The 72089-nt window shown below is 32.0% G+C and overlaps 2 pseudogenes; both read left to right on the top strand.

The window, feature by feature from the left end:
- The first annotated feature begins 21367 nt into the window (after positions 1-21367).
- On the top strand, positions 21368-24357 carry LOC124985583 (T-complex protein 1 subunit zeta-like; annotated as a pseudogene).
- Positions 24358-29005: 4648 nt separating this feature from the next.
- LOC124985501 (TATA box-binding protein-associated factor RNA polymerase I subunit D-like) lies at positions 29006-29911 on the top strand (annotated as a pseudogene).
- Positions 29912-72089: the final 42178 nt, after the last annotated feature.

The following is a 72089-nucleotide window of genomic DNA, read 5'->3' on the forward strand; positions in this document are numbered from 1 at the left end:
AAAAATGTAAACAAAGCTTAATAACATATAGAGTAAAGAAAACAAGATGAGAAAGTAAGTTCAAAAGAATTTTATTCTAAAAACATGATGAAGTAAATAGCATATTGTTTATAGTCATAATAATGTGATGGAGAAGAAAAAAATCAAGGGATAGTCAACAAAATTATAGCAAAGGATTACTGCCAAGGAATGGAGAATATAGATGAGTTTGCTTCTCTAAAATGAGAGAATTTTTGATGGTAGAAATGTCTCTTTTTTTCCTAAATAAGTGATGTTTCTGTAAATTGAATCATTCAATTGCATAGCATATATGTTAAATCAATTTAACTAAGTCTGTAGAGGGATAGTCCTTGGAGATGCATTCACATAGAGAAGAGAATGAATAACAAAACCATTTTTTGCAAAATACTCTTTGTGAAATTAGACTCAGTAGAGAGCAGTTAATTTGCTTTCATTTAGAACGTATAGTCTATGTCCATCAGAGTTAATATTTAATTTTCCAAACTGGTATGAATCGAGATAACAAAGAAAGTGTTTCTCTTTCACTCCATTCTGAGTTTGAGGTCTATAGAACTCAGCATGGCAGAAGTATAGCTTCAAGCACATTCAAAATTCACAAATTTCTCATTGAGTTACCATCAGTAGTTCATTGATCTAAGATATAAACTATACCTTAGGAGTTTTCTCCAGGCTGAATTCCTGGACAATGTTAAAGTACTTCCTGTATATATTAGTGCTCATTCCATTAATTACTATATTAGTAAAACAATTAATTGTTTTTATTTCCTTTGAAGGTATGTTGTCTTAGTTCTTTTTTTTATTTTTTAATTTATCTTTTAATTTTTTACAAATTGCCCTTTGATTCATTGTACACAATGGGGTACATCATTTCATCTCTGTGGTTGTACATGATATAGATTCATACCATTCATGTAATCATACATGTACATAGGGTAATGATGTCTGTCTCATTCCACCATTTTTCATACCCTCTCCCTCTACATAATCTAAAGTCCCCCTATACTTTTCTCACTCCCAACCCCCCCACCCTCATTATATATCATTCTCCACTTATCAGGGAAAACATTTGGCCTTTGGTTTTTTGGTTTTGGCTTATTTCACTTAGCATGATATTCTCCAATTCCATCCATTTATTTGCAAATGCCAAAATATTATTATTCTTTATGGCTGAATAGTATTCCATTGTGTATATATACCAGAGTTTCTTTATCCATTCATCTGTTGAAGGGTATCTAGGTTGGTTCCACGATCCTGCTATTGTGAACTGAGCTGCTATAAACATTCATGTGGCTGTGTTACTGTAGTTTGCTGATTTTAGATCTTTTGGGTATAAACCAAGGAGTGGGATAACTGGGTCAAAAGGTGGGTGCATTCCAAGTTTTCTTAGGATTCTCCATACTGCTTTCCAGAGTGGCTGCACCAATTTGCAACTCCACCAGCAATGTAAAAGTGTGCCATTTTCCCCACATCCACGCCAACATCTATTATTGTTTGTGTTCTTGATAAAAGTCATTCTAATTGGAGTAAAATGAAATCTTATAGTAGTTTTAATTTGCATTTCTCTAATTACTAGAGATGTTGAACACTTTTTCATATATTTATTAATTGCCAGTATGTCTTCTTCTATAAAGTGTCTGTCCAGTTCCTTGGCCCATTTATTGATTGGGTTCTTTGTATTTTTGGTGTAAAGTTTTTGAAAGCTCTTGGAAATAAGTGCTCTATCTGAAGTATGTGTGGAAAAGATTTCTCCCACACTGTAGGTTGTCTCTTCACTTTTTTATTTTATCCTTTGCTGAGAAAAAGCCTTTTAGTTTTAGTCCATCCCATTTATTGATTCTTGCTTTGATTTCTTGTGCTGTGAGGGTCTTGTTAAGGAAGTCTCGTTCTAAGACTACATGATGATTTGGGCCTACTTTTTCTATTTGGTACAGGGTCTCTGGTTTAATTCCTAGATATTTGATCCATTTTAAGTTGAGTTTTGTGCAGGGTGAGAAATAGAGGTTTAATTTAATTTTATTGCATATGGATTTCCAGTTTTGCCAGCACCATTGTTGAACAGGGCATCTTTTCTCCATTGTATGTTTTTGTCTGCTTAGTCTAGTATGAGGTGACTGTATTTATGTGGTTTTGTCTCTGTGTCTTCTATTCTGTACCATTGGTCTGCCTGTCTATTTTGGTGCCAGTACCATGCTGTTTTTGTTACCATTGCTTTGTAGTGTAATTTAATGTCTGGTATTTTGATACCTCCTGTTACACTTTTTCTACTCCAGATTGTCTTGACTATTTGAGGTCTGTTGTTCTTCCAGATGAAGTTCATGATTGCTTTCTCTATTTCTTTGAGGAATGTCATTGGGATTTTATTCCGAATTGCATTGAATCTGTATAGCACCTATGGTACAATGGACATTTTGACAATGTTAATTCCGCCTATCCAAGAACATGGGAGATCTTTCCATCTTCGAAGGTTTTCTTCAATTTCTTTCTTTAATGTCTGTAGTTTTAATTGTAGAGGTCTTTCACCTCTTTTGTTAGATTAATTCCCAAGTATTTTTTTTTTTTTGAGGCTGCTGTGAATGGAGTGGTTTTCCTAATTTCTCTTTCAGAGAATTCATCACTTATGAATAGAAATGCATTAGATTCACACATATTGATTTTATATTCTGCCATTTTGCTGAATTCATTTATTAGATCTAGAAGTTTTCTAGTGGAGTTTTTGGATCCTCTAAATATAGGATCATGTCATCATCAAATAGTGACAACTTTAGTTCTTCTTTTCCTATTTATATCCCTTTAATTTCTTTGGTCTGTCTAATTGCTCTGGCAAGTGTTTCAAGGACGATGTTGAATAGAAGTGGTGAAAGAGGGCATCCCTGTCTTGTTCCAGTTTTTAGAGGGAATGCTTTCAGTTTTTCTCCATTAAGAATGATGTTGACTGTGGGCTTAGCATAGATAGCCTTTAAAATGTTGAGGTATGTTCCTACTATTCCTATTTTTTCTAGTGTTTTAAGCATGAAGGGGTGCTGTATTTTATCAAATGCTTTCTCAGCATCTATTGAAATAATCATGTGATTCTTAACTTTAAGTCTATTAATGTGATGAATTACATTTATTTATTTCCAGATGTTGAATCAACCTTGCATCACTGGGATAAACCCCACTTGATCATGGTGCACTATCTTTTTAATATATTTTTGTATGTGATTTGCCAGTATTTTGTTAAGGATTTTTGCATCTATGTTCATCAGGGATATTGGTCTAAAGTTTTCTTTCTTTGATGTGTCTTTGTCTGGTTTTGGTGTCAGAGTGATACTAGCCTCCTAGAATGAATTTGGAAGGGTTCCCTCCTTTTCTATTTCCTGAAATACTTTGAGGAGTATTGGTATCAGTTCTTCTTTAAAGATCTTGTAGAATTCGGCTGAGAATCCATCTGGTCCTGGGATTTTCTTGGTTGGTAAGCTTTTGATGACTTCTTCTATTTAGGACTTAAAGTTGATTTATTTAGATTGTGTACATCTTCCTGATTCAGTTTGGGGGGATGTTATGTCTCTAAAAATTTGTTGATGTCTTTGATATTTTCTATTTTGTTGGAGTATAGATTTTCAAAGTAGCTTCTAATTATGTTATGTATTCCAATGGTGTTTGTCATGATCTTTCCTTTTTCATCACAAATTCTAGTAATTTGAGTTTTCTCTCTCCTTCTCTTCATTAGTGTGGCTAGGGGTTTATCAATTTTGTTTCCTTTTTCAAAGAACCAACTTTTTTGTTTTGTCAATTTTTTGAAATTTTTCTCGTTTCAATTTCATTGATTTCAGCTCTGATTTTAATTATTTTCAGTCTTCTTCTGTTTTTGGTGTTGATCTGTTCTTCTTTTTCTAGGGTTTTGAGATGAAATGTTAGCTCATTTAATTGTTGACTTTTTATTTTTTTAATGTATGAGCTCAATACAAAGAACTTTCCTCTTAGTACTGCTTTCAGAGTGTACCAGAGATTTTGATATGTTGTGTCATTGTTCTCATTTATCTCTAAGAATTTTATTTTTATTTCTTCCTTGATGTCTTCTGTTATCATCGCATCATTCAATAGGATATTATTTAGTCTCTTGGTGTATGAGTAGTTTTTGTTTGTTATTTTATCATTCATTTCTAATTGCATTCCATTGTGGTCTGATGGGATACAGGGTAGGATCTCTATTTTCTTGTATTTACTAATGACTTCTTTGTGGCATAGCATATGGTCTATTTTGGAGAAGGATCTATGAACTGCTGAGAAGAACATATATTCGCTTGATGATGGATGAAATACTCTGTAAATATCCATTAAGTCTATATCATTGATTGTATTATTTAATTCTATAGTTTCTTTGTTCAGTTTTTATTTGGAGGATCTAGCCAGTGGTGAGAGTGGTGTTTAAAGTCCCCCACTATTAATGTGTTTTGATCTATTTGATTCTTAAAATTGAGAACGGTATGTTTGATATACATAGATGCTCCATTGTTTGGGGCATAAATATTTAAAATTGTTATATCTTGTTGTTTTATGCTTCCCTTAAGCAGTATGAAATGTCCTTCTTTATCCCTTCTGACTAACTTAGGTTTGAAGTCCACTTTATCTGATATGAGGATGGAGACCCCTGTTTTTTTACTGGATCCATGTTCATGGTATGTTTTACCTCATCCTTTCACCTTTAGTCTGTGGATATCTCTTTCTATGAGATGAGTATCTTGAAGGCAGCATATTGTTGGGTCTTTCTTTTTAACCCAATCTGCCAGTCTATGTCTTCTGTTTATAGAGTTTAGGCCATTGACATTCAGGGTTATTATTGAGATATGATTTGTATTCCTGATCATTTTGGCTTAATTTTGGTTTTTAATTTGACTTGATTTCTTCGATTGGCTTTTCCTTTAGGGTAGTTCCTTCCTATGCTGACTTGTATTGTTGCATTTTACTTTCTCCTCACGAAATATTTTGCTGAGAATGTTCTGCAGGGCAGGCTTTCTATTGGTAAATTCTTTTAACTTTTGTTTATTGTGGAAAGATTTTATTTCATTGTCAAATCTGAAGGTTAGTTTTGCTGGGTATAGGATTCTTGGTTGGCATCCGTGTTCTTTCAGAATTTGAAATATATTGTTCCAGGCTCTTCTCGCTTTTAGAGTCTGGGCTGAGAAATCTGCTGATATCCGTATTGGTTTCCCCTTATATGTAATCTGATGCTTTTCTCTCGCAGTCTTTAAAATCCTGTCTATTTTGTATGTGAGGTATTTTTATTATAATGTGTCTTGGTGTGGATCTGTTGTAATTTTGCACACCTGGTGTTCTGTAAGTCTCTTGTATTTGATTTTCCATTTCATTTTTCATGTTTAGGAAATTTTCTGATATTATTTTGTTTAACAGTTTGTTCATGCCTTTGTTTTTGTATCTCTGTACCTTCCTCAATCCCAATAATTCTTAAATTTGGTCTTTTCATGATATCCCATAATTCTTGGAGGTTCCATTCATGACTTCTTAACATCTTCTCAGTTTGTTCAACTTCATTTTTAAGATTAAATATTTTGTCTTCATTGTCTGAGATTCTGTCTTCCACAAAATCTATTCTGTTGGTTATGCTTTCTATTGAGTTTTTAATTTGGTTTATTCTTTCTTTCTTTTTTTTATTTTTAAGAATCTCTATCTCTTTATTGAAGTGTTCTTTTGCTTCCTGCATTTGCTCTTTTAACTGTTTACTGCAATGGTCATGCCTTAGCTGCATTTGCTCTCTTATTTTGTCTTTTGCTTCACAGATCATTTTAATTATGCAGATTCTAAACTCGTTTTCTGTCATTTCTACTGCCATGCTGTCATAGGATTCTATCACAATAGCATCTTGGTTTGTTAGGGACACTTCTTTCCCTGTTTTTTCATATTGTTTCTATATATTCCCCTCTAGCAGTGAAGACCAGAGATACTGAGGTTCTCCCTCGGCAGGCTTATTATGACCCTGCAGTTTTCCACTACCTCTCCTTTGAAGGGGATATCAATACCAGTAGCACCCAATACAGAGAACATGTAGCCCTGAACCAGATAACCTCTATAAAGACTTTAACATTATTAAAATAAACAGGATCAGTTCAATTACTATTTTCAGTATTTCTAGTTGTGAACAAGAGGTTGGGGAAGGGTATAGGATGTAAGTGAGTAAATAGAGGAACCTGTCAAAGGGCCTCCAGTCTCCTGTAGGTGTCTCAGGAAGGGAGCCACCCTTCCAATGATGATGGCCACAGCCTCAGGAATAATTCAAAATGCCTATATCAACCTCCAAAGATGTGGGGGAGCCCCAGCAAGGGTGCACTGAGTCAGCAAGGAGGCAGGCGCCATGTCCCTCAGCAGTAGGGGGGCAGGCAGGCAAGCTAAGCTGCCGGCCTCCATCCTCGGTGGGGGGGGGGGGGAGTGGGGCAGACTCAGTGACAGCATCCAACCTCAGATGTCTCTCTTAGTTCTTTATAAAGTATCCTATAATATTTGTAAATGTAAATTAGAAGATTCACATGTAAAATGATTTTTAAACTAACATTTAGAGAGAAATTAAGCTTCTATTTAAACATCTTAACCAAGATTTAAGATTTTCATGGAACTTGATCTTTAATCTAATATTAAATAAATTGCACTGGAAAGAATAAAATAAAATTTAAATGTTTATGTCACCTGAAGTGTTATCTTGAGCTGTCATACTACTGTGCTGATTCTGTTAATGAAATTGGAGATTAAAATCCTTTAAAATTAAGTTTTTCTTTAAAAATGTGACATTTAACTGCAACACAATATTTCACTCAAAAAATCCTAGTTTTATGAATTGTCATTTGGAAATTGATTATGCTCATAAGATGAAGTTGAGACTGAACGTATTTTACAAATAATTATTCATAAGTAATAACAATTTTTCTTGGTATAGAGAGAACAGATATGTATATTCAGTGTATGCTCAGATTTTTTAGAGATACTATAATATGGGAGAAATTATTAAAATAGCTTACAAACCGTCTAATGGACAAAGCACAGTTTTAGGAAGCACACATTTGACCACAATGTTCCAAGTTGAAAATTATTCATCTGAGAATGGAAATGAGGAGTGTTTGTATGTTGGAAATGATGGAGGAGCCAGGCACAGAGGCACATGCCTTTAATCCCAGTAGCTCAAGAGGCTGAGGCAGGAGGATCATGAGTTCAAAACTGAAAAGAATGAATGAATTAATTAATGAATAAATAATGTTTAAAAAAGAAACTACTTGAATAAATTTAAAAAAATAAAAGCCACCCTTAGCCAGTCCCTGAGCAATTTAGTGAGACCCTATCTCTAGATAAAAAAAAAAAAGAAATTAAAAATGGGGGCTAGAGGTGTGGCTCAGTGGAAAAGCACTCCTGAGTTCAATTCCCAGTACCAAAAAGTAAAAAAAAAAAAATTAAAATAATGATGGAAGAATGGGGAAATAACAGAGGAATAGTTTCTCTGTCACCACAGTTACTAATTTTTTATTAGTATTTATCTAGGAACCGTCAATTATAGAAAAACAAATTCAACCAATGTAACAGGGTATTTTAAGTATTGCATTGCCCTGTGGCTTATATTCCTTAAGTGATAAAACCTGTGGGTAATAACACTGTGTGACAGAATAAGGAACCGCAAAATTCATTCATCCCTGAAGCAAACAGAAACAATGGCAGGAATAGTAGAATCCATATTTTCAGAATTCCCAAACTAACCAGACTTCCATAATTTTGGAAGCATTATCAAGGAATTGACTCTCATTAAGAATAGCACAGTTAATGGCATTTTAACTTGTCTTATTCCCACCCCTCATCCCCAGTTAAACAGTAACTACAGAAAATGGCATGTACTCCTAGTGATATTCATTAACCTTCCAACCTCTGCTTCCAGCTTACAGGTCTTTTGAAACCTCATTTCTATAGAATTCTCATTATTTGGGTGATCTTCTGAAAGGTCTACCTCTATTCGTCTTTCATAACTGACATGGAACTTGCTCAGTTTAACAACCTTTTGCCTAGAGGCACTAATTGAAAATGATTGGAGGAAACTGATCAACATCATGGATGCATTTTAGAAACAATAATGACTTCCTGAGATGGCAGCTAACAAATAGCAAATGAATGGCATTAGTTGCAGGAAAACGAATGGAACTTGAGAACATCATGTGAAGCCAAATAGGCCAGACAAGGAAAATCAAGGGCCTTGTATGTTTTTTCTTGTATGTAGAAGGTAGAGAGGAAAATGGAAAAGAGGGAGGATGGTGGGATCTCATGAAAATGAAAGAGTCATCAGCAGAGTAGCAGAAAGGGACCAGGGGAGGAAAGAGGGGAGGGAAAGGGAAAAGACTGGGTGATGATATTGGCAAAATTAAAATGTAACATCATGCAATTGTACAAATACATAACAATGAATCCAATTATGTACAATTATAAGGTGCCAATAAAAATGGAAAGACAAAAAAATTTACAAAAATTAGGAAGTGATGTTCACAGGGAAATTTCAAAGTCTGAAATATCCTGGAAATCATTCTAGGGCTTATAACAAGACTGCACACATGCTTAGAAAACCGGAACTTCTTAAATACCCACCTCTCTCTGCGAGCCTCTGTGCTATTAGGTAGAGAATCTGGTGCACAGTTGTAAACTACGTGGCCTGGTATTAAAGGTATGTGTCTACAAACACAACGAGCATATCAGATCTGAGGAAAGGTGTCTCAATTCTGGAGAATTTTTGTTATCAGACATTTAATGAAATTCCTGTCTCATCACTTGCTAACACTAAGATAACTGGTTGGAGACTAAGTGGTCATACACAGCATAGAATATAGGCTTTGGGGAAGTTGTTCATAAAGTCACTAAGCAAACAAAACCAACAACAAAGCATAATATCAGAAAACTCTGGAAAAGGACATAATTTAATTTTTATTGTAGCTACACTATGTTATTGAAAATGCCCAGTTTCTGGAGCTATAGCTCAGTTGGTAGAGTGCTTGCCTCGCAAGCACAAGGCCCTGGATTCAATTCCTAATACCATAAAATAAAATAAAATGTCCAGTTTTCATGGGAAAATAGAAAACTATCAGGGACCATCAAGGTATGCAAAAATAGAGGACAAAATCTCTATCAATGTAAACATTCCCTGAAGCAGTCCAGGTATTGGATACAATGCGTAAACACTTTACATCACCTATTTTACATGTGATCCTACAGTAAAAGGAAAGCATATCTCAAGAATGAAAAGGAGAATGAGAATAATGTTTCACCAAATAGAAACCATCATTAAAACACAGGTATAAACAGAAACCTAACAGAACTTCTGTTACTGCAAACTACAAGGAATGCAATGAATTATTTAGAGGCTTAAAAATAAACATGAGCATGTAGAAGATAAAATAAGCACTTTGAAAGAAATAAGTCAGGTGAGATTTGCTAGTTTGAGGAGAAAAAAAAAAAAAGAAAAAAAGAGGGAAGTGTAGAAAGATCCTCAAGACATTCAGAATACTAACATTCAAACCAATCTCCACAGACAGAGTCCCAGAGGGAGGGGAAATAATGGCATAAAGAGGAAGGGAAAAAAAAATTGGTAAAATATTCCCAAATTTGAAAGTGAATATAATTTATATTTTAGCTCAATGAATTTCAAATAGAATACCCTCAAAGAAATCTGTATACAAATGCATTCTAGTAAAACTGTCCAAAACCAAGACAAAATCTGTTTTGTGGTTTTGGTGCTGGGTTTGAACCCAGGGTCTAGTATTTACTAGGCATGTGCTCTACTGCTTAGGTTTTTGCTCTGAGTCCTAAAGAGAAAATCTTGAAACAAAACAAAAACTTGCTAAATTCTATTACACAGCAAAACTATTTTTCATAAAAGAATTTTTTTTAAAAAAATTTAGTTGTAGGTGGACACAAAATCTTTATTTTTATTTGGTGGTAAGGATTGAACCCAGGGTCCCATGCATGCTAGGCAAGGGTGCTACTACTGAGCCACAGCTCCGGCCCAAGAATTTTGTTTTTTTCATATCAGTTTATTAAAAAAAAAAAAAAAATTAAAGGAAAGAACAAATTATTCTAAGCTATTTATTTTAAGAATAATAGAAAATAGTTTAAAATAAAACTGGATTTTTTATAAACAACAAAAATAAACAATAGAACAAAGAGACAGGAGGTCAACAAAATATATAGTATTTGAACAACTTTTTAAGCCAACTAAATCCAACAGGACACTGCTCCTAACAAAAAGAACATGCATTTTTATCTCAAGTCTCAAATAAAACATTCTTCAAGACAGACTATATTTTAGCCCATAAAAAGAAATTATCAAAAATAAATTATCTGACCACAATAAAATTAAATTAGAAGTGAATAACAAGATTTGTGAACTTCACAAATATACAAAAATTAAATTTACATATATGTAGAAATTAAGCAATTTCTAAATATTAAGCAATTAGTTCTAAATACCAACTAGATCAAATAATTAATAAGGTAAATCAGAAAATAGTTAGATATTAATGAAAATGAAAATGACAATCTAAAGAGAAAAAAAAAAGTCATCTAGAGAAGATTTAAAAGAATCCCTTACAAGTTCTTCCAAAAAATAGGATGGGAGGAAACCCTTGTCAAAACCAATTTCATGAGTCCATCATTACAGAGGAAGCCATCACAAGAAAGGAAACAACAAAAAAACCGAAAATCTTCAACAAAAGACTAACAGAACACAACCAGAAACATAAAAAGTTGCACATACAACATGACTAAATAAGATTTATACCAGGAAAGTAATATAGAAAACCCAATCAAAATAATATGACTAGCACTGCATAATGAGGATAATGAAAAAAAATTAATGATTTTGCCTCAACAGTTTAAATGAAAAAGAATTTGACAAAATCTTGCATTTTTTCATTACAAAAACACTTAACTAAGAATGAAAAGGAACTTCTTCAGTCTGATAAAGGGTATATGAGAATAACCATAATTAATATAAAACTGTAATTAAAGACTGAAATCCCTCATTCTGTTCAAGAACAAGATAAGAATATCTGCTTTCATTTCTTCTGTTCAACATTTTACTGGAGATTCTAGTCAGGGCAATGGGGCAAAGGGAAAAAATAGGCATAAAACTTTATTTGCAAATGTCATTATCTTGTATATAGAAAATTCAATGAAATTTCCTAAAAATAATTATTATAGCTAGTAAACAAGTTTGGCAGCATTACAGAAACATATCACACACTAGTAATGAAAATCCCAAAGTGAAACTACAATTCCTTTTATAATAGTCTCAAGAACAGTAAGATACTTAGGAATTAATTTATCAAAAATATGCTAAAAACTACAAAATCATGTTGAAAGAAATAAAAGGAAATTAGGATAAGTGCAAACTAAAATTAATGGCACACTAATGAATTGGAAACAATATTGTAATAGGGCAGTTTTCTATAATTGATCTACAAACTCAGTGTAATCACTGTCAAAATAGCAGATGAGTTATTTGCATAAATTGACAAACCAAATCAAAAAATTAAGAAACCTAGAATAAGTGCCCTATCAAAAAAAAAAAAAAACCTTTAAGAAAAAAGTAAAAATACTCCCAATTTTAACACTTCCTTCAATTATATATTAATTAAGACTGTGAATTTGAGATAAAGATACATTAAAATGACCAATAGGTACTTGGAGAGATGCTCAATAACACTGGTCATTAGGAAAATGCAAATCAATCCTATGAGATGACACTTCACACCTACCAGGATGGTTATAATACAAACAAAGAACACTAGTTATTGCTAGTATGATATAGATAACTTGGAGTCTTCATACATTGTTGATGGAAATGTACAATATAGTGGCTGCTTTGGATAACAGTTTCATAGCTCCACAAAAAGCTAAACACATTTATTTTGACTCAGAAATTCTACTCCTAGCTCTATATTCAGGACATCTGAAACCACCTCTACTCAAAAATGTGCCAAATTGCCTACAGAAATGTTATTAATAAGAAAAAAATGGAAGCAACCCATATGTCCATCATTTGATGAATAGTTAAGCACAATGTGGTATATCTGTTAAATGGACTATTATTCAGTAATGAAGAATTACTAATATATGACACAAAATAGTATGAACCTTTCAAACATTAGGTTTAGTCAAAGAAACCAGATACAAAATGGTGCATACTGCATGATTGTATTCATATTAAATATCCAGATTTAATAAATCTATACAGGCAGAAAATAGATTAGTTGTTTCTAGTGGAAGATGGAAAGGTGATAGGGATGTGATTTCCATTGGCTTGTGGTGATTAAAAAAAAAAAAATTGTGGAATTAGTGCTGATGTTCCAAAACTTAGTGAAACCCCCCTCACAAAACGAAACAAAACAACAACAACAAAAACTGTATGATTCACCTTATGGTAAATTTGATGCACCTTAGCATGTGAATTGAATTTCAATGACAATGGAGGAAAATACTTGGGACTGCTTAAAAAGGGTAGACTCTTCTAAAGTGACTTTATTTAATAAGCTATAGAAATAGATTGATGTTTACATTCTGAGACATAATGTCTCTTGCACGTAAAATAAATTAAAGGACACTTAATATCCAATGATAGTACCCGTAATTAGTCATTGCTAGTTGTCCTGTTACTTTTCTGTGAGAGAAAGAACAAGTTTAAAATTTTTCTGAAAAATTTGCAAATTAATGACCAATAAATTACTAAATTACTCACAGAATGAATAAAACTTGTCTAAACACTTAATCCTGGCATTCTATTCCAGTTTTTCTTCTGGCTTTGTTATTTTAAATCCTCTTTCTTTTCAACCTATAAAACATAAGAATGAGAACTTCCAGGGACATATAGGAAGTAATTGTATTTATGGCAATGAAATGAACTAATATTAATGTGTAAAATGTTTACTTATGCATGTGGTCAGATTCTTTCAAATAACACTGAAAAATTAGAGTATTCCAGCTCCAATATATTATGCTGTCTGTAACAGTAAGATAATTCAAAATAAAATCAATGAAGAAAATAAATGATTTGTTAGCATTTTCTTAAGGATAGTGCTTATGCCTTAATAGATGGAGGGATGGGGAAATCTTAGTCAATGGGTATCAAGTTATATTTCCATAGTCTTAAGAACTGGTTTGCTATTGCACTGCATGGTGAGGACAGCTAACAATTATGGGATGTATATATTACATATGTGTACATTATATGTATATTATATATGTTACATATATATAATTTTTAAAGGGATTTTTTAATGTGTTCGCCATAGAGACATGACAAATGCTTAAAGTAGATAGATATATTTAACCTGGTTTTAACACTGTAGAACATATTCATATATTGAGATATTATATATAAAATCCAAAACAATTTTAAGAAATGAAAAGAAACAGTCATCAGTGATTAGAATTAATTATACTACTCCTTAGATAGTAACATCAAAGCATCCACAGAAATTTATCATAAGCTAAACAATAGTTAAGAAATAGTATGTATACACCTTTCATAGTTAAAATAAGTTTCAAGAAATGCCTAATAAAAAATTCCTTTTTCATCTCACCCCAATATGTATATTATCAAGAATACAAGCAACAATAGGTGTTGGCAAGGATGTGGGGGAAAAGGTACACTCATACATGGCTAGTGGGATTGCAAATTGGTGCAGCCACTCTGGAAATCAGTATGGAGATTCCTTAGAAAGCTTGGAATGGAACTACCATTTGACCCAGCTATCCCACTCCTTGGCCTATACCCAAAGGACTTAAAATCAGCATACTACAGTGATGCAGCCACATCAATGTTCACAGCTGCTCAATTCACAATAGCTAAATTAGGGAATCAACCCAGATGTTCTTCAATAGATGAATGGATAAAGAAACTGTGGTACATACACACAATGGAATATTATTCAGCCATAAAGAAGAATAAAATTATGGCATTTGCATGTAAATTAGTGGGTTTATAAGTGAAATCATGTAAGTGAAATAAGTTAATCCCAAAAAACCAAAGACCTAATGACTTCTCTGATAAGTGGATGATGACACATAATGCAGGGGGAGGAGGTAAGGGAAGAATGGAGGAAGGATGGATTGTATAGAGGGAAATGAGGGGTGGTAAGGGGTTGGGGGGAAGGAAAGAAAATAGAATGAGAAAAATATCATTACCCTATGTACATGTATGATTACACAAATGGTATGGCCTACTTTGTGTACAACCAGAGAAACTAAAGTTGAATCCCTTTGTGTACAATGAATCAATATATGAAAAAATACTCCTAATAAAATGTGTGATTAGGAAAAATAATAGTAAATCAAGGAGGCTTTGAGAGATAACCTTTTCTCTCTCTTGGTTATAATTCTGCTTATTTTTTCAAAATCATTTCACCACATAGACTCATAATCACACACCAAAAGAACAAAGCTAAGACATATTATTCATCAGTGTTAAAGAATTTTATGCATAACTTTACATTCGCTAGATTATTATTTTTTCTTTTCTAAAGACAAGCATATCTTTCTTTTTCACTCTTGTTTATTTTTATTTATTTATTTATTTTTGCTAGTTGCATGCTTGAAAAGATAATGGTTTTATAAACCAAGTGCTAACCTCTGAACCAACTACTGACTGCAAGAAAAGACATCCTCAAAGAGCAGAATTCAATTTTTAACATTTAAACAGTGTCTTGTTTAAGGTGGAAATTCATTCCCACCTAGGAAAATGGATCCTAGAACTAGGATATTCAAGTGGGGAGGATTCTTAGAGATCATCTAATATAATTTCAAATTATTACAGATGTGAAAAAGTGGAACCTAGGGCTTGTGCCTTCTATGAGACTTTAATGACGGAGTCAAACTCAAAACCAGGTACTAGATGCCAGACCCAGAGTCTCCTCCTTGAGCATACTGCCTAGTTCCTGCAGCCTAAGCCCAGGGTATTTTTAATGTGAACACTCAGAAAGTTTCATATGATACTTTTTTGTATTTACAAAATTTAATAATGACAAAATTACTACAGGAATATTTCTGTGTCTCCTGTTTCATTTTTAAATCAGTAAATTATTCACATTTTTTATTTCCTATTAAAGGATTTAATGCTGGACATTTATACAACATGTAAATTTAACCCAAATCATTAACTTAATTCTCTTATAAATATGTCATATGCTATAAATCAGGATATAGAATATAGGGTAACAAAACAAGTCTCTTTAATTAAACCTAACAAGTTTTATTTTGTTTTTTCCTTCCTCTTCTTCCTCTTTCCACCCCTTCCTTTCTCTTTGGGGCTTCCATGCATATCCCCCATCCGCATTTTGTGTGGTGGTGAAACAAAACTCTGGAAATACACTCTTATACTTAATCAATAGGACAAATACTGACATACAAGTTTTCTGGAGGAAATAACTCTTATTATCTGATTACCTGAGTCTCTTTCATGTGACAAGAGGAGTCAGATTTAAAGAGAAGAATGTTTCTGTTTGATTCTAGATTTTATATTCTACATCTTCCCTAAAACATCTTACACTATTGCTCAGAGTTATGTCTTGAAAAACACTTGTTTCTTTTTTAATTAAAATTTTTATATTTTTAATAATAAGAGCTCTAGAATAAATGTATCTTCAGTGACAAACATTTGTAGACTGTATCCATAAGTGATTAAGATCAAATTTGCTGTATCTCCAGAGTTACTTTTCTCTGGATCATACTAACTCTGGGATAGTGTCAACATCCCCACTACTTTTCTTTAGACATGTTACAGTGAACAACAAACTTATGTTATTGAATTATATTCTGTTTGGGGGAACCAAGTTAATTTTATAATGAAAAGAAATAAAGGGCAGGTAAAATATAAAAAAGTATAAAGTTACAAGGAATCACAGCCCTGCATGCCTAGTCATACACACTTTTACATTTATACTTCTGGGTCCCAACTGTAATATAAATTCCCTGAACACTGATTAATGAACAAGTGGGTTGCTTGGGACATAAAGTAGTAACTTTAATAGGCAAACGCTGATACATTAGCATTCAGTGGTATCTTCAGAGCAGGAGAAATCTAATAAACAAAGAAGTATGCAGAAAGGAGATAAAAGAAAGGCAGCATGCACTGAAACAATGCTTTTTAAATCATTTGGAGATTTCTCTAATTCTTGCTGTCTTTAATATAGTCAAGGAACTTCCGTCACTCTGTGCAAAGTAACAAAACTTACATTGGCACTGAGTTGTTTAAAATTTCATTTGCCTACAGCAAGGTTTTGAAAACTACTAAAACTGTTTTATGGAACATAAAAAAGTAGGGTTTTTTTTGTTGTTGTTGTTGTTTCTAATAAATGGCATTCTTACAGCCTCATTAATCAAAACTCCTCTTCTCAGAAACAAACTAAAGCTTATCCTATTGAAATTTCTTCTATATTTTTCTGGTGTTATAATACACTAGCAAAATATGTTTTAAGGATAATGATTTCATCAGATCCATTTTTATTAAATTCAGACAGTTTGACATTTCAAATTTTCTCATTTTAATTATACCTCTATTTCTAAGGATCTCAGAAACTCTTTAAATCTTGTAAACCTTTTTCCTTTGATACAGGTCTAGCAATGAAAATCTTGGTACCCCTTTCTTTATCTTCTTTTCTACCGCAGTTGAGTTGTTGTTCACAGATGGCTTGTACTTTGGTGAAAGTGAGACTTTCCCTCCAGATACAGTGCTGGCGATGGAGTTCCTCTGATAATTTTATTAATTTTGTAACAGCCAGATGATAAATGTGGTGAAAACCAAAAAGGTACCTGTGTTCGTATTTGCATGATGAATGAAGAAAACCTTAGAAGATGGAAAGATCTCCCATGTTCTTGCATAGGCAGAATTAATATTGTCAAAATGGCCATACTACCAAAAGTGCTATACAGATTCAATGCAATTCCAATTAAAATCCCAAGGACATACCTTACAGAAATAAAGCAAGCAATTGTGAAATTCATCTGGAAGAATAAGAAACCCAGAATAGCTAAAGCAATCCTTAGCAGGAAGAATGAAGCAGGAGGTATTGCAATACCAGAACTTCAACTATATTACAAAGAAATAGCAACAAAAAACGGCATGGCATTGGTACCAAAATAGACAGGTAGATCAATGGTACAGAATAGAGGACATGGACACAAACCCAAATAAATGCAATTTTCTCATACTAGACAAAGGGGCCAGAAATATGCAATGGAGAAAAGATAGCCTCTTCAACAAATGGTGCTGGAAAAACTGGAAATCCATATGCAACAGAATGAAACTAAATCCCTATCTCTCATCCTGCACAAAACTCAACTCAAAATGGATCAAATACCTCAGAATCAGACCAGGGATGGCTCCTTCAGAGAAACCACAGTAGCTTCATCCTATGTTTCAAGATTTTTTTTTTTAAGTTCTTTATTCTGTGCACCCATGGGCACTTAATTCCATGCTAGTACATAAAATGAATGAAGAAAGAGGAGGTAAACAATACTAAAGGATGGAGCTTGCATCAAAAAGAATGTGTGCTTTAGCAGTAGAGGGCTCACTCCAATTGCTGTCCTATAAAGACAGTGTGGTAACAGTGTTGTCTGAGCTTGCAGGTTCTCAAGAAAATCTACAAATCCAGTTGGCTTTTGTTTCCCTAAGATTTAAATGAAACTTTTGATGTAACAAATGAATAATTATTTTAATTTTAGAAATAATGTGATGTCCAAGCCAAGCACACATAAAGGCCATATTTAACACATGGATTCTTGTTTGCTACTTCACCTCTAGAGTAACCAACTTCTATTTTATCAAATCCTGACAATCCAATATGATATTATAATTAAATTTTCCAGGAATATTCCACAAAAGGTGACAAATTCATTGTAGACAGTAACAATGTCAATGACTGAACACAGTACTAAAGGGTTAAAGTCTAATATGCTCTTTGAAAGGGTCAATATATTTGCAATTTTCTCTGTTACCCTAACAAATGCTCTTTTGGGATTCTATTGAATAGCATCTCTTTATTCTAATCCACAAATAACATTTTAAATGACGACATTCATAAAATTAACATTTCAGGAACATGAGCTACACTTACCCTTTGGCTTTATGGCCTCTGGCATGGCACCAAGAAGTTGAATATTACATAGATGCTACTTTGAAAGTGACAGATCACATTTACCATACTGTAGTTACCATTATGTATTATATGAAGAGTAAATTATGCACAATTGTATCAAAATGCAAATAGTAAAAGTTCACAATTTAGATAATAGACAAAAATATCTTGAATAACACTAGGGCACAATAATTTGCCCATTTTACATCAATATTACTTGTGGTTCAGAATATAGACCTCTGAAGAGAATCCACTGGTCAAGTATAAAACAGTGAATAAGTCTGAGCTGCAATCAGAAGACAGGAGCAAATTTTAATAATTGGCCTACTCTTTATTCATGAAATTGTTGCACTGAATATTTAGCTGCATAAAATTCATTTGTTTCCATAAAGTTCATATCTCTGCAAGCAACACAAAAGAAAAGCCTTTGGTCTAAGTTTTCCCTTGGAATTTAGCATCCAATTATTTTAAGACTCTATGAAATGATGACTGTGTGTCAAAAATTTTAATTGATTTCCTCAATGTGTCTTTAAAAAGAGTTAAAATAATGTCTCTCATTCCTAAGAATTTCATTTGAACTATTTTTGTTAATCCTTCTTGTTTAAAACTGATTATATGAAGAAAAGTAGAAGTTTGAAGATACAGGTTCATGTATGTGTTTCAGTTCATTCAATCAGAATGAATAATTTTGTTTGTGTGGTAATGACCTCTTTGCCTATTCAATAACACTTACTCATCAGAATCTCCATTCATAAGGTCATAAATTAAACTTATAAAAGAGTTTACTAAGTATAATCAATTTTCCTCCTATCAAAAATAAAATTATTGTCTGGGAACTCTCATTTTTCACATTTGTTATTACCATTTCCAAGTTTCTTTATCCCTCTTTTTGTCATATTTTTCTTTTGTTTGTATTTGAAATATGGAGCATTAACTTTCTGTAAAGTTTCTAGCATTGTGCCTTTGAAGAACGGTGAAGTGATTGGTTTACTCCAAAACAAACCAAAACTGAACAAAATAAACTCAAGAGACATATAATGCTAATGAATTTCCTAGTATCACTATTTCATCAATGAATGTGAGGACAGGAACTCATCTGGGAAGGATTTCAGGACAATCCAACAACTGAGAAGATGTCGGCTGGGAAATATACATGCTAATTTAATATATATATACTTTTATTAAATGTTAAATCAATACTTTGTAGAATGTGATTCAGACTCTGAATTTTCTAAATTTTTAAGTTCATATTCTTTCAATTTGTCTTCCTGGAATTCAGTAATAGCTGTGGAATTTCATTGCTGAGCAAACTTCTTAACAATTTTGTAACAATAGGTTTGCTACTTCTTTCTTTCAAATAGTCTCAATCCTTTATAATCTCAATTTAGCTTCTGTTTTCAAAATAATTACATGTATCAAAACTTGAATGAATATAAAATAAGATTTACTTTAGAATTGATACTTTGATAAAAAGCATATTATAGGAAAACATCAGTAGCTTTCCAGAGTAAAAGACAATAAAATAAAATAAAGTTTTCACATAATATTTAACAAATATATCTATTATCTGTGGGAACCATATCAGAATTAAAATAAAATGTATAAAAATATCAGTATAAATTAAAGTCAGACATACACCTTCTGAGTGTAGAAAAAGTATTCTGTTCTACAAAAATTTTAGCTGAGAACAAATACTGCCTACAAAGAATATAATATGAAATAAATTAAATACAATCCAGTTACACTGAATATAACTGAATGAAAAATTTAAACACATTGCAAACCCATCACTTACATGGTAGATTGTGCTTGAATTCTATTTTAAACCATGTATTATTTATCTCATTTAATATGATGAGAAACCAAGGCTTATATACATTTTGTAATTTCCCCAAGCTATATCTTTATATAGGATTAAAATCACAGCAACCCAAATACATTTATTTTGGTCCTGAACAATGTTGGTCTAATTTTTTTTCTATTAAAGAGACTATGAAATGAATGTTAGGAATATAAATTTTATCCTAAAACTAAAAACACCTTCAAGCATCTCCAATAGTGGGATTTATCAGAATGAAGTACAACGAATTATAGTAGGAACTTTAATAAAATCACTGCACATGTTCATATAAAGATTTTACCATGTTAACAACTTTAATAGGTAGTCTAACATAGGGTTATTGGCCCAAATTATTAATAATTATATAAGCATATGCATATTTCTTAATAAAGACTTAATAAAATATCCAAAACAATACCTAAGTAAAAGATTGCTTGTGCATATAAAAATATTCAGAGTGGGTAGAGGAAGGAAACTAAAGTACTACATCAAATTTCCTCTTTAAATTGGAACTATCTTGGACTATATGCATATCTGTATAGATATGTGTTAATATACATCTGTATGTATATCTATAAATATACCAAATCACTAAAATATCTTACAACTTCAAATCACAATATTTTCAGTTCTGTAGTCCTATATTATAATACACTCAGTTCACCTTTATCTACAAGTAACTCCATCTATACATTCAATTTCATTATCGATCAACAAGTAAAGATAAATCTGAGCTATTTGTTAACTAATATAGTTATACTCCAAAAAGCTAATAATTTTTCTGTATTTTCATAATAATCTGAAGGTGGTTGTTTTATATTTTGAATATAATGTAGTTTTGTGTTATTACTTTTTATTTCTCATAGTTGACTTTTTGGAGTATATCACCAACTAAATTAAAAAATGCTGTGGTCTGAATAGTTTTGTTCTCCACAAAGTCATGTCTTAAAGCACTAACCCACCACCATGACTGAATTTAGAGAAAGAGTCTTCATGGAATCAATTAAGGTAAATGAAGTCATAAGAGTGGGACTTGATCCTATAGGATTAGGTCCTTATAAAAAGAGACTCAATAACTAATTTGCTTTCTCTGAATGTCAAGGAAGAGGTCATGTCGAGTGTACACTGAGGTGGCTTCTACCTACAAACCAAGAGAAGAGGTCTCAGAGTGAAATGAATCCTGCCCGTATTTAAATTTTGAACTTTTCTGCCTCCAGAATAATTGAATTTCTGCTGTTTATGTCACACAATCTGTTGTACCTTGTTTAGCAGCCCGAGCTAATACAACATGTACCATGAGGTTAGAACACTAAGAAAACTTGAGGATCACCTGGCTGTGGATGCTTCTGCTGAATCAGCAATGGCTCCAGTGAAGACCCTGAACCCCAAGGGCCAGGTGCCCCAGGTCAGGTGGTGCAGGAGGCAACATCAGCACCACAAGAACTCTGCAAGACATGATGAGGACTAACACAGGACAAAGGGGACCATGAAGATGCTTATTTCTGGATTTAGAAACATCAAATTTACTAAGGACTGCAATATGCTGCTTTACAAAATAAAATTCAATACCTAACAACTTCTCACAGCAAAATTAGCAACAGCCTGGAATGACATAACTGGCAAGGGTACTACTTCCAATGTCCTTACCCTTGGAGAGCGGATGAAACAGGCAGATCTCCTTCTGTTGTGGTTTGGATGTAAGGTATCCACTGAAAGTTCACATGTGAAACAGTGCAGGATGATTCAGAGGAGAAATGATTGGGTCGTAAAAGTCTTAACCCAATCAGTGAATGAAGCCCTGATGGGATTAATTGAAGTGGTAGAGTGTGACTGAAGGAGGTAAGAATTGGGGTGTGGCTATGAGGTATGTATTTTGTATCTGGAGAGTGGAGTCTCTCTCTCTGTGCTTCCTGATCACCCTCATGTTGCTTCCCTCTGTCACTCTCTCCTGCCATGATGTTTAGCCTCACCTCGAACCCAGAGGAATGGAACCAACCTTCTATGGACTAAGACCTCTGGAACTGAAACCATAAGCCCTCAAATAAACCTTTTCTCTTCTACAATTGTGCTGGTCAGATCCTTTTAGTAACAGCAGTAAAAAAGCTGACTAAAACACCTCCTAAGGGTCTTCACCCAGAATAATCACTGGAAGTGTTAAATCTGAAAAGGAAAAGGGCCTTCAGTTTTTGGAACAAATCAAAGAAAACAGAGAAATGAACACTTAGAGATGTGGTCATAACATCTATATGTAGTAAAGTTCATGCTGATCTTGCTGATGTCTTTATCAGAGGATTCAGTGAACTCTGTTTTGACCATTAAGAAAATGATGAGCCTGTTGACCTGTTGAGAGCGTAGAGATGGAACATAAATCTACAACTGATGCAAGCTTAATCTGTGGGCTTATTTTGGACCACAGGACACAACATCCAGATATGAAGAGTGGAAAATAGACAATTCTCACATGCAACATTTCATTAGAATATAAAAAAAAAAATAAGTGAATTCTAACTTCTTTAAAAGAGTGTAGAAGAAAAAGAAACTAGTAAAATATGAAAGAAAATTCATTAAGATAGGGTTAAAAAGAATAGAAGTAAAGAAAATTCTGTGGTGATTCAGATAAAGGAATTGACCCCTTTTCCTTAGAAGCTCTTGCAGAAGATGACATGGTAGCTCTGTGCAGAGTTAAGAGGAAGAATATGAAGAGGCCAACTCTTGTTTGTGGTGGGCAGATCCAAATTCTTTTTTTTTTTTATTGTAAACAAATGGGATACATGTTGTTTCTCTGTTTGTACATGGAGTAAAGGCATACCATTTGTGTAATCATAAATTTACATAGGGTAATGTTGTTTGATTCATTCTGTTATTTTTTTTCCTCCCCCCCACCCCTCCCACCCCTCTTTGCCCTCTATACAGTCCTTCCTTCTCCATTCTTGCCCCACTCCCTAACCCTAACTCTAACCCTAACACTAACCCCTCCCACCCCCTATTATGTGTCATCATCTGCTTATCAGCAAGATCATTCATCCTTTGGTTTTTTGAGATTGGCTTATCTCACTTAGCATGATATTCTCCAATTTCATCCAACTGGGATAAATTCAAACTAAAAAGCTTTCTCTCAGCAAAGAAAACTATCAGCAATGCGAAGAGAGAGCCTACAGAGTGGGAGTAAATCTTTGCCACTCATACTTCAGATAGAGCACTAATTTCCAGAATACATAAAGAACTCAAAAAACTCTACACCAAGAATACAAATAATCCAATCAACAAATGGGCTAAGTAATGAACAGACACTTCACAGAAGAAGATCTACAAGGAATCAACAGATATATGAAAAAATGTTCAACATCTCTAGTAATAAAAGAAATGCAAATCAAAACTACCCTAAGATTTCATCTCACCCCAATTAGAATGACAATTATCAAGAACACAAGCAACAATAGGTGTTGGCGAGGATGTGGGGAAAAAGGTACACTCATACATCGCTGGTGGGGTTGCAAATTAGTGCAGCCACTCTGGAAAGCAGTATGGAGATTCCTCAGAAAGCTTGGAATGGAACCACCGTTTGACCCAGCTATCCCACTCCTTGACCTATACCGAAAGGGCTTAAAATCAGCATACTACAGAGATACAGCCACATCAATGTTCATAGCTGCTCAATTCACAATAGCCAGATTGTGGAACCAACCTAGATGCCCTTCAGTTGATGAATGGATAAAGAAACTGTGGTATATATATATATATATATACAATGGAATATTACTCCACCATAAAGAATGATAAAATTATGGCATTTCCAAATTCTTTTGATGACCTACATCCTAACTGTTTGGGACATGCAGAATCTGTTGTGAGTATACATTAAAAATGTAACAATTCCCATTATGTCACATTATTGGTCAAAGGCCTAAATAAGCACATGCTCACTTAAATATTCAATAAGAAATGGCTCAAAGGCTATCAAAAAATGCTATCAAAGATGGCTGTGTGATTCCAGGTGCTGGTGTGGTAGAAGTTGTAATGGCCAAAGCCCTGATTGAATTAATTTCAGTATAAAGGGCAGGACCCAACTTGGAGTTCAAGCATTCATTGTTCCAGGGCACTTGCTCAGAACTCTAGTTTTGACATACAGGAAACATTAGTTAAAATTCAAGCAGAACATTCATATTCAGGTTGACTTGTGAGTGTGGACCTGAACACAGGTGAACTGACAGAGTAGCAGCAGAAGTAGCCACATGGGATAATTACTATGTGAAGAAATGACTTTACTCCAGCGCTGTGACTGCCACCAACATTCTCCTAGTTGATGAGATCATGGGAGCTGCAATGTCCTCTCTAAAAGGTGGAATCTAAGCCTCCCTTGTGTCCTTTGAATCTTGAAGATTACAAAATAATCTTGAGGAATATAGCTGTAGAATTTTTGTTCAAGCTTCAAATGATTTTCAAAGAAATTTTCTTTTTCCATATGAAAGAGACAGAGAGAGAGAACACTTGCATCTATTCAAATTATGATGTTAAATTACAATTACAGTACTTTTTAATTGTACTGACTTCATACATATAAAGTAAACAGGATGTTTTGTTTTAGCTGCATTGACATAAAATTACTTGTTAGCTTACCATGTGTTTTTTACTCAGTAAATATTCCTTAAAAAAAAAAAAGAAAGAAAGAAAGAAAACTCTGTTCTGCATATCAAACTAGATACATAGCCAGTACATTGAGGTCTCTGATCTCAAAGAATCAGGTCCCTCTGGCCAACTGTGTACTTTGCATCCTGCATTCCTGGACCGACCAGAGGCAGCATTGACTGGAGCCATTGGCAGAGGCTTCTCTCAGGTACCTCCATCAAGATCTCTGTCAGGATGTGGAGGAGAACTTTGAAACATTTTTTTTTCCCACTCTAACTCAGAACACAGGACTTTTCTACTATTTACCTTTCTGATTTTTCTTCTCTGGACCCCACGTCCATAAAAATGGTCAGAAATTCTTGTTTGGGACATCTCCCTATCTGACCTACTGTGGTCTGTGGTGATGAAACTGACCCTCAGCCGGTGTTTCTACACTGGTGTAACTCTTGCTTATGCTATTGCAGCAAGTGATTCAAAGTTTTGCTGTTACTTTCATTTTATTTAGACAGTTGTCTAAATCAACCAGTCCAACACCTGGTAGCTCAGCTCTCTCCAACTCGATTCAATTCTCAATAATTTGTTTCTTTAATATTCCCAAATCTTAAAAATATTTTGTTAAAAATATTTAGTCAACAATTTTGTGGACTAAGCATGATGTGTATTCAACTACATGATTTTAAGAATAGAAAATTTAACTCTGGTTTATACCCAAAGGACTTAAAATTAGCATACTAGAGTAACTCAGTCACATCAATGTTTATAGTAGCTCAATTCACAATATCTAGATTATGAAACCAACCTAAATGCCCTTCAACAGATGAATGGATAAAGAAACTATGGTATATATACACAATGGAATATTATTCAGTCATAAAGAAGAATAATATTATGGCATTTGCAGAGAAATGGATGGAACTGGGGAATATCTTGCTAAGTGAAATAAGCCAATCCCCAAAAAACAAAGGCCGAATGTTTTCCCTGATAAATGGATGATGATACATAAAGTGGGTGGAGAGTGCAGGGTGAGAGGAGAATGGAGATACTTTAGATTACTTAGAGGGAAATGAGAGGGGGAAGGGGTTGGGTATGAAAGATGGTGGAATGAGACATACATACATACTCTATGTACATGTATGATTACAGGAATAGTATGAATCTACATCATTTACAACCATAGAAACGAAAAGTTGTACCCCATTTGTGTACAATGAATCAAAATGCAGTCTGTAAAAAAAAAAATAAAGTTTCTTTGAGGAAAGGATAAAATTATATACATTCAATTCTGCTTAAAATTTAGAAAACATCTATTCAATAAATAGATCAAATACAGAGATTAATGGAAGCACAAATGTCAAATATCATCAATAGTTCCCCCTTTTTCTCTCTTTTTACTAACTTCTGTCCTTAAAGCCATGCCTTTCCTTGAGTCTTCCCTCTCACTGGAAGGAATGGTAGTGTGATGGTCTATGAATGAATTCAAGTGACCATACTGGAGGATATACATTAATATGTCACGCTAGGCATAGAGGTGTTGATAGGACTCAGATTCCCCGATCATTCCTTGGAACCTCCATATTACCGTTAAACAACATACAGCCCATTTGTGAAATTTTTAAGTTATGAAATAAAGCACACTTTAAAATTATTTTTATTAATATTTTTAGTGAAAAAAATCTAATTCTCTTTCTCTCATTTCTTCTCTCTACCTGACATAAATACACACTGAAAGATACAGTAAACTTATGCATACTCCACACAAAGATACTGCATTACAATTTGCAATCTTCTCTCTTTGGTTTAAGTTATTAAGAAAGAAATTATCTAGCATTCATATCTAAAGAAGGAGGACTAGACAGTTGAGTAATGGACTCTTCAAATGCAACTTTTATATTAGTAAATGGATAGAAAAAGGAATAAAAATTGGCTGTTAATTACATTTAAAAGAAAAAAAGACCAAACTGAATAAACTGTTTAAATTTTGTGTTAATAAAATAAGAAAACTATGATAATCAAATTTATAGAATTTCTACTAAATTAAAATATATTCAAGATTATTCAATTTTTCTTAGGAAAACAACACAAATACACATAAGATTTTAAAACCCATGAGTGAAAACCTGCAGTTTTTATTTCATAAAAGAGTTCATCAATCAACTATTGTGTGGTTGTGATGCAGTCTCCATCTTTGCGTATATTAAAAATCTTGATAGTAATAATCTTGGAAGGAAGATTTAATGAAGTGTTTATGCAGATGTACAAATTCTAACAATAATAAAATTGTGATTTCAAGAAGTAGAACTATTATTTACTAAGCACTATTTTATCATAATCATATTGTTCAAGTATTTGAATTGGAAATTGTTGCTATGTCTAGACTACATCATTACAATGAGTAAAATGTAAATATATTTAATAAATAAGTTTTAAGTGAACTAGCAGTTTTGAATCTCATTGTAAAAACATTATGATCAATGATATTTTGGAATATATTAGTTTTAAATATGATTATATTAATTTGTATTTTTCATGTCAGGGCAATGCAAAATATACAATTTTAATGAATGCAGAGTATTATACTGACTTCCAGATGGTATTTCATTCTACATATTCAAAATATTATGTTGTGGCTTATTATTTGTTAGTCTTTTGAACTAAATGTTTTCTTTGATATATAAAGAATTAAAGGTATTAATTTTTACAATGTAATTATTTTATAAAGCATTGCATCAAATATCATGTTTGCTGAAGGAGTATTTTAAGATATAGGCCATCAAAGGAATATTTTTATGAATCCCAGTGTGGTGAGAAGCATAGAAGCTGGAAAGACAGAAATTAATAGTTAGAGTAGTTTACTATACAATTTGTATGAAAATAAATGCAATTCTTCTTGACTGCCCAGAGAAAAATCACAGTATGAGAAATGCATGCAGAGATTTATTTCAAAGTATGACACCATTTGATTTTTATAATTGGTTGCTTTGATTTAAACCACAGAGAGGATTTTAAGGTAGATATTTGCATAGGTAATACATAATATGACTGGTCAAAAACTCTGATAAAAATTAAACATTGATAAGCATTTTTTTTTTCCCTGTGGAAGGCAAAAGAGTTTAGGTCTAACCATATTTCACCTTTCTCTATAATCTATAAAGGCAAAATTAATCAAGTGCAGTGAGAAGTAGCAAATGCCATTCTCACCAGGTCAGGCAAACCATCAGAGATGTGAGGAGTTGGGACTAGTGAGCATGCCCTGCCTAAAACTGAAACTACTCATCCTACCAATTGCTAACTTTGAAGAATATTAAACCAGTGTTTCCAGAAAGATTGATTTTTTTAAGAGGAGATGGAAAACCAGATTTTTATGAGAAATACATGAAATTTAAGATTAGTAATTATCACTTAACCACTAAATACTATGCTTGCTAACAACCTACTAGTCATACAAATAATTACTAGGATACTCATGTGTTGGGACTAATGACACTTTAACTAACTCAGGCTGACGCCTTACTTCCTGGTGAGTGAGCAGGATCAAGGCCTCAAAGGTGGTTTTAATAGTTAATGACGATAAACTGGACCACCGTCAGGGATTGGTTAACAACAGTTCCGTGAAAGTAATCAGCTCGTGCTTGCCATATAGTCCAATGGGACGCTCGCCTGCATGAACCCACCTGCCTTGCTGACCTTTAAGCTGATTGGTTCCCACCTAGCCCCCCATCCTACATAAAAACTGTGGGATTTCCTCAATAAATGAGTTCCTGCTGTGACCGGTCGACCTGACGCGTCTGATTGTCCTCCGCCGACGCTGGTCAGGAGAAGACCCCGACACTCATGCATGATGACAAATTTAGGAGTTTTGTTTTCATGTTACATGTATGTTACCATATTTTTTTTAGAAAAAAACCTTCACTGTAAAATTTTTTGTTTGTAATTCCACATACCCCCATCATGTTTATTATCTGAAATGAAATGGAAGCTAAGAGATAGTTTGTAAGTTACCTAAGATTACAAAGTATGCAAATTAGAAAGGATTTAGTAAAGTCAATATTTCTGATTTCACAGTTTAAGTTTTTCAAGTCAGATGCTCAGTTTCAATCAAAATATCTTTGACTATGTACATATATTTATTTAAAGGAGAAGTAAAAACAGGTATGCCCCATTGTTTCTTTTCCTAATAATGTTCTCCAATAAGTGCTTCAACAAATTCATCATTATAGTTCCAAAACTATGCATGCTGTTTGAACAAAGCAAATCATAGAAATACATTTAAGGCATACTTTATTTCTACAACCACTCATAATGTTATAGATACAAAAATTGTCACAGGTTCTTTTCTTCCGTGCGGTTAGAGGAGATATCAGTTTGCTGAGGAATGTGACATCCTGTCCACTTAAACCAGGCAAGGCTGCAGAAAACAGTTTTAAAAGTCAAAACACAAGTGATGGATAAATCAGGAATGGATTCTCTGAACTATCTGGCATCTGATACAGGTGTGGAAGTTGGAAACCAAAGTGATAGCTCCTCATCTGGTAGCAGCTTATTTAAAACCCAGTGTGTTACTTCACCTAAAAGAAGGCAAAGAAACCCCATTAGAAAATTTGTTCATTCATCTGAAAGAGTTACAGATTCATCAAGTGACTCATCTATAGAACCAAAACCATTGCCTTTAAAACTTTTTTGGAAAGATTTAAGAAAAAGAAACGTAGAAAGAGGAAGTACAAGCCAAAATTAAGAGCAAAGGAAAGACCAGAAGGAAGAAGAAACACCAGAAGGTCACAAGTAGATAAAAAAACGAATTAAAAACAAAGAACCCAAGCTCCCATTTTTACAATCTGAAAATGAAAGAAAACCATTACCTTGGAGAAAAATTTTAGCCTTTGAGCAAGCTGTTGCAAGAGGATTTTTTAACTACATTGAAAAACTGAAGTATGAACACCACCTTAAGGAATCTTTGAAACAAATGAATGTTGGAGAAGATTTGGAAAAAGAAGATCTTGATAGTCATAGGTACAAATATTTGGATGATGGTGGATCAATTTCTCCTATTGAATAATCTGTAGCAGATGAGGAGACAGAACATTTTGAACATGAATGTGATATCAAGTTGGTAGAGGATAGTTTTTTCATAGTAAGTTCTGATTTCCCAAAGAAGATGAATGTATATTTGGAACAAGAGAATAATAGAGAAACTACTTTCCTAAAAAGCAAGCTTCTAAGGCCAAAAGTATTGGACAGAATACAGAATGCCCTGAAAGAGAGATGAACATGTGAAAGTCAAAGAAGGTAACTACTACACAGAAAAAGTGACTTTTCATAGGAAGAAATGACTAAAGAAGATTAATGTGCATAAATGTGGCAGACTGGTGATGAAATTCTAACCATGACCTTCCCAAAGAGAAAATACAAGCAACCTATGAAAAACTTTAAAATGAATGTAAAGAATAATATATCACACACACACAAACCACTTTAAATTGTAAAATGCTAGAGAAAGCTAATATCTCAATTCCTATATAATAAAATCCTGCTGTTGTAAAAAAAATTTATCACAACTACAAAATTAATATTACAATTAAATAAATAAGCAATTGCCAAACTCACAAATATTGAGACAGATAGATGTCATGAGAAATTAAGTTACTCATTGATATTTAGACTCTTATGTAGTAATCTCATGAACTGTCTTGAATTCCTATTTAATATTTTGGTACATCTGTAATTATACAGAATCAAAATTGTCAGAAGACAGAAGAAGAGAAGACATGAGGATTGAAGTTTTGTAATGTTTTTACAGTTGTCTCACATCTAGTAGGTAGCACTAGGATTCTTTTTGAGTCTGGAAACAAAAAAAAAAAAGTCTGCTATCCTATATTTAATCTTTTTTTACTCATTTATTTGCTATTTTGTGCCACATTTTCATTGTATTTACAAAATTACAATATGTTGCTCATTTAGAGTTTGAGTTCCTGTTTTCCCAAAGTTGCAAATTCTTCCAAAGGACTATTGAAGATGTAAAGCCACTTTTACTTTAATAAATGTCATGCATTTGTGTCTGTAATTCTCAGTCTTTTAATATTAATAAAATGTTAATGTGTAATGTAGTTTAAACATCTGTTTCCAAGGGACTTAAGAGAAAACTTTGTAAAAGGATTCCTTACTAATTATTATAGAACACAACTTACAAGCTCTTCTCTCTTATGTTGATAGTCAATTAGTCTTTGTTCCACAAATACTGCAGTAATTTTTAATCTCGCCCTAGATTTCCTATACTAATTAATTTATTGCCACTAGAGTACTCTTAGGCAAGGTTTGCTCTGGCATACATGCGAAAGGTGAGCCCTATTTATGTGTTTTGTCTGGTATCCATCTTTAATGCCTTTTGTTTTAAAAGTACTCTCATGACATGCAACCATTGGCAACCTTTCTCTTAATGGTTCCTAAATGGTAGGTATTCTTCTTGAATTCATTCATAATCTACATTCTTTCCCTTAGTATTACCAAGTACTTACAAGGTCTATAAAAATCTTTCATCTTTTAACATCCAGAACAAAAGCCAATTCCTTTAGGAAGAGTTTTATTATCTTGATAAAATAAATCACTCACTGTGTCCCAAAAGAATGTTGATTATAATTTAGCTTAATCCTTAATACAACTTTTAATAATCTTTGTTTTTACAAGTTCTTCTCCCCTTTGTATTTTAATTAACTCAGAAGAAGAAATTATTATTCCTTGGCATCACCTGAGATACACCTAACAGATTTTCTATGAACGCTTCCTTAATTTAATTTGCACTTTTCCCTTTAATGTAGTACTTTCCTTGGAAGACTCAAAAAGTTTATAATTGTTATTTTGTTATAAAAATTATATTAGTACTATTTTTTCTCTGAATTTTGATATCACCTTTTATAAAACAATGGTAAATTGTAATAATTTTTATTAGGAAATAGTTGTCATTTGATTATCATCTGATATCAAAAATCAATGATAAAATAAAATATTTGTATTTTTGTTACAAAATCATAAATTTTTATGTTCCAATGTATGTATTATTAATCAAATAATTTTCTGAAATAAAAATTCTTTTCTGGAAGAAAACATTCTTTATATATGTGTAAAACTCCTATGCTTTTTATAGTAAAGTTACATAAATCAGAAATTCTAAAGCATATGTGATATCAGGTTCACAGAAATAAGAAGCTTCATAGATTTTAAAAAAACCTTAGAATACATTAAGAAATTACAACTGTAATCTTTCATACATAATAACAAAATATTGTTTCCTCTCTAGAAGGTTAATGTTTATTATTAGTAGATGAGTTCATTTGATTTTTTTTGTACTCGTTGTATATAAAATAAAGGTATAATTTATCTGCACAAAATCTTAAAATTTAAACACATTAAATCCATCATGATTCTCATGCTGTTATCATTTTGTAAAGAGCATTAAAGGCAAAATTTGTATCATAGTTTGTATTTTTTTTGTAAAGCCTATTAATTTCAAACATTAGAAGTTGCACAGATCCAAAACTGCAATTGTTATTATGATAAATTGGACTGTAAGTAAAATATGTATTTACTATACATATCAATTTTATTATAAGAGGAATAAAGGGAGGCTGAGGAAGTGAAATTCAATATACGAGACATGAAAATAATGGAATTATTAAAACCAGAAATGAAGAAAATATGTTTTCATTTGTCAAGTAGCCAGTAATTTAATAGAGGGATTTTTTTCACATATTTAATACAGAATGGATATGATTACATTGCAATTTACATAAAATTAAATAGAAGATGCAAGAAAATACTACATTATCAACTCATCACCTCCAAATACAGGCTTGCAACCAAACTGAACTTGACAGGGTGTCCCGTTATTTAATTTGTGAAAAGAAATATGGGATGAGAACATGTAGCACATTCTGGACTCAGGCATCATCTATACTATTACACCTCTAAAGAACATGTAGTTAGCCATAACTTATTTACATAGTTACAATGGATAAACCACAGATAAGCTACAATATTAGCTCTTGAGAGGATAATGGAAAGATAGTCATTGGAAATTTTTCTTAATAGAAACTTTAAAAATACAGGACATAATATTAAGGGATGTAAAACAAGATTCAGATAATATAATATTTCTAGTTATTCATGCTTAAAGTACATGACATTTTGATGTTATGTGTTTTCATATAATCATTAACTTCCCAGAAGAAATTGTTCATGCTACAAACCAGTATTAATTATGTCATTGAACTGAGAAACTCTTTAGTTATGTTTCTAACAATGAATATTTCAAATGTTTGTAAAATCTTATTTAGGTATATTATTTATGATTTTAGACCCAAAGCTGAATATATTTCTATTGATGACATCATAATATTAATAGTTTTATTAATTAGAATTAATAAATCCTTCATACTAAGAGAGTGAAGTAAGCTCTTTTAAAATTTTAGACTGTTGCTTTTAAGCTTTAAAATTCAATTTCATTTGAAAATACTATTTTATACAAGTGCTAAGAATATACATATACATATATATGGATATGTACATGTATACACACATACATGCCACTCTTACTCTTTTTAAGTGACCATCCAGATACCCATTATTCAAATGACTGCTGACTTAAGATTCATAGTTTTACCACACAGAAAAGAAAAAAAAATCATTGTGTAAGGACTGCTAAATTGTATTTATTCTACTTTTTTAGTCTCTTTTTGAAAAAATTCATCAAGTAATCCCACCACTGACATCTATTATTGAAGCTATGTTTTAATTACATAGTATTAATACTTCTATCTAAGATAGAGCTATATTCCAGTCAAATAAAATATATTCTGGTAAATTTACTCCCACTTTATTATTCCTCTAAAATTTGATTTCTATTTTCTCAACATCATATAAAGCATAATATGGAATTTCAAAAATGCAAGTAATGATCTTGCAGAAAAATATATTGTATCTCATTGAATAAGAACGGATGTATTATTGCATGAACCATATATACATATAAAGGAAATGTTTCATAGAGGAGTAAGATTTTCCAGATAACAGAAAGTTTGTTTTCTTTAATTCATCCTGACTTTTGCCAATACTGGATTCTGCTCAGCTTTAACTTTGTCTATTGTCACAATTTGCAATATATTTTTAAATCTGTGGAATTTTTATGCATATGAATTGTTTGAAACATATGTAATAAGGAAGAAACTTGACTAAAGAAAATGAAAGGTTAATTTTTCCCATTTGAATTTAGAATAATGTTTTAAGTGCTTCCGTTCATACAGCAATAAAGAGTTGTAAAGATTAGTTCAAAAGATACAATCCCTTGCCAGAAGAGCCTAAATTCTACTATGGCCCTAAAATAAAATTGTGAGAGAAAATAATCTAAGTGGACAAAGTTTGAGTTGTGGACTTTATTTTATCGAAGTTTTATCTTTTGTTGGGAATGAGTTGGTCAAGATTTTTAGATTTTGGATTTGCTGAAGGAGAAACTCTAATGCACTTCTATTTCCTAGGCAAGCATTTATAAGAGCTTTAAATGTTAGTGAGTGAATGTATGTGTTTGTGTGTATGTGTGTGTGTGTGAGAGAGAGAGATTGTGTGCTTTAGTTTCTCATTGGCTAATAAGAATTTTGATATCAATATTATTGCAGACTAATGTTCTCTTAAGGGACCTTATTTGAAATTATATTGTTTTCTGGAATTGGTTTTCTTATCTGATTAGATTTCAAGACACTAATGACTTTGTTTCCAGTGATAAAGATAGCATATGTAGTCCACAGTGTGATTATGATAAAAAGTTGTTCAAAGTATTAACTTTGGATTTTTGTCACTGACCCCTACAGACAATGAGTCTCAGTGAAGTCTTGTTACGAGGGTCTAGAGAAAGGGGAAAACCAAAGACATCTGACGCATCAAAGAGATCCATTGAATTTAAAGGAGGAAAATACCGTACTTTGGTTAGGGGAATATAGCAGGAATTAACAGGGAACTTGTTAGATTAGAGGTCCTCAGAACCAAAAGCACAAAACTTTAGCCTCTGTCAGCAATCAAGGAGCTTTGAATACAGCTCCAATAATTAGCTGAGATTGTTTCAGGAAACTGAGGTAACCTTAAGTACCCCTGCTGAGCCCCAATTCTTGCATTCAAGTCAGAAAAATTTCAGATATGTTGCTGAGAATAATAGGCATTAGTTTATTGAAGGGATAGGATTAGAAAAAGGGGGCAAACTCAAGGGAGTCCTTTGGAGAGGAGAGGTCATGCCTCTCCTGCACACCAGTTTAATTGGGAATCTCAGAGATGTTTCCATAGAGTCCCACCCTGGTACATCTCTTGGCTTTTGACTGACAACAGGATGATATCAGATATTCAATTCCCCACTGCCATGACGACTCTAGATCACCTTGGCCCATGCTGACTGATTCTAACTATTTTTAGCCATAATTTTAGTAGGAATTATCCTTATCCTTTGAGTTTGGGGATCTGACCTCTGAAAAAGGTCACAAAACTTTCCCCCTTCAAGGTAACTTAGGTTCCTCTTATCAACAGTATTTTGGGCTTGCATTTCTCCAACAGATAAAAGATAGTTTGCTGAGGGATGTGACATATCCTGTCCACTTAGGCCAGGCAGAGTTGCAGATAAAATGCTCTTTGGAAAAGAAAGAATATGGGGGTCAGCACAGTACATTCATTTTAAAGAATTCTCTTAATCTCTTGTTCCCACCACACACATTTGTTTCTCACTTATCATTTTGACCAAAGGAATTATGAAATAATGACTTTCTATTGCTTTTTTAAAACAACCGTATTTATATTATTATGAAACAAAAGAAAATTAACAAAAGTTTAATACATAGGTTTTATATTCAGATATTATATACAGAATTATGGTGAATATATGGTACAAATCAATGTATCATTTAATATTATGCACATACTGTATTTATATTAGATGAAATGACTAAATATATACCAATAATATTTTATCCTAAACATACAAGAAACTTGCATTCTCCATACAAGAAACTTGTATTCTCCAGTCCCTTGCAGCTATCAGCTATGTCAGGATTATGTGACTGGGTTTTGTTCAATGGAATCATAGCAGAGTACATATATATGTGTGTGTATATATATATATATGTATATACATATATATATATATATATGTGCATGTGTGTATATACACATCATATGCAGTCCTGTACTTAAAGTATCATTTGATATATACCAAGTTCTCTCTTGTCTGGGAAGAATAAAAAAATGTAACACTAAATCACCACTTTTCAGAGACCTCTCTTTAGTACATTCTGAGCTACAAAGGACTGGGGTTTGGGCAAAGTAAACATTTTTAATTTAGCTGGCATATATCATATTAAATCATTAAAATTTGAAATTTCACTACAGTAATGCGTATCAATTCTCCTAGTGTTTTATAATTTGTTCCTGAAAGGCAATATATATGCTTCTTAACTTACAAGTTAGTTATGTCCTCAATACTATTGTAAGTTGAAACTATTATTAAATTCAAAATGCATTTAATATATTTAACCCAACAAACATCATAATTTAGCCTAGTCTATCATCAAAGAGCTCAGAAACTTTCATTAGCTTACAATTGGGAAAAACCATCTAATACAAAGCCTACTTTATAATAAAGTTTTGAATATCTTATGCAAGTTATTAAATACTATACTGAAAGTGAAAAAAGAATGGTTACATGGGTGTGATTTTATACCATTGTAAATCTGAAAAATATTATGTTGAACCATCATAAACCACGGCTGTTTTTTCAGGATATTGTATAAAACCTGAGTTTTAAGTTTAATAGCCTGGGCGAAATACATCTAGTCCATTTACTAGATAGTGTCTTTGAACAATGTATCATCAGTTACAAAAATGTGCATGCTACAACATTTGTTATTATCTCACACCTGTTCACTGTTTTCCCTTTCTCTTCCTCCTTCACCCATAATGAAATTGGAAAAGAGGTTTTTTTTTTGTTTGTTTTTTGGGTTTTTTTTTCCCTTTTTGGATAAGATTTCAAACTCATGGGGAGCAAAGTAAAACTAGGCCCATGGAGTTATATCAAACTAGAAAACTCCTGCACAATTAAGGAAGCAATCAGCAGAGTGAAGAGACAGCCTAGAGAATGGGAGACAGTATTTGCAAAGTTTGCATTTGACAAAGGGCTAAAATCCAGAATACATAAGGGAGTAAAAATGCCAAGAATACTCAATAATCTATTTCTAAAATATGCAAGGATCTAAATAAACATTTTTTGAAATGAACATACGCAAATGCCCAACAGGTATGTGAAAAAATTTTGACATTTCTAATCATAAGGGAAATGCAAATCAAAATCACAATGAGCTATCACCTTACCCTATTAGAATCGCTATTAGAAAAAATTAATAATAGACTAAAGCTATGGCTTGTGGCTCAGTAGAAGAACACTTACCCAGCATATGTAAGGCCCTGGATCTGATTCCTAACACTGGAAAGAAAGAAAGAGAGAGAGAGAATGGGGCGGATGAGGGAAGGACAAAGAAAATAGTGTATGCTGATAATGTGGAAATAGGGAAACTAATTTACATTTGTTAATTAGAATAGCCATTTCAGAGAAGAGTATGGAGTTTCCTCAAAAAGAGTATTACCATATAATCCCCAAAGTAATATATATATAATATATATTATATATATATATATATCCAAAGGAATGAAACCAGTAGGTCAAAGCTGTATCTCCATACCTGCTTATTTCAGAACTGTTTTCAATAGGCAAGATAAAGAATCAAACTCTGTTCATCAAAAATTAATGGATAAAGAAAATGTGGTATATATATATGTATATATATATATACCACATATACATACATGTATTCCTTTGCATATATATATATGTATTCCTTTGCATATATATATATGCAATGGAATACATTTCAGTCCAAAGAAAAAAGATAAATCCTTTTATTTTCAGCAATAGTTATAACACTGAAGAATTCTATGTTAAGTGAAATAAGTCAGATACAAAAAGATAAGTGACCTCACTTATCTGTGGAACCTAAAGAAACTGATCTCATAGAAGTAGAGAGTGATAGAGTAGTTACTAGAGGCTGGGGTGGGGATTGGCAATAGAAAGGAATAGGAACAAATTAGTCAATAGGTACATGTTACAGTGAGGAGGAATCCTTCTGGTGTTAGACCACACAGTAAGGTGACCTTGTTTAGCAATGTTATGTTGAATACTTCAAAACAGCTAGAGAAATTTAGAAACTCACTGTAAGAAATGTTGACTATATGAGATGATGGCTATGCTAAATATCATCATTTAATAATTGAACATACACATGAATGACATATACATGTATCAACACACTATATCCCCAATCTTTAGAATTATTATTTCTATTAAAAATGAGAATAAATCACATTATTTGAGAATGGAGAGAGGTTTGATTTTTCTTTTCCAATCTGAATGTCCTTTGTTGCTTTTTCTTCCCTAATTGCTGAGCTAGAACCTCCAGTATATTGCTGAAAAATTTTGCAGAAGTTGACAACTCTTTCTTCTTCCTGACACTCTTGTGTCCAAATTTCTGGTCATTCTGGAAATTTATCTTAAACCTATTTGTGGAAGATGCTATGCATACATTATCTTCTTAGGAGTCATTCTAGTATTTAAGGAAGTTAATATTAATACTATATTAGAATTATGGTTCATAGATCACTTTGACTGTATATGAGAGAATAAAATCTATGTTTTTCTGATGTTAAATATATATTTTGTTCTTCCCTATTACCTATTAAGATTTTTCTCCATCACGTAGTTTATTTATATTTCATAAATTATATGCTCCTGGGATCACAGTAAGAAACACTGAATTCCAAAAGTATTTTCAACAGCACTTTACTATTTCTCCTCACATTACAGAACATCTGCAGTTTTCCAAATGAGGCCATGAAAATAAGAAGCAATCAGTCAGACAGATGTGATTTAAAATGGCACCTTTATTATTTTTTTTTAATTTTTGCAAAAATGTTGTTCTTAAGGCTTACATTTGAAATAAGGTAAAATCTTAAGATGATCAGAGATTTAGGAGAGCTTAGCTAGAGAATACGGTTCAGAAAAATGTTGGCTCAGAAGCAATGAAACACATCTTGAGTTTTAATTTTGGATTAGGATTTAGACTTACATCAGACTGCTATTGCAAAAATCACCCACTGAGCGAATACTACTCTGTGTGCTCCACAATCACCACCATCCCACAAAGTGCGGAAGGCACTACTTTTTTTTAGATTATTGAACTTTCGTTTTTTCACACCTCCTTCACATGCAGCTGGAGTGGCTTAAAGTCTCAGTAATAGGTTTGATTCATTGCTGCTGCTCTGAAGCCTTGGTTTTCATATTTTTAGGTTTTCACTAAGAGGGACAAGACATTAAGAGCTCAAATATTTCAGAAAATAAATAAAAAATATTCTTATCTGCCTAAGCAGTAAACACATACACAAACATAACATTTTGATTAGAATCTTAATGATAACAAATTAATATTACTATTCAGAAATAATGATGCCCCATAATGAATGTACAAAACATAGTTAATATACAATAGCATAGTTAATATACAGGATTATAGTATATGTATTATTTATGTGTGCATATATATAGACACAAAGATGGGTGTTTTTCTATGTTTATATCTATAAATATAATGCATCTATATACATACATACTTATATATGTATGTCCATAACCATTTTAAATTTGGTATGTTGCATAAATAAATGTAGTAAAACTGCTATATTACATATGCAATATCACACACACATATGTACACATATGTATATACAGTAATGCATTATATATTTGTGTATATGTATGTGTGTTTTAATAATTTAGTCTCCTGTGGCATATAACCAACTTGAATTTAAACATAATAGTGATTAAATATTAATCCATTATAACAATTCCTACCCTGGTCAACTATGAGTCTAATCTACATACACAGAGAGAAACACACAATTAACTTAGTAAAAAATGAAAATAAAGTTTCTTTTTGTACCCATGGTTTATTAACACTGTGACCTATAAATATTTGTCAATGCTTAAATTGAATAGGAATTCCAAGGTACAGAAATCAGTGATCATAATTTTCAGCCTCCTTAAATGCATTTATTCTTAATAAGATTTTATGTCTTCAGGAAGCATTCATTATTTATCTCTCACAAATCATTACAACTGCAGACTTTTCCAGCTAACAATTTCTTTTAAACATTAAAATGCATTTCTATTTAATACCTTTATACAAATATTAAAAATAATTCTGTACTAGGAGTCTGATACTTTTAACTATTTCATCTAGGGAGATATTGACTTAATGCTATATTAAAACAAAACTAAAATATTTTATTAGGCTAACATTTATGATCATTACATTAGGGTGTTTTCTTCAATCTGTAACTTCTATCATATAGTGGTATGAATTATATGGTATCTATCTCTTGTACTGAGGTGTATCATAGTCACCCTTCAAAGGTGAAAAGAACCCCTGACACCCAAAATTTGGTTCTAATATCAGAACTTAAGACATCCACATACATCAAGAAATGACTAGACGGTTACTCACATAAAGACTTTCTGGGAGAGCAAAGCTACCCCTCAGGCAAGTCTGAAATGACTTGAGACAGTAGGAGGGGCACTGACTTTGCTTTCAGTTTGGTTATGGGACAGAGCTGACCTGAGGATGCCTATGTGGGTCAGGACTTAAGTGGTTTAACTTCCTGATTTAACTTCCTACTCTATCAAAGGAGTGGACACCTGGTCTCTTTTATTGACTTTGTTAAGGTATGGGACAGAGAGAAAGGCTGGATGTTAGTGTTTGCAGTCTGTCCTCAATCACACATGAAAAATTGAGTCAGACTCTATCACAATGTGATAGAAATAAACTATCTGCAAATCAAGTATTTTTTTTAAAAAAGAGAAAAATCATTCTCATGTAACTATGAAATAGTATTATTTTAAATAATTTTATTCAAAATATGCAACTATCATCTTTATAAAGAGTAATACAGCATAATTTATGGAAACTATGTATCATATTTTTAGTTGAAGAACTCTATCACTGTATGACTCTGTTTTTAACATAGACAATATGTCTGTCTTGTTTGCTGCCAGTCTGCCTGACATTTTTCAATTTTTTCAAAGCATGTCTGAGTTTTGTCTTTAGGAAATAAAATTTCATTATTCTGGTTTCTTACAGGATATCACCATCAAATGGATTTTCACTCTTATCTATTTGGTTTTCTTTCAAAGCAGATGGTAACACCATGTACATTTTTTTCCTCAACCTAAAATTATTTTTCCTGTCTTTTCATGTCTTTGATAGACCTCCTAATAGGATAAAAAATTGCTTTACCTGATGGATTTTCAGTGATGCTTCTGCTTCTTCAAGATATGCCAAACATATCTTCTGGGCACTGCAAAAATAGAAAACAAAAAACCATAAATGTTATGCTGGGAATGTGAGTTGCTTTTCTTTATGCATGACATTAATTTTCAAAATACATTAGATGCAAGGTAGCTTCATAAGAACTCTCCCCTTAATTAAGCTGTAGAAAAATAGGTCATAGAACTGGCATTGTTATCAAACTATGAAAAAATATAAAATCATTATAAACTTTATAATTCTGAACAAATATGTTATAACATTGTTAAATAACTTAAATATGACAAGACACATGATAAGGTATAATTGTGCCATACTCACATTTATTAGGTTCATATTTCTGAGATATACTTCCTCTAAAACTTATATATCGAGATAAAAAGTCAACATGATATTATCCTTTTGGATTCTGCATTAATAATAAGAATTCTAATTTTTTCAACCAACTCTTTATTGGGATTGTCTTTAATTAGCATGAGGGATATAATACCAATAATGTTTTGAAGTGGGAACAACTATGCTTGAGGGATTCCTTGTCCTTTCCTTGGGGTGAAAAATAATAGTCCAGTAATGGAAGAGATTAAAATGAGATGGTGAATGCCATATACAAAGGAGCAATGCTAGGACAATGCTATGCTTGAATGTCTGGGGAAGAATATCAGAAGAAGAGTCCTAATGTACATGTAGAGTGTACTCCCTCAGTAGGTGGCGTGCCTACTTGGCAATGCATTGAGGGAAGAATATTGGTTTAGATTTTAAACTGGCGGGCTTGAAGGGTGATTTGGCAACCAAAGTACTATGTCAGTCTACTGCAGATCCATCATCAAAACCACAGCAGGAAAATTTTCAGCATCATGTAAGAATTCCATGTTTCGCATCATTCCTCCTATTTCTATCTAATTCCCTAAAAAGGGGCTTTAACAGGTAGATTCTGCAAAATGAGTCTGAGGTTGAAACAAATCTACATATTACTCCAATTTGGTAGCTTTATTATCATGAGCGAAGGTGGTTTTAAAAGAATAATTATTTGGTGAAAGAAATAGATGCAGAATGTTTTCGTTTTACTGTTCTCCATTCATTTTATTAAAGAGAATGACACTTTTAAATAGAAATGTTTAAGGAAAATGGATTTTAGAATTAACAAGTTTTTTTAACCTGAAAACATACCGGGAGAATATTGAAGTATTCTGAAGAATTCTGATGGATTCTTAAATACTGAAGAAGATGTTCAGCATACTTTTCTACAAGAACATCCTTTTTCCTCTCTAATTTGTTTATGTTATCTATGTTATGTTATGTATTTCCTAGGGGGCTTTTGTCTAAACCTATGATATCCATCCTGTGGCTTCTTTTGATTTATCAGAAATTCATGACAGCTGGAACATTTTCTATTTTTACCATGAATTTTGGAATAAAAGCTTACAGTATCTTTTTTAGAATCTTAGGAAGGGTAACATTTTGGAGTTGTTCAAACTATTTTTCTGATATGATCTGAGGTTAGAGATAAAATGACTGTAAACAGGATGTGTTCAAAAGTATAAGAATAATATGATAATTATCAAAACAGAAATAAGTATAAAGAACAGAAGAAAATAGAAAGATACAACCTGAGTGTTCAGCAGGAAATTTGTTGAAAACACAGTATTTTAGCTGAATCTTAAAAATATGCACATGTTTTGCTGAAAGGACAAGAAAAACAGAATACAAGCCAGAGAGAAAATAATTTGCCAATGTAGGAAAGTCTGATAAAATGGCTTGTATTCACAAGTTTTTAGCATTGCTGGAGTAGAAAATATGGTCAGAGTGACAGGAATTTAAGCCAGACAAAGAAGCAGCTATATGTTCATCAACTTTTGTTTACTATAACCAATACTTGACAAATGTAACAGCTTAAGCTATTGAAATCTTGGTACATTGAGATGTGAGGCCAGGCAATTCTTTGTAGTGAAGAGAACACATATTACAGGGAGTTTGACAACTTCCAGACTTTCAGTCCACTAAATAACAGTAGCAATCCCTTTCTAGATGTGACAATCAAAAATATCAGCAGCTTGTCAAATTTGCTCTTGAGTGAGGGGAGGAGGGATAAAATCCCCCACTTTAAAAACCACTGAGCTGAGTAACAGCATAATCACTCAATGTGGGTAATTGCCATGTAGAAACTATAGCAAAAGAAGAGAATAAAGCAAAACACTCAACTCTGAAAAGCATTGTATTAAATAATGAACGCAGGTAAAAAAAAGTCTTGAAGAAAGATGACTCGAAGAAAGCAAATGGATAATATGAGAATGTTCAAGATGAAGTGATAACAAGAAGCCAAAGGCAAAGAGACTCTGACGAAGACCAAAAGAAGATTATGTGTGTTAAATTAGAGACAAGACACTTCTACGAGATCTGTCAATGCAAGGGTAATTAAAAAGAGCTGGGTTCATATCTCAGTCTCCGGACATGAAGACAAGGTTTCTATAAGAAGGCATCCAATGTTGGATGCCATGAGGAATCTTCAAGAATCCCATGATCATTTTTATACCATTAAAGTGTTTAATTTATGATGTTTTGCTCTTGGTGACATTATTAAATCCTAAAATATGACTTCCCTATAAAGAGAGTAATGCCAGTTAAGTTAATAATATACTGACAGGTAAGTGGCAGGAAATCATAAACATCTTCAATGACATTTTGCTTCTTTATAAAAATAAATGAATTTTATTTTTTTTCTAAAATTATCTTTCAAAGAATATAGAAGTAATATGATTGAATATTATAAGCAGGAAATATTTTAGATTTTAATTGTACATTAAAAAGGCATATCTTTTATACTTAATTTCATCTAGTGCAATTGATACAAGCAGCTCTCAGAAATAGTTTAGTATAACAAGCACATTAAGTGACATTTAAATATACATTTTTCTACTATACTTTATGAGAATGGATCTGATTGTTATAACAATGATAAAAAAGTTTTTACTGGGTGAATTCCTGGGAGGTGATTGTTTATACATCTTGAGCAACACTATTTTAGTGGACTGTGAAGCAATAAGAACATGAGAACTTGCCATAAAGCAATATTCTCTGATTTTTTAAAAAATAATGGTACCAATGAGGGACTAGAAATCTGTCCTTATACACCAAGCAGGGCATGAAAAATAGGTCTTTCCTCAGTACCTTTAATCTCACTCAGAGGTCTCACTGCTAGATATTGAATAATCTTTTCTGTGCAAATGGTCTGGATCTGTTCTATATATTTGGCTTGGCTCTATTGTTCATATAAGAAGTAATACTGTACAATGTGTGTAACAGTACATCTTCTGCAAATGAAATATGTGACTACACATTTCATCATTTAAATTTGTGATAAGTAATGCACCATTCTAATTATATCTAGCTTTTGAAAACACTCTACTTTATAAGTTTATTTTAGAATATTATTTAATGTTAGCTATGCTTACATTACTTAAATTTTGTGTAGAATAAGAAGCAGTGCATGTGTTACTTTCTGTACTGAAATTTTTTCATACTTTGTTGGACATTTAATGCCTTTCAAACCAAATAAGATTTTGTATTTTCTTATAATGAACTTTCCTATTCTAATATAATACAGATTACATTTTCTTAATTACTGGGAGAGTATTTAGAATTGCATTGCTGCATTATATCATATGAAGTTTAGGAAGACTGAGCATGGGGAGGCCCAAAGAAGTCATGATAAGGATGGATAAATTCAGGAAAAGAAAATATGACAGTTATGTGATTTACCAAAAAGATAAAATGGAGAAAAGAGATGCCAATGTATGAGAATGACTATTTTATTCCAATGTGAAAATGCTTAGGTATACAAATAATTAAGGAAATAGATATAATTAAAATTTTTAGTTTTATTTGTACTGTGAATTGGTTTTGCATGCTAATTAACCATTTCATGAGTTACCTGATCATATTCTTTTCCTATTATTTTTTCTGGAGATGTTATTTCCATTATTTTTTCTGAAAGTAGATAATTTAGATAGAGAAATCAGGACAAAATGTAATTTTCAAGTGAAGGTATTCAACATAAGCAAAGAAACAACATGAAAAATGCTCATTGTGCATTAATTTACAAGTGATGAAATTAGTTTCACCAGAATGGAGAATGTGCATGCATTGATAGGGAGGGGAACTGGTTGGATCAGGAGGGCAAAATCTAGAGTATTAAAAATAGATGAAATTTTCCAGATTTAGCCACTAGATATTAGAGGTATAACAAATTTTAGAAAAGCCAATTGACTTAAAGAAGGCGACCTATGGTAAATAAAATTATTTGGAAAAAGGGAAATTTTAGACACTGAATATGAAGGAACATGATTGTAACAGTTCAAGTTCAAGAAGATTAAGAGCTAGAAATATATTCTCATGTAAATCTGGAAACTGTGAATGATACTTTATATGTAAAAATTTAAAAAATAATAAAAATACAGGTGTTAAAGTTCTTGAGATAGGCAGATTATCTAGATTATTTGGGTGAGCCCCAAACAGAACTCACATATCAAAGAAGTAGACAGATTTGACATTCAAAAGAGAAGGCAATATGAGTATAGAGGCAAAGTTGAATGAGATCACAAACCAAAAAATGCTAACAGAGTAAAATCTATAAGAGGCAAGTGTGATTCCCCTCTTAGAGCCTCTGAAGAACCATGGCCCTGTTACATGTTTTGATTCAATCCCAGTGAGATTGATTTTTGTCTTTTGACATCCACAAATCTGAGAATAAATCTCTGAGATTTAAGTATGTATGTGTGTGGATATTTATTAGTCATGGTAGAAAACTAATAAAAGTAGAATGCTATTCATTTGCTTAGAAACAATATTCACAATATGTTGTGGTATTCATGGCATTAAAATAAAATGGAAACATGTAAAAGCAGGTGCTTAGACATAAAACATTATTTTAAAATCTCTACACACAACATATCATTGAAACTTGTGCAAGGGTACTAAATTTTTTGAATATTGGTTTCCTCTCCAATTAGGTAGAAATTCTGATCCTCAGCTCATATAATTATCATGAAAAAGAAGTAAGAAAGCATACATATAATAATTGGTATAGCCTAAATATGCCCCAAATTATAATATAAATATTGCATTTTTACTTATTTTCACTTCCAAACTCCTAATTTCATATAGATAAAAGTTGGCTATATTTATTTATCTCTTTATTCCCTGTGTTTACCACATAGCTTATGTTCATTAAATTTCTTTTTGAATAAGCAGATGGCTAAATGGATGGATGAATAGAAAAAATGAATAATGAGAATCATTCTTTTTCAGAATTTGGTAACTAACCAATATCAAGTGAAAGGGAAATATTTAATTTAACTTTTCCATTTGAATTTACTTCAAAATGTCATTTTCCAAAGATGATTTTTTAAAAAACTTGAAGGAACTATTCACAGAAAAATGTGAAATTGAGTTCTTGGGATTTACTTAGTTTTGTGAAGAATGAAAGGACTTCATAATACCAAAGAGAGAGTCCAATATCAGATTTACATAGAATATTGGTCATATAGGAAATGTAAAAAAGAATAGAAAACATGTAATCAAATAATACTGTCTTTACCAGCACTTCAGATAATATTTTGGTATGTTTATAATGATTTGTTTAGTTTCTGGAAAATTACCAGATGCTCATAATATTAAGGTCAGTTCAATGTTTATTCTGTGTTGAAGAGGCCATGCATCAATTCCAATTTTCTGTATTTCTTATTTAGGCTGTTACTTACACTTGATAAAATTCCATCTACTGTTATATTTCTAATTAAGAAATGTTTTGCCAACAGCACATATATTAAGTCTTCACAATAAAATTTCCTGTTGACTCTCTTAAATATATTCTCAGTACATATAGTTCAGTATGCATATTCTCTGTTACCACATACACATTATTCATGTTATTTAAATTTAGATTTTAAGATAATCTTAGAAACCCAGCAATGTCTTTTTATATTGTTCACAGTACAATACAGTAAAGGTTATTTTGTGATCTGGTAAAATGTTAAGATCCAATGCAAGTTTCAAGCTGTGTTATAAGCTACTGTCAATATCAACACCTCAAATAGGTGGAAAAGGTAACAAAGTAACAATCCTTTAAACAATTCAGTTATTTCATAACTACCTTCATCATAATTGTTTTTCTTTGTTTTATTCCAAGACCAAATTTTCACATGTGTATATATAATATGTGTCTCTGCTTTGAAGGGTCTAACATGAACATCAATAGTAATGGATATCACCAATGAATTTTTTTAAATAGTCACAATATTTTACACTAAATGACCACATAATAGAGTTATTTTTAAATTATATTTGCTTTCCTGAAAAAGGAAAATAGTACAGTCTGTAACACATGCAAATCTATACAAAAGACTGCAGTTCATATGTAAATTTAATTCTAAATTCTGAATTACATGAAATCTACAAGCAGCAGTATTTGTAATAAACAGTTACTGTAGCCTTACTAAAAGTTTTTGAATTCTCATGAAAGAAATTTCAGCCAAGCATTAATATTAGGTGATTATCAAATGAAAATATTTTAGAAACTTTATTACCAGTTACAAACTGTTTAATTCATAAAGCATGTATTGCCTTCTATTATTTAGAGTGCTTGTAATACATTTCTATTAGAAAAATTATGTACTAAACTACTCTCAGTCAGTCAAAATAGGCACTTTCATTACACCAAGGTAAATTTCTTTATGTGGTTTCAACCTCATTTTTAAATCCACTTGAGTCATTTGTTGGACCTGAAATAAAGTCATTTCAAAAGAATGTTGTCAGAAGATCAATATCTTTGAAACTATGCTTTGGCTGTGACTGAGCATTTTTGTAGAATCACAGCCCATTATTTGGTAATAGAACTCTAGATCTGCTGACATTAACTTTCAGTTTTAAGCATCTCCCTAATATTTTCTGCTGTTGTTGCTCATGAAATATTGTATTGATAGTTTGAACATGTGAAAAATTATATATTTTCATTGAGTTATTTATAGAAATTTAATCATCAATATTATTTTCCTGTAAAATTTCACGCCATTGCATACATTAATGCCTAGGAGTCACAAGAGAATGATTAATATCAAAAATATTTGCTCATTAATGGAGTTTATAATATAGATGGAGAGAGAAAAGGTGGGAAAGGTGAGTGAGTCCCTGATCTCACTGCCAGTATACCAAGGTGAGGAATCTGATGTGAGTTAACTAACAGTACTAACCTCAAAACTACTTTGTGAATTAGTTTATTTATTTATTTATTTATTTATTTATTTATTTATTTATAACTTTGAACTCCTTGAAAATGCTCACAGGAGTGCCAATTTTGTGTCTCTGGATATCTATGTCACCACACGGGCTTACAGTCCTCAACCTAAGTGCTTCCACATCAAAGTAACTTTGTTTTATGTTGGTGATATTCAGTCATTGAAGAAAATGTAGACCCCTGAGATCTCTTCTTTCTGCCCTCAGGATTTTCCTTCATCTCTTTGGTCATGTTCTTACAAATAAGTCTGTTCTCTTAATTATAACCTCTTTCTCTCTGCACCATCTGAAACTTTCATTCTGTTATAAACAAATATTTCATTCTCATCTGCTTCACAGAAGTCTCTCTTCTTCCTTATTTAAAAGCTCTTTCTTCTCAAAATTTTCCTGTAGACTAGTCCTGAGGAGCTGTGCTTTCCTGTATACTCTACTTATTAAAGAGCTCAAAGGTAGAATTAGTTTGTGATTATTTGTAGGTGACTACTTCTTGATGTATATTGGAAAAAAATTTTCATTTTTTTTGTTTTCCTTGCTATCTTTTGTGTAACAGTACCAAAACTCTGTTCACTAGCACCCTTTATCTGCAGTTGCACTTTCCAGAGTTTTGGTTATCCTCAGTAAATTCTGATCATAAATATTAAATGGAAATTCAAGAAATAAACAATTCCTAAGTTTCACATTTTATCATGATGAAATATAATGCCTTTCTACTATATCCTACCTTGGATCTGGATCACCCCTTGGTCTGACTCACCACTTTGATTACACTACCACACCCTCTAGTAACTTAGCTGCATTCCTGGTTATCAGATTGATCATAACAGTATCACAGGGCATGTGTTCAAATAACCATTATGTAACTTAATAATGACCTCAAAGTGCAAGAGTGGTTTTGCAGCAGTTTGAAGTATATTGTGTTCTATTGAAATTTAAATGTGAAAACTCTCAGTTTAATGAGAAAAACAAAATTGTACATTGAGATTGCCAAGATCTGCGGTAATTTTTTGTTATTAATCTCTTCTGTGATTAATATATAAATTAAGAATTATCAAAGGTATGTATGCAGAGAAAAGAAGCATAGTACATATAGGATTTGGTATTATATATGGTTTCAAATTTCCATTGGGGGGTCTTGGCTAAGATACCCATGGATAAGGGGGTGAGCTATATACATTGAGAAGTAGGTATAAAAAGACTACAGTTTTATTCCTTACCAATAAGCATGTGATTACCCAAGACTATTTTAAAATCCATTTGGGATATTAATTAATATATAAAGAGAGAAGTTCCTAGGCTTCATTAAATTTAGCTGCTTTTAGTTGTACTCTGTAGTAATATTACTCTATAACTTATTACCACAATCATACCACTTTGAATATTCTAAAATCTGTAAGCCAAAAGTTTAATATAATTTTTTTTATTTTCTAATAGTTTACTTTCTTCACTCCTGAAAACTACTGTTCTTTGAGTTTCTCTAGGCCTCTGTAATCTTACTGTGTTATATCAGTATTTTCTCATGCTTACATAATGTCTAAAATTATGGACTCTATATTTAAACCAAATTATTAAATTTAGTGTGGACATTTTCAGCACGATGTATTACTTACATTTTTATTTTACTAGACCAAATATATATCAACTCTTCATCTTATTCAAAATTTGACATTTTCAACATCTCTTTGAAACATTGGGTTATCAATCCCTGTTGGATAAAATATACATTAGAATTGACACCATAAAATTGGGCAAGGTGGCACACACTTAGTTGTGGTGGCATATGCCTGTAATCCCAGCATCTTGGAAGTTTGAGGCAGGAATGTGAAACGTTTGGAGTTTGCCTGGGCAATACAGTGAGATCCCAGTTCCAAAGAAACAAAAGCAAAAACATTGACACCATAACAATATAAAATCATTAATTATAGTTGCATCTTTAAAATTTCTCATGTCTTTGATATATTAATTCAGCACAGACTGGGAGGATCTCAAGTTCAAAGCCAGCCTCAGTAACTTAGTGAGACCCTAAGCAACTTAGGAAGACCCTGTCTCAAAAAAGTAAAACAAAAAAATAGGGCTGGGGACATGGCTCAGTGGTCAAAAGGTCTTGAGTTCAATCCCTGAATGAATCATTTTATTTCCAATTTGTCAAATAAAATAGTTTTTTTTTTTCAGTAAATGACTCTTCAGACCTCTAAATATGATATTTACTAATTTTCAATTTCAACTTTGTTATCTCTTAAATATTTTCTCAATCATGGGAGGAGGGCATCTCCACCACCCCACCACCATTCTAGATTATTATTTACCATAAATGCTCAGAGCTATTCAATCTGAATGATCTGCAGAGCATTCCCCATTGATTATCTTTCCTTCCTTGTGTTTCTAAGAACTTATTTATTCCTTGCTGCTGACCTCAGTTTTAAAATAGAGATTCTTCTGCCATTTTTATGGGATTAGGTCCCAATAAACCAATCTTAATTTTAAAATCTAGCAAGTTGAAAATGCATTTAATATACCTAACCTAACAGATGGTTTTGCACCACAGCATACTCTAGATTATTTTTTTTATCCTTAAGATCATGTTGCTCCTAATAATTCACTGCCACTGCCCATCATCAAGTGAGAGTATCATACTTCTTATCACTAGTCCAGGAAAAAAGTACAAACAAAGTTTGATGCATGGTTTCTACTAAATGTATATCACCTTTGTATCATCCTAATGTTGAAAAATCATATAGGAAATTGGAAACCACCTGTATGTGCAAAATATTGCTAACACAACATTTCTCAATTTGACTTCAAAGCAAAGTTAATAGTTACCACTTCTTCAATATCCATTCTCTTGTCACCTTATTGCAAATTGGTAGAGAAACACTTCAGGGAGTCAAAGTATCAAAAGTACCAAGATGTTTATGTTACACTTTACATTTCCTTAACGAGAAGAAAATTATTTTGAAATATTCTTTGTTATTTACACTATTCCTTGACTTCTCTATCACATAGATCCAACACTGAACAACTATAAAATCTTTACCTAGTGAAGAATTAGAAATCAGGGTAAGCACCATTTTCTCTATTTAGAATGAAAACAACATGGCCTAACTTCTTCAAATCTCTTACTTCCTATTTGGTAAGCATTTTTTATTCTGTATGACTTCTTGAATTTTAATGATAATGACTGAGAATCCATTGTTTTAAAATAAAAATCTGTAAGTTAAACATTATAATGCACCATATAATTGACACTTAAAGTTAGGCCAGTAGAGGGAGAAAAACAAAACAAAACAAAATACATTGATGTGGCAATGTTAAACAGAGTGAATTTTGTAGGTCAGGAAAGTAAAATAAAAACAAGGATGGTGTACATTAAAAATATATATCACGTAGAATCAAGTAGAGTGCTAAATAAAAAATCAAAGAAAAATGCAGTTCTATACCATGTTCATGGAATGATGAGAATACGTTGTAGAGAATACTTTGTAGAGAAGTAAACTGATAATGTATGTGTTTATTTGTGTTAGTTTATTAAAAGGTATAAATATTAATAATTGTTTGGAGGGTGCTGTAGGAATAGACAAAGAAGAGTATATCTGATCAGAGATTGATTATACCTCTTGACTGGCTTTCACAAGACCACAGTGACTACATTACTAAAGAAACAGATCCTTTAAAGACATTTGTTTTGTATTGGCCACTAGTTTATGGTATTTCTTTGCTTTTTACTCAGTTTCTTTTGGTATATAGTAAAAAGGAAGAAGCACTAAGATTTCTTAACATTATTTCTTTTTCACTTTTTTATATCAAAAAATGGTTAAAGAGAATCCTACAATTTTGATATTGTAAAGGGAATCTTCCTGAAAAATTTAAAATTCAGTAAAGTGACGATCACAATTATAAGATGATTTCCTCAGTTATGAAATATGGCAAAATCTCTATGTGATTATTTGGTTATTAATTAATACCTCATCAACTGAAAAACATGAACCAAATGATAATCTCATTTACTTGTTAATTATCTTACGTGACTTAGAGTGCTGAAAATAGACCTTAAAAAGTATTTTAACACCTAGACCTTTAAAAGTAATTTAATAACTCAAAACCATAATAAATCAAATTCACAACACTTAATAGCATAAATTTCACAAACATAATTTAGGGTATGCTCATAAATTAATATTAAAAAGAACATCATTACCCTATGTACATGTATGATTACCCTATCTACATCGTACACACCACAGAAATGAAAAGTGGTACCCCATTTGTGTACAGTGAATCAAAATGCAGTCTGTAAAAATTTAAAAAAATAAAAAAGAACATAAACACTTATTAAAAGTATGATGTAGTATAATATTCAATTTTTTTGAAAGATAGTGAATGATAACTTGATAATCTATAGTTACCAGTAATTTACATTCAGGAACTGGGGAACTTATAGGATATTTGCTGGTGAAAAAGAGATTGTAGGGTCATGTATACATGTATCTTGGGGAGTAGAGTTTAAAATGTTTGTAGTTTCTATTAGAGACAACAGGTTGATTATTTTCTTACTAAGATGCCCTTTGTGCATGAAGTGGAAAGAAGAGACATCTCAATACTTTCTCAATACTTTCATCTCAATACTACCTATGATGAAACATTTCTTCCTTTCTTTTGGTTTAATAAAAAGTTATGAAGAAAAGTTTACTTCATCCTTTTATGATCCCTGTCCACATCCACTGGAAGAAATCAACAGCACCACCATATATATATGTTTGTTATATATGTATATTCTAATATTGATAATAAATAAGAATGTGGTACAAATTCATTTGGAAGGCAAGAAAAACAAATATATAAAAATGAATGATTCTTCATTTTAGAGTTCCTGCTACTTTCTGGGAAGTATCAAGATTTGAAATTGGAAGACAAGATCATTAATTCCTGGATCAATGACAATAGCTACCTTAAAACAGGTTAAGGATTTCTGATATTTTTCTCATGCACTATTGCTTGATGAGACTTTCTAAAATAATGATAAGTTCTCCTCCTTGATTCTAGATCAGATTTTCTCAACACCACTCACTGAATATTGAGAAATTTCATGTCACACACACACAAAGACACACAAATGCACACACACATGCAGTGAACACTATTCAGTCATTCTATCATAAAAAAGAAGGAAATTCTTTCATTTGCAAAAGCATGATTTAAACAAAACGTGAATTCATCTACACTATTAAGCAAAATAATATTGACACAGAAAGAAAAATAATGCATGATCTTACTCATATATGGCATCTAAAGTCACTGATCACACAGAAGTAAAAGTAGAAATAGGACTGGGGTGATTAGAGGTCAGGTTAAGTGATGTTTTCCAGTGGATATAAAATTTCTGTTAAATACAGGAAAATTATTCCAAGAGAACTTTTGTACAACTTGATGACTGTAATTTATAATATATTGCATTTTCAAAAAATTCTAAAGAGTAGATAGAAACTGTTCTTGTCATAAAAATATATGTGAGGTAATGTTTTTTTAAATTGCCTATATTTAGGCAATGTGCAATGTATGCACAACTCAAAACATAAAGGTAAAAGAATGTATGTTTAGTTTTATTTATCAATTTAAATAAAAATGAATATCTGATTGTAGATATTTGACAAATTTAAATAAATCACATATTTTATTATATATTTTAAGCAGCTTCTCTGTCATAAAAAGGTTCTAGGTTCTGAGGGTCATTGCCATCAGTGAAACAGAAAAATTCCCAAACTATAAATAAGTATATTATAATGTAAACATTTTATTATTTAAAAGTATTATTTAATAATAAAATCTAAAATGAAAACAGCTGGTTTTGTGCATAGGTTAGACATTAAAAGCAAGTGATCAAGGAGATCTCTGAAAACATTATATGTGCACAAGGTTTGAAATTGAAAGACTCAAATATCCTTAGTAAGATTAAGTGAAACTGCTAACTAAGGTTTTCCTATTTTTATTAGTTCCCAAGAGGAGAAAATACACTGTAAATGACAGAAAGGACCAATTTCTAGTCATGCTCCATGATGGTACTTAGCTAATCCAATTGCCAACCTCCCATTGATTTGAAAGGATCTCTATGTCAGATCAGCTCTGCAGAGATACAGAGCAAAATGAGAAATTGACTGAGAGACACTTGACATCCAGTGTGCCTGCTTCATATTTCTAACACAGATGAATATAATGTTTTAAAAAAGCCATGTTCTGTATTGCTTTGTTGAATATTAGTTATCTTTGCAAATAGTTTTATAAATTTGCTTATAATAATATAATCAAATATTTTTCTTCTAATAAAATGTCATCACATATTTTCAGAAAAGATTTCTAGCTACTAAAAAATTATTGTTTTACTGGTCTATGGGCTATAATTTGGGAGGAGTTGATAATGTACAGCACTAAAATATCTCGGTGGATAATTAGATATAGGTCCAAAACTCTTAATTTTATGCATGTTTTAAAAGTAAATCTACTAGCAGTAACAGGTGTCTGATTGAAGAAATTTTATCCACTGGATTACACAAATAGTAGATGAAAAATTCAACTTTACCCTTGAAGATTAAAAAAATATCAGTATATGTCATTCATTAAAAATAACATTAAATTTTGGTCTCATTCCTTAGATATTCCTTGCAATACTGCAGCATTTCTTAAAGAAATGTAGTAGGATTTAAACACACACACACACACACACACACACACACACACACATTTATAAATATCATGCTTCAATGTGTTCTGTAAGAAGTATAGAATCCTTATAGATGTCAAGATTTAAAAGATGCCAAACCAGATATCTTACTTTTATCCATAATTATTATCATAAATTATATCTGTTTCCATATATTATTTTGGAATTAACTTGAAGCTTTTAATTGCATTTGCATCTCCAGACTCTCTTTGCTTTATCCTGTTTGTGCATTGGTCTTAGGGGAACTTCATACAATAAGGATACTCATGATTTGGAAAATGGGACACCAGGAACACATTACTAGCCACCTTTTACGCATCACATGAATGCGGGAATGAAATATAATTTGGGGGAATTCATAGTTAAGTCCTATCTATATGATCAGTGATTTAAATACTACAAAATATAAAAGAGGACTAAACATTGCATTTTGCCATTATAAATGATATAAATAAGATTTAACATTAATAAATAGAGACTCAGCATATTATTAATAATACAGTGTGTATATATAATAATAATAAGTCTCAGAGCATATTGTTAATAATACAGTGTGTATATATAATAATAATAAAGTCTCAGAGCATATTGTCAATAATACAGTGTGTATACATAAAGGATAGTTAGTATATATTGGAGAATAAGTTTACATGTCAAATATTTAAGACAGGTAATTCTAGTACCATAAACATGTTCAATTGATACACATTTATAAATAGGTTTATTAGTTGTTAAGAACATTTCGGTCAAATTTTTCTTGTTATCTATGACAATCATATTGTTGCAAGTTTACTGAATAATGGTATACATTTTTAAAAATTGACAGGTTCTTGTTTACCAGAAAAATTTTATTCTTCTCAAATATAAAGGCAATGTTTTCTGTCTTGATCTATCTTTTAAACAGAGAAATCCTACTGATTTTATGATGAGCTTCAAGGGACAAAGAGCAAGATGAAACAAGCCTAGTGCTACTGAAACCTACCAGCCTGCAAGCATGATTTGATATATCCACTGTGACCTCTTAAAAACGAACAAAATACATAGTGTTTGGGGAATTAATGTGATGAATTTCCTTTTGCTTATGTTCACAGTAATGCATTTCATGAGTTTTCATGAGAGAAAATGTGTTCCTGAAATAAAATCCATAACGGTTTGCAATTTTTTCCTTCCTTTCTGCAGTACTGTGGATTGTAACCAGGGCCTTGTATATCCTAGGCAAGCATCCTACCACTGAGACACATTCCCAACTCCCAAATTTTTAAATGAAATACTTTTTGAACTGATCTAAGGATGAAAACACAATAACAGTTATATCTGTAGATTAAATAATTCATTGTACTATTTAGGATAATTTCCTTTATGGCCTAGAAGTGAATTTTTATTCATTTGCTCAAAAATCTATTCATTTAACAAAGTGTTCTCTAAAATATACTAGGCTCTCTCTATTGCAGTATGCATCTAAGATTTTAACTAATTTAAAATAAACACTCACATGGAGCTAGTAGCTAATATGAACAGTACAGATATATAAAAATATTTTAAGCATTATTATATGTTGGAGAAAATGTTTACATTTTTATTTTTAAAAGAATTTCTAATTTTTGAATCTTTACTTCTTTGACTATAACCCATTTTAAGAAGGTAGGGACACATCTGAGAATAAGACATAGAGAAAATCTATCTGAAGGGAATTTATATCTGGAGAGGTGAAAGAGAAATATGTACTATTTCTTGTGGCGATAACCACTGTGAATAAAATGGATAGAACAAGGTAAGGTAATAAAAATAGTTTGTGAGTTATGCTCTGTATGTGGGACAAGAAACATTTCTCTAATAAGTTGACTTTTGAGTTCAGATTTAAACAAAGTGAGAGGAGGGAGCCAGGTTAATATTTGAAGAAAAATTTTGAAAGGCAGATAGACTAATAACTGGTACAGAGATCCTATTACAGACACATTCTAAGGAGAGGCCCATGATCTCCAATTCCTGGTATCCACGCCTTTATGAAATCTTGTTTGTGTGCAGAAACAGAGACTGACTTAACAAAGCAAAGGTGATTGCTTGTCACTCCAATCACATTGCAAAACGTTTTAATATTTATTCTGCTAGAAGACTCTCCCTTGCTGGCTTTGAAGAAACAAGTAACTATTTGGGGGGACCCCTAAGCAAGAAAGTGCTAGGGCTGCCTCTAGCAATAACCAGCTAGTACTTGAGGGCAGCCTCTGGCTGACAGATAGCAAGAAACATTGGCCCTCTAGCCAACAAGCTGCCAGAATCTTTTTTTTTTTTTTTTTTTTTGCCAATATTCACATGAATTTCAAAGGGGATTCTTCCAAAATCAAGCCTCAAAAGAGACTGTCATCCCCTTTGACACATTGTTGGTATCCTTGTGAGGCCCTGAAAGAGGACCCAGGTAGGTCACACTTGGATTTCTGGCCCATGGAGACTGGGACTTTAAATTAGTGTTGTTTTAAACTTCTGTCTGTAGTGATATTGTTATGCTGTAAAAGATAATTAATGAAGACCTTAAGGAGCATGTTTCATATGTTCTAAAACCAAATGGTACTGAGCAGGGTCAAAGAGGCAGGGAAAAATCATTTAGAGCCTAATATTAGTAGATATTTTTAAAAAATCTTATTAAGAGTAAGATCACAGTTATTTGGAGTGCTTCATTTACAAGATCTTCATGCTGTGCATTTAGAAATATCTGTATAGAAAAAAATATACAGGGGAAAACATACACACACACACAGTCTTCTTAAAGAAAACTGTGGGAAAAAGTTTTAGGGGCCCAGGCCTAGAAGTAAGGAGGCCTATTGTGTGACTGTTGGAATAAACTGTCATTGATGTACAAACACAAGAATAGGACCCTAATTAGAATAAATTATATGCCACATATGTAAGATATGCCAAAATATTAAAAAAAAACAAATTTATAAAAGAAAGAAATGAAGATGTCCTGGACCACAGTGTTAGCAGTGAAGTCCTGGGAAATGGTAGAACTCAGTAGGTTTGGAAACTGGCACAAAGGAATTGCTGTTACTTATTTCTTGGGATGTGAGTGATGAAGAAAGAAAAGAGAATCAAATAACCCTAACATTTCAAACTTATAGTTTTGCATATCAACTTCCATTGAACACATCTCTATTTTCATAATATAATCATCTAAAAGTATTGATTATTTTCATTCAGTTGAGCAAATATTTAGCTGCCTACTATATTTCGGAAAAAGGCAAATGGCTCACTATATATTAAAATGAAGACAAATTGTTCAGCCTAATATTAATTGTCAACATGTGTATTTACTTTCTTTTTATTGTTTTAAAGGGGTTCACTAATATGAGTTCAAAGTTTTTAAGCTACAAGTAAAGGTAATGTTAATATATCATAAAGGCTCCTCACTGACAACAAAAACAAATCAAGAAAACATTAGATTTGCAGGGTGCAATGGTGCACATCTGTAATCCCAGTAGCTTGGGAGACTGAGGAAGGAGAATCTCAAGTTCAAACCAGCCTCAGCAAAAGCAAGGCACTAAGCAACTCAGTAAGATCTTGTCTTTAAATATCTAAATAAAAATACAAAATAAGGCTGAGGTTGTGGTTCAGTGGTTGAGTGCCCCTGAATTCAGTCCCAGGTACCCAAAAACAAAAACAAAAAACAAACATTACATTCTTATTTTTTTAATGTATTACAAATACACAGTTAAGTAACAAAATTTATTCTGTTTTCTGTTAAAATGCCTACAATTTAAATTTACATTTTAAAAAATGAAAGGAAGATAGTTGACTTCATGTTTCACTTTTTATTAAAAAATATTGATTATTTAACTACAAGTATATTTACATACATAGAAGTATTTTTAAAGTCCATAACTACCAAAACATAATGGATTAATATGTTGGACATTATTTTTTGATCTTATGTTAATTTTTTCATCTTTATATTTTCCTCAAAATGCAGAATAAATCCAAACTTTCAGTAATAGAAAATTAATTAGAATAATATAATGTAAAAGGTTAATAAAGTAGTATTGGCAAAAATATAACATCATATCCTCTTAAATAAGTATATTTGAAACCCAACTTCCAATTTTCCAATACTCATTTTAGCCCCATCACCTCTAAAAGAAAAAAAGAAAGAAGAAGAGAGAGAAAACTGTGACATTAACTTAATGATTACCTATAAATAACATTTGCAAGGACTAGTCTTTTTTATCATGGAAGTCATTTCTTTTATTAATTTCTTCCTGGATCATTTTGAGTTGATACATTCCTTCTCAAAGCATCCTTTGCAAAATGTGATGGACCAAATTACAGTAGCACCTGTGACATAAGTATAATGATACACATGGAATGATTTTTATGGTTTATTTCTTAAAGGAATATGTAACCATTTTTCATTGTAGATATATTTATTCCAATGAGCTTTAGTCATTCATGTACTATTGTTGCAACATAGGTTTTACTTATTTAGTAGTGGTCAAATACCCTGGAAACTAAGCATAAAAGTGTTTATAGTAAAACCTTTCGAAGATTAGTAGCTCAGAATACTCAGATACTGAGAATACCTGAATATCTTCAAACCATAGTATTCTGAAGATAAGCCAATTACTGCTACCATGATGGTAGATCCTAAACCACTTGACTGTGGGTACAAATATATTGCTGATTACTCCAGGTATTCACACAATAAGGAGGATATTACTGTAATGAGTAGAGTGAGACTGCAGTCAGAGGAATGAAATAGGCAAAAGGAGAAATTTGCGGTGACCTTTAAGGAATAATAAATAATAATAATAATAATGATGATGATGATGAACTAAATTACTGTAAAACATTTTTCATGATAACAGAAAGGATTTTTAAAAGTATGGTGTCTTTTAAAAATGCATATTAAGAGCCTCTATTTAATTACTAAGTCTGAGCTTAAGGTTGGGGCATCTGCATTTTAAACAAAAATATGCCCTTGTTATGAACAATAACGTACTAGAAACACTGAACTGTACTATGAATAAGAATATTTGTAAATTAGATTTTATAGTTTCCTAATATGACCTACCTAGATCTTGATTTGTACTTACTGTTTCATGATCAACTTGAAATATGGAGTCTCATAAATAGGAAATAAGGGAGCTAATGGGGGTTTTAAAAACCAACAAGCATCTACCAAAATCTCAAAAAAATCTGAAATACGTAAAATACTCATTTTGTTTTGTTACAAAATATTGTGCTGTTAGGGGTAAAATGTAAACTCTTGGTATCTTCCTCTGCTGAAGAATGGAAGAAGGATGGATTATGTAGATTGTGTAGAAATGAGGAGTGGGGAGGGGGCAGGGGAAGGAAAGATAATAGAATGAGGCAAACATCATTACCCTAGGTACATGTATGAATACGCAAAAGGTATAACTCTACTTTACGTACAACCTGAGAAATGATAGTTGTACTCCATTTGTGTACAATGAATAAAAAAAAATCAAACAACAAGAAAAAGTATATCATTTAAAGCACCTTACTTTCTTAGAAGAAATGATTGGCTCTGACAGTCTTTGTAATCAAATAATATTTATCTCTGTCAGGGAAAAAAAAAGAAAAGAAGAGCAGGCACAGTGACTCATGCCTGTTATCTCAGCAGGTAGGGAGACTAAGGCAGGAGGATAACAAACTCAACACCTACCTGGGTGATTTAGTGAGACCTAATGAAATTATTGACGATCAGAATAAATTTAAGGGATAGGGATGTGACTCAGTGGAAAAGCCCTTCCCTGGCTCTGGGTTTCATTTCTCATTACCAAGAAAAAATAATGATAATAATCTTGAAGTACTTTACCAAATAAGAAGATATCAGGTGTTTATTTAGAAGTTAAAATCTTTTAAGTAAGTTCTTATTTAAGTGGGAAAAAAAAAAGATCCTAGTATACTTGTGCAGATAAAACTGGAGTAGCCATCTGCTCCCCTTTTTTTTTTTTTTTTGTAGTCTTCCCCAACCAATGCCCTTATCAAACACAGTATGAAAACTACCACTCTAGGCACGCAAGCATGCTCAAATTCCTTCAGTATATACACATAATTAATGAAAGCATTTTAGTCATCTTTCCAAGACAGTATCAAATAACTGAGATAATCAGTTTACAAAGAAAAAAAGCTTATTTTTGTTTATAATTTTGGAGATTTTAGCCCATAGTTGGTTAGCCCTGTTGTTTTGGGGCTGTGGAAAGGCAACACATCATGGAAGAGCAAGCTACTCACCTCATGGGGGCAGGAAACAAAGGAGGGACAGGCTCAATTCCTACTATCCTTTTCTAGGACATATCTCCAATGATCTAAGACTGCCCACAATGCCTGACCTCTTAAAACTTCCATCATCTTCTAGTTGCATTAAGCTAAGGACAGGTGGTTCACAGATGGGCCTTGGGGAAACATTCTAGATGTGAACTGTAGCACAAGTTATATGGGAAAGTTTCAAGATGATAGTGCAATAAAACATGAGCTATCTAAATAACAAACCAAAACTGAAACAATTGTGCATCTGAGGGCAACTTACACTTTTGCTTTCAACTTTTGTCTCCAGTTTAGAGGATACAGGATGTGTGAACTTTTTAGAAATTGGTTAAGTTTGTACATTTAATCCGAAGCTTAAAAATTTCTTCTCCAAAATAGTATGACCTCATATTATTTATTCAGTCACATTCATTTATGAGTAATTCTATTTACCTTAAATTCTGCAGGAAAATTGTCTTCTAGGGTGAAGCTGAATTATAAATATCAACTAATTATGTAACTTTAAAATATTATAACTCTCCATGATGTTATCATTGTTTATCAATTACATTGACATTTTTCTGTCTTTTCCATTTGCACAAAGACTCTCAATTATGTTGGCTACTCCTGAAGGAAAGTTGAGATACCAATAGCATTTTGATATGTTTGCTTGGAAACTCTTTCAGAAAAACCTATTTTCTTACATACATTTCAGTCTTCTATAAGCTTGCCCCTCTGCTAGAATGTACAATTTAAGGAGAAAATAAGGACACAGACCCTTTTTTCTAAATGTACATTAAAAGACAGCAATTAATATTCAGACACTATGGTTTCATTGCAATCCTATCATACTGAGGTATTTTGAAAGCCCAAGTTATAATCATCAAAATTCAAATCTCTACATTACTGAATAATATAGTGTAATAATTTTAAAGTTTATATAATACTCTATATAAGCTATAGTCTAAATTGGAGGTAGATATGCATAATAATTTTGCATATAGTTGGGTAAGATATCAAAGTTGATTTTTTAAAAATATGTGACTATATGTTTGCAGATTGTAATTTTCCTCAAGAAAAGTAAAAATATAACATAAACTGGAAAAGAAGGTGTTCCAACATTATCTCAGAGCAAGTAATTACTACTGGATGCTGCGTCCTTTAAAGACAGAAGTATCACTTAATAGCCATAAGTGCACATTATCCGATAGCAAAAATGAGAGAGGAATTATATGCTCAGTAGGAAGCCAGAGCAGGGTACATATTTGTCACTCTACATTATAATGGACTTACATTTTACCCACAATAGCCACCAAAAGAAGAAGGCATATGATTGCCACCTATAACTCTAATTCTGAAAAATAAAGACACTATCATTAAGAGCTACCAGTGATCACCTCAAAGAGAACTGCTTAAGAGAACCATGGCTCACAGGATAACAATAGACCTGACCTATTTGTAATGTCTGTGATGACCAGATATTAAAAATATATAAAGAACTACAACTACAAAACAGTGCTGTCTTTTCTGTCACTTTGTGACAATTTTCAGTGTTTTTGAAAACTGTCTTCTTTGCTGAGTCTAACCAGGACAGTCATTTTCTAGACCACATAATAGGGGCCCAGCCATAACCTTCTTTCCCCAAATGTCACTACAACGGACCCTCTAAGGTAAGGGGAAAAAAAACAACAACTAATATTGTCATTTCTGTTCTTCGATTGGTTAAGACCATTTTCAAGCTCAAAATTGGAGCTAAAAGCCAAGTCTTACTTGGTCACTTCACTTACAGTTTCAGAGATTGTAGGGCATAAATTAGGTTTTGGTCACCATTGCAAAGGGCAGCAGGGTTTCTCCACAATGGAGTTATAAAAGCCAAGAGTCATATTTTAATACAAAAACAGGACAACTCTTTCAGCAAATGCACTAGGTGAAATGAATCTAGGATGGCATAGTGTGGAATAGTAAAATTTGCAATTAGTTTCACACAGAAAAAATGATTTTATTGTTGTGTGTTGAAAAATAAGTTATTATAACTTAACTTAGTCATAGAGAATCATAGAGAATCTCTTAGTCATAGAGAATCTCTTTGGATGATAGTGTGCTTCTGTTGGTACAGAAAATGGTGAAAAAAGAAACTGTTATACAAAAACTCTACTTCAGACTTAAATTTTCCAGATGCTTGAATAGTTCATGCTTATGGTTAACTGGTTTTTAATAAACTTGTTTCAGGAAATAAGACTGAAATGGGTGATTTTTTTCCTTCCTTTGGACGATATTTAGTGATCAGGAAATTAGGTGACTATAACTTAGTATTTTATATGATTATATGGTAGAAGTATGAAGATTATTCTATCATGTATATTTTGCATAAAAAAACAACATGCTTGTATAGTTCGATGAAAGTGATACATCTTTAAAGTATTGCTGTAAAATTTTGTATTTATTCAATTTTTATCTGTGCAGTGGCCTTAACCATATCATTTTCTGTCAATTTGACTTCACTTAATTCCACTTAAAAGTAAATTAAAATCTTAAAATCCAGATTTTTAAACATTTTAAGGTATTCTGCATGATTTGACTCTATATAACAAGTTTTAAAATAAGAAAATGTTTCTTTCTCTCTCACCCTAGTTATTTTGAATGACTACATAATAGCAAATCCACTGACAGACCAGGAATGATAAACACTGAATTTCAGGAGATTTCATTGCTATCTTCATGTGTGTTTGTTCTTCACTGTGTAGCTCACTTAGTTTTGGAAAAGCATAGACCAATTCATTGCGTTGATTCAGAAATCTGGGATTCTGTTCTTACTATGCCCATGATTCCCCTGTGTATATTTCAAATAGATGTCAATAGACATGTCCTTGATTCTGACACAGCACTCCTTCTAACTCCCTGACCACTTTACATAAAGGGCCATTGCCCCAATCTCTCATACTTTCCATCTCCCTTTATCATTCTAAGTTGTTCACTATAAAATTTATCATCAACTTCCATTGAACACATGTATTTGTTTATATACTTATGATCTGTCAAGCTTCATGAAAGCATAATTCTAACAGGGAGAGGGTTTTAGTCATTCACTGGTGTAACTTAAAGTTCTAAAATAGCCCTTGACATTCAGTAGGCACTCATTAAATATTTGTTGTATGCATGAATTAATTTATTCACCTAAAATATGAAATTTAGAATTCTAAATTATACATTTTGAATGAAGTTAAAATTATACACTTCTTACATGATGGATACTCATATAACAAGGTATAATTTGACTCATTGAATTACTTTAATTCATATTTTATGGATGCTGTTTATCTAATATGTATCTACAGCAATATTTATTACTATTGCAATTTTGGTAGCATAAGAATTTAGGCAAGAGTAAATTATAGAGAAATTCTCTTTGAGTACATATACTGAAAAATGGCTAGCTACTCCAGTTGAGTATCTTTTTGGTTCAGCTTCCTCCTGATTTATCTGAGCAATGTCCATGGAGTGATTTTATTCATTGATTCTTAATTTTACTAGGAGGAAAAAATATATTTAAAAAATTCCCTGAGGTTCATTTATTGGTTTTGGTATTATTTGTTTTTAATGATTAACTCTTAAAATTTCCCTATAGCCACTGAAGACTGGCGATTGATTAAATACATTACATGTACTATAGTGGGGAGCATACATGCAGTAGTTCTGAAATCCCAGGTTAAACTGTGTTGTTGTTGGCAGTGTTGGTGGTGGTTTGATTATTTTCTGAAAATTAATTTGGTATGTACTTATTTTCAATTGACTCATAGTTTTACGTTTTATGGAATAGAGTGTGATGGGATTTTTTGGGGGGGTACTAGGCACTAGACCACTAGATCACAACTCTAGTCTTATTTTGTATTTTTATTTAGAGACAGGATCTTACTGAATTGCTTAGCACCTTGCTTTTGCTGAGACTGGCTTTGAACTCTTGATCCTCCTACCTCAGCCTCCTAAGTCACTGAGGTTACAGGTATGCACCACCATGACTGACCGGGTGATGTTTTAATACATTTATACAATGTGTAATAATCTGATAAGAATAACTTCTATTTCTTACATCTAAACATTTCTCATCTCTTTGTGTAGTAAACATTAAAAATCCTGAATAGTAGCTATTTTTTTAATACTAGTTCATTGTTGTCTACTGTGATTACCAAACTGTGAAGTTATTGCTCCTGTCCAGCTGCACCCCTGTAAGTCATTAACTGTCCTTCCTCCATCTCACTCCCACGGGTTTCCCAGCCTTTGATTTTCTATTTTATTTTTTAAATCATATTTTTATTAGCACCTTATAATACATAAAAGCTTCACTTTAACATACACATAAGTGCACATAACAATCCTCATTTTATTTTCTTGTGCTTCTAATTTTCCTCCCCTCCTCCCTCTCCTTGATGTCCTTCCTGTACTCTACTGGTATTCCTTTCATTTATTTTTTAATTGATGTATTATACTTAGACATTAAGGTAGGATATATTGTGATATATTCATGCTTACCTGCAGCATAATTGGGTCAATTCCATGACCCTGTTCCTCTACTTTCATTCTTCTTCTCCCTCCTTCTTGATTCCTTTTCTCTACTGTTCTTTCTTCTATTTTCATGAGATTCCTGCTTTTTAAATTCCTTTTTTTTCTCTAGTTTCTGCATATGGGAGAAAATATTTGACCCTTCATTTTGTGAGTCTGTTTTATTTCATTTAACATTATGGATCTCCAGTTCATCAATAAAGTCATTTTGAACATAACCTGGTAACTAAATAGAGACATTTGCCATTTTGAATATCTATTTAATATCTACTCTTCTTTTTTTATATGAGATGAACCCAGTCTTTCTAAATTTTTGTTCTTATGAGTAGTTTTACATTTGCAATGTGAAAAGTTGATCCCTTTAAAAGTATTATTATTTATTTTATGTATTCATTAGATAGTAAAGGATTGAATTTTGATTGATAAACACTTAAAATATTATATAGATGTATATTCATATATTCTCTAATAATTTTTATGTTAAGAGTAGCATAATTGCTGGATTTGGTGGCTCATGCTTATAATCCTAGCAACTTGGGGGACTGAGGAAGAGGATCACAATTTCAATGGTAGCAATTTAGCAAGACCCTAAGCAACTTAGAAAGTCTCTGTTTCAAAAATGAGAAATAAAAAAGACTGGGGATGTAGCTCAGAGGTAAATCACCCTGGGTTCAATCACCATTATAAAAAAAAGAAAAAGAAAGAAAGAAAGAAAAAGGAGAAAAAGAAATACATAAGTAATTGGTATAAACGATACCTATAATGCTGATACCTTAATCATTTTAATTACTTATTCATATGTTGCTTACTTTAGTGAAAAGTGAATACTTTAGCAGACCATTATTTTAGATAAGCCACCTAAAGCAGTGTCTGAAAATAAACATTTAATACATGTTTATTTAATTAAATCAGAACTTAATTTCCCTGCTTTTTCTTTTTCTTCTCTTCTATCCTTTAAAACACTCTGGTTGTATGTCTAAGAAAATACTCATCATAACCTCCCATGTTTAGGCATTCTTCCTTAATTGATTAGATGTGTGTTTGTTATGTGAAACTACCCCTTGTTAGGAAGTTGAAATGCCAACTGAATAAAATATTGCCTTGCTTTTAAATATTTGATATTGTTTGGAAGTATGCAAAAATTAATTTATTTTATCATTGATTTGTAATTGCATTCCATTATGGTTTGATAGAGTAAAAGGTAGTATCTCTATTTTTTAGTATTTTCTAATGGCTTCTTTGTGGCATAGCAAATGGTCTATTTTGGAGAAGAATCCATGAGCTGCTGAGAAAAAAGTGTATTCACTTGATGATGGATGAAATACTCTATATATGTCACTTAAGTCTATATCATTGATGAGATTATTTAATTCTATATTATTTAATTCTATGATATTATTTATTTCTTTGTTCAGTTTTTGTTTGAAGGTTCTATCCAGTGGTGAGAGTGCTATGTTAAAGTCACCCACTATTATTGTAGTTTGGTCTATTTGATTCTTAAAATTAAGAAGGATTTGCTTGATGTACATAGATGCTCCATTGTTTTGGACCTAAATATTTAAAATTGTTGTCTTACTGCTTTATGGATCTCCAAAGCAGTATAAAATGTCCTTCTTTATCCCTTCTAACTAACTTAGGTTTGATGTTCACTTTATCTGATATGAGGATGAAGACCCCTGCTTTTTTACCAAGTCCATGTGCATGGTATGATTTTCCCCATCTTTTCACCTTTAGTCTGTGGGTGTCTTTTTCTATGAGATGAGTCTCTTGAAGGCAGCATAATGTTGGTTCTTTCTTTTTAATCCAATCTGCCAGTCTATATCTTTTGATTATTGAGTTTAGGTCATTGACATTGAGGGTTATTATTGTGATATGATTTGTATTCCTGGTCATTTTGGCTTATTTTTGGTTTTTAACCTTGACTTGGTTTTTCCTTTGATTGGTTTTTCCTTTAGGGTAGTTCCTCCCTTTGCTGACCTACATAGTTGTTTTTCATTTCCTCCTCATGAAATATTTCGTTGATAATGTTCTGTAGCGTAGGCTTTCTATTTGTAAATTCTTTTAACTTTTGTTTATTGTGGAAAGATTTATTTCGTCATAAAATCTGAAAGTTAGTTTTGCTGGGTATAAGACTCTTGGTTGGCATCCATGTTCTTTCAGAGTTTAATATATATTGTTCTGTCCCTTCTAACTTAAGAGTCTGGGCTGAGAAATCTGCTGATAGCAAATTGGTTTCTCCTTATATGTAATCTGACGTTTTTCTCTTGCAGCCTTTAAAATCCTATCTTTATTTTGTATGTGAGGTATTTTCAATGAAGACAAAATATTTAATCTTGAAAATAAAGTTCACCAAACTGAGAATATGGTAAGAAATCAAGAATGGAAAATCCAAGAATTATGGGATATCATGAAAAGACCAAATTTAAGAATTATTGGGATTGAGGAAGGCACAGTGATACAAACCAAAGGAATGAACAACCTGTTCAATGAAATAATACAAGAAAATTTCCCAAACCTGAAGAATGAAGTGAAAGACCAAATACAAGAGGCTTACAGAACACCAAATGCACAAAATTACAACAGATCCACACCAAGGCATATTAAAATGAAAATATCTCACATACAAAATAAAGATAGGTGGTAACCAATATCATATTTTCAATTTTCATGAAATAATTTTTTTTAGATTCCACATGAAAGCATGTGATGTTTGTCTTTCTGTGCTTGACTAATTTTCTTTTCTTTGAATGGAGTGGCATTTGTGTTTAGCAATAAATTTGACTTTTTTTGGAATCCTCAACAAATAACAGATATATGTATTTGGGGAGAGGATCATTATAGAGAAACTATTATATGCAAAATTAAATAAATAAAAGTAGATAGTTTGATAGACTTAATCTAAAGCTATTTTATTTTTGCAATAACGTATAATAAAATAACTATAGTCATAGTAATAACAGTCATACATCATATTTCTTAATCTCTTGATTCATACCCATCCCCACTTTATTGACAATTCTATTTGTTTGTTTAGAGTAATTTTCAATGAGAAATGGTAACTGCATTTATTATTTTTTAAAAAAGTATTCTCATTGCATTTAGGAATAAAGGTCATGTTTGTCACTTTATCCCTCAATAGAGAAATGAAATTCATATTAATACTAAAGATAATGTTAAAATTCAGCACCAAACATTTGAGAACACAGTAAAATTATATAATTATGTCATGGTAACTTTTTAAATATTTAGATTTATAAACAGAATTAGTAATGTTAATGTAAGTAAATCAAGATTGTCTTACTTGTGCTTGATAAGAGAAAGGGAGAGAAATAAAGTCTTTGTGCAATAAATATGTTGAACAATTTTGTTTACCTGGTAGCTCCTTCTGGAAACCTCTGGACAACAGGGGAAGTAGGCTCATGTGCTTGCCATGTTCACTTCTAGATTTTATTAGAGGAGAAGTTCTCTATTAAAGCATGTCCTGGTCAAGTTTACCCATTCAGGAGATTTCTCAGCAATGAGAATGTGCCTAACACTTTTTTTTTTTTTTTCCTACACAATTGTTAGAAAAACATACTGCATGTGGGATTTAAAAAACAAAAACAAAAACAAAAACACATTTGAGATTGTTGAGTCTTAAAGGTCATCTCTAATGGAGAATTTCTAGGTTCTGAGAGAAGCAAAGGGAAAAATATTTTCACACAGTTCTTTCTTCTTTCTCTTTTCCAACAAAGTCAGTTCCTGCTACTTCTTAGACATGATTAATTTCCAATGTAATTAAGTACCAGGGTTGCTAACTATAGGTGACACAGTTTTTGTTTTCAGATATTTTATATTATTTTATTAATATATCCATCTGTATGTAGAAAAAATAATTTTATAGGCATAAATTCTATCTGCTAAAGAAAAATAAAAATAGCATAACTCATAAAGATGTTTGAACTGGTAAATGAGGTAATAAAGCTAGCTCTAATAACAATAATTTACATATTTCAATGAATAAAATGCACCTCTGTTCATCATAATAAATGCAATAATCATGAATAAAATTTTAATTCTTAATTGAAAGTTTGTGAAAAATGAAACTATACTATTCACTATTGTTTGTTGTAAGGTGATTATATTTCACACACAAGTACTTCTTTGATTCTGGTTTGACAAACAATTATGCCTACTCTAATTTTTATAGGCAGTTAGAAATCTTGAATAACAGGTTAAATATTATTAAAAACTGAAAATAACTTATCTGAAAATAAATTTAGAGACGTTTCTAACATTAACATTGTTGGGTACTTTGATATATTATCTGGCAAGCACTTAATGACTTTAGAAACATCCCAGATTTTCTGTGCCGTGCAATGTCCAATCATCCTCTGAAGAGCATGGTGTGCTTTTGGTACTTACCTGTTCACACTTTAAGATTAGTTTTCTAATCACCCACCATCTCTCTTATAAAGTATAATTCTTTTAAACCTGAAATAGAGCCCTCTTTCTGTAGACTCATCACCTACTACTTTGAAAAGATGAAGCTTTCCTAAAACCTATTCCTTTTGGAGGACTTATATTTAATTTCTTTTCTTAGGCCTTACAGCAAATCTCACTGTATGTAGTTTGGGGTTACATGCTGTTTAAGTCTCTGCTCAAATATGAGCTTCCCTCAGGGCACTGTCCATCATGTTCTTATCTTTGAGTCATGCTTCCCTCCTTCGTATTTTATTTACTTCATTCATACCCATTCCATAAGTAACAGCTCACTATATATATGTCCTATTTCCTTGTACTACAAGTCCCAGCATGCTTCTCATTTCATTGATGCCCAATACATCTTCATTAGGAGAATGAATGCATGAAATTAATTTGCGTTGTTCTGATTTACTTCTTAATTATTTTCAGCTTAAAGGCAAGGAAAGTATCATAATTTTCAGCTTATATTTTTTTTCTAATTTACCTGTACATAGAGGAAATGAGAAATCAAAACTAGTAAAAACTTTAAGCATCAATAGCACATAATACCTTTGCTACCTTCCCTGCCATCACCTATTTTTATGCCAGGTTTTATCAGCTAATGACAGCCAGAAGTTATGACACTACGTCTACCAAATGTGACAACTTACTGTGGCTCACCACATTGTAACTTCATTTTCTCTTAGCAAAGTGGAAATCATGTTGTTCCAGTATTATAAACCTGTTATATGAAATTTCCAAGGTGAGAGACTACTTCTGGAAAGATACAGGGTGTGTGTAGCAAGGTATTTTTAAACTTGTTATGCAAAAAATTTACAAGTAACCGAAATTGTCCCCTAATAATTTTCTTTTTTTGGATTTGTTCAGGTGGTTTCAACATCACAACAACGTTTACTTGGTTGAAACTTTAGATAAACTTATCTATGTGTTTCCCACTCTTTGAGCTTCTTCATTAAACAAACCTTGCCATCTGTCATCAGCATCTTAACCTAGAAGGAATTTACTCATTCTCATGTTATAAGTTAATATACACAGTTGCTGTAATTTGTAAATTAATAAATTTCTGTAAATATGTGTAAAACTATTAGGCATTCTTTAAACTATTTTGAAAAGTTTTGCAGGAAAATTGATATTAAAAGGAAGCTGCTCTTTCTTAGAATAACTCTTAGGTTTCTTTTTATGTGTATTTGCAGAAGATTTATTTCAGCAAATACTTATTTTGCATTTCTTTTCTCAAAAAGCCTCACTTTGAAGCCAAAACAGACATGGTATGTTAATAATACAGTTAGAAGACAAATTTGGAGAAGATTGTCCAGAAGATTGTCCAGAATATTGCCCCAAATGGAACACTCATTTCAAGATCTCAGATTTGGAATAGGGGTTAAGGGTAGCTTCAAAGTGTAGGAAATGAGTGTTAAGTACATATCTTAAAAATATTAATTGTCTTAGAGTAAAGTGGAAATTATTCAGGAATATCAAATATTGTAGCATTGTTTATTCCCTTGTGTATTTTTCAAAGTATTTCTGAGCTTTAGGGGGGAAAAAAAACACAAAACAAAAGAAAAGGTTCAGATAATCAGATATAACCCATCTTGTGGCACTGTTTTATTTTCTAAAAAACTGAAAGAGGAAGACTTGTAGGCAATCCTTGAGTTTCTCATGCCTAACATCTCAATACACTATGACCTCACACACAGAATTGCCATAGTTTCTGGTATTTTAATATCCTCTAA

This window comes from Sciurus carolinensis, chromosome 5 (assembly GCF_902686445.1).
Source record: "Sciurus carolinensis chromosome 5, mSciCar1.2, whole genome shotgun sequence".
Classification (NCBI taxonomy): Eukaryota; Metazoa; Chordata; class Mammalia; order Rodentia; family Sciuridae; genus Sciurus; species Sciurus carolinensis.